A 62,613-nucleotide genomic window follows, 5' to 3' on the forward strand; every position below is an offset into this window, starting at 1 on the left:
TTATTTTAGCAAAGAATTGAACTTGAACAATGAATTCAATTTTTCCTCCGATGTGACAATGTTTGAATAATTTGAAAATAATAATCAATTGAGGTATAGAAAACATTATGATTTGAAAGCTGCTGAAAAAAATTTCATTTGTTGAGCGGCATGCCATTTCTATATAGAGATAAAATAGAGTATTTTTCGTATTTACACCACAAAGTATCAGTAACAAAGACCCAGTAACATAACAGATACGTGTATGATGACCACACATTATTTGGCCGGAGGGAATCCTCTGGTCGTGTCAGGTCACGTACCTCTCGCGTCATCGTGTCTATCAAATCGGAGTTCTGACAATCCAGCCTCGTTCCCAGCACAGGTGATCTAATTGTGACAAGCTATTTCATCGTAATCCAATCTCCTAAAATGGACATTATGAGGATGACGCAGAGTAATGTATTCAAGAACCTACGCACGCGATGACCTGTCATTGTGTATTTAACATCACTGACATGTACTCTACGTCTTTTTAGTCGTCAGTTGACAAGATTTCGATTATCCAAATGACCATCGTGAGAAGCCACGTTTAATTAGTGACGTAATCAATGCGTTAGACGGTCATTTGTAAACATGCCCGCCAGCTAGATGTATAGAATGAACAACAAGCAGGAAAACTGGACATACTCTGTATGGTAAACTGTGATTTTATCGTCAAGTAGTGGGGGTGGGGGAGGGGAGGGGGTCATAACACGTCCTAGTAAGACTTAATACATTTGAATCAAATAGATTTTTTTCGTTTTACCTTTTACACAAGCAACCAGCACGTGAGCTGTTTTACATCAGATTCTGATAATTTCCTAACTTAAGGTAGTTAATTATTCCTTTGTTGTTTGTAAGAATAAATTTTAAGATTGTTTATACACAAGGAATGTTCTAAAATCTGGACTAATTAATTCTAATATGTAATAACCCACTTAAAGGAATTTTACGCTGATTCGTTTCGCCGACTTGTAGCTAGAATCTTCCTTTTTTTATATGTTGTTGGAACATCTATCAAATGATATTAGCAAGTAATACATGAAAATCTAAAATGTTGTTTAGGTTTTCAGTTGAAAATTATCATGAAAGTGTCAGTCAAGATGACTCCCCACTTCCTGTTGCCTTAGTGTATCCCCATGCCTATTATTTAGGTGATTCCCCACTTCCTGTTGCCTTAGTGTATCCCCGTGTCTGTTATCTAGGTGACTCCCCAGTTCCTGTTGCCTTAGTGTATCCCCGTGTCTGTTATCTAGATTACTCCCCAGTTCCTGTTGCCTTAGTGTATCCCCGTGTCTGTTATCTAGGTGACTCCCCAGTCCTGTTGCCTTAGTGTATCCCCGTGCCTGTTATCTAGGTGACTCTCCTGTTCCTGTTGCCTAAGTGTATCCCCGTGTCTGTTATCTAGATGACTCCCCTGTTCCTGTTGCCTTAGTGTATCCCCGTGTCTGTTATCTAGGTGACTCCCCACTTCCTGTTGCCTTAGTGTATCCCCATGCCTGTTATCTAGGTGACTCCCCACTTCCTGTTGCATTAGTGTATCCCCATGCCTGTTATCTAGGTGACCCACCAGTTCTTGTTGCCTTAGTGTATCCCCATGCCTGTTATCTAGGTGACTCCCCTGTTCCTGTTGCCTAAGTGTATCCCCGTGTCTGTTATCTAGATGACTCCCCTGTTCCTGTTGCCTTAGTGTATCCCCGTGTCTGTTATCTAGGTGACTCCCCAGTCCTGTTGCCTTAGTGTATCCCCATGCCTGTTATCTAGATGACTCCCCACTTCCTGTTGCCTTAGTGTATCCCAATGACTGTTATCTAGATTACTCCCCTGTTCCTGTTGCCTTAGTGTATCCTCATGCCTGTTATCTAGGTGACTCCCCTGTTCCTGTTGCCTAAGTGTATCCCCGTGTCTGTTATCTAGATGACTCCCCTGTTCCTGTTGCCTTAGTGTATCCCCGTGTCTGTTATCTAGATGACTCCCCACTTCCTGTTGCCTTAGTGTATCCCCGTGCCTGTTATCTAGATGACTCCCCTGTTGCCTTAGTGTATCCCCGTGCCTGTTATTTAGGTGACTCCCCAGTTCCTGTTGCCTTAGTGTATCCCCGTGTCTGTTATCTAGGTGACTCCCCAGTTCCTGTTGCCTTAGTGTATCCCAATGACTGTTATCTAGGTGACTCCCCACTTCCTGTTGCCTTAGTGTATCCCCATGTCTGTTATCTAGGTGACTCTCCTGTTCCTGTTGCCTTAGTGTATCCCCGTGTCTGTTATCTGGATGACTCCCCTGTTCCTGTTGCCTTAGTGTATCCCCGTGTCTGTTATCTAGGTGACTCCCCAGTTCCTGTTGCCTTAGTGTATCCCCGTGTCTGTTATCTAGGTGACTCCCCTGTTCCTGTTGCCTTAGTGTATCCCCATGCCTGTTATCTAGGTGACTCCCCACTTCCTGTTGCCTTAGTGTATCCCCGTGTCTGTTATCTAGGTGACTCCCCACTTCCTGTTGCCTTAGTGTATCCCCGTGCCTGTTATCTAGGTGACTCCCCTGTTCCTGTTGCCTTAGTGTATACCTCTGCCTGTTATCTAGGTGACTCCCCAGTTTCTGTTGCCTTAGTGTATCCCCGTGTCTGTTATCTGGATGACTCCCCTGTTCCTGTTGCCTTAGTGTACACCCCTGCCTGTTATCTAGGTGACTCCCCAGTTCCTGTTGCCTTAGTGTATCCCCATGCCTGTTATCTAGGTGACTCTCCTGTTCCTGTTGCCTTAGTGTATCCCAATGACTGTTATCTAGGTGACTCCCCACTTCCTGTTGCCTTAGTGTATCCCCGTGTCTGTTATCTAGGTGACTCCCCACTTCCTGTTGCCTTAGTGTATCCCCATGCCTGTTATCTAGGTGACTCCCCAGTTCCTGTTGCCTTAGTGTATCCCCGTGTCTGTTATCTAGGTGACTCCCCACTTCCTGTTGCCTTAGTGTATCCCCGTGTCTGTTATCTAGGTGACTCCCCAGTTCCTGTTGCCTTAGTGTATCCCAATGACTGTTATCTAGGTGACTCCCCACTTCCTGTTGCCTTAGTGTATCCCCGTGTCTGTTATCTAGGTGACTCCCCACTTCCTGTTGCCTTAGTGTATCCCCATGCTTGTTATCTAGGTGACTCCCCAGTTCCTGTTGCCTTAGTGTATCCCCGTGTCTGTTATCTAGGTGACTCCCCACTTCCTGTTGCCTTAGTGTATCCCCGTGCCTGTTATCTAGGTGACTCCCCAGTTCTTGTTGCCTTAGTGTATCCCCATGCCTGTTATCTAGGTGACTCCCCAGTTCCTGTTGCCTTAGTGTATCCCCGTGCCTGTTATCTAGGTGACTCCTCATTTCATGTTGTTTTATGGTATCCATAGCTGTTCTTTCTAATACGTCGACTTTTCTGCTCCGTATGTTTTCTCTTTTGATATAAGGGCATGTCCTATAAACAGATAGGTCATGTCCTATAAATAGATAGGGTCATGTCCTATAATTAGATATGGTCATGTCCTATAAATAGATAAGCATTTAAAATGGCCCTGGCCATTAACGGAGTTAGCAAACAAGCAATTATAGATATATCTTAATTCTTTTGTATCCATAAGTTAAAAATAATCACACGAACAATGCAGATGTAACATGTATTTCTTGTTCGAATTTATATTATTGCTTGCCAATAACAGTACAGATAGTGACATATCTTAAAGGAAAGATCTATATAAATAATGTTATTGTTTTGTTGTGTAATGGAATCACGAAATTTAAATTTGATGAATACGTACACTATTTGTCATTATGAGTGATAAATAATACCAGTTATACATTAAAGTATGTCCCTGTTAATGATATGTCGTCGTTTATTTCACGAAGAACAATTAAATAAATTTAAATAGACATTTTTATCAATTACTTAGTAATTCAATACGTAGCAATCAATCATTTATGAGAGAATACACATATCGTTACATTGTCATCGAGGGGGAGGGGGGTCACATGATCGATCATATTAACAATTATCAATTAATTTGTTGTCAGAAATATCATGAATTTCTTTTCATCAACGCTGTAATAAAACAAGAACGCATTGGGATGTGATTGATTTATTGTTTGGAGAAAATAAATTTGCTGAAAAGTCACGTGCTGATGGATTCTGAACCGTAATGTTATGGCAAAAAATAATTAATTTCAACACTTGTCAAAGAGTCAGTGAAGAAACTGTCAGTTTTTCCAATCCAAAGTGTTGAAAACAAATCCAACTTGTTTCATTTTTCTATTCTGTTTAATATTGGTCAGATGAGTTCAGAACCGTTATCAAACTTCCATTCAGTACACCCCCTCTTCCCTCCCCCCTCCTCCCTCACGTACAATATTATTCCAAGGAAATCTGAAGAAAATTCGAAGTGTTTAGGTTCCACGTGTATATATACAGCTAGTCAAGTCTGCATAATATAGACTTAACATCGATTACAAACCTATTTATAATCGATATTATAACCGCTTCATAAACTATCCAATTTTTCAACTACACTTATACAACGTTATGACTAACAAAGTGCACGTTTATGTGCAAAGTGTACCAATAAAATGATTTGTCATCCACCCTGTTTGACCTAAACATGTCTAAATTTAAAAGTCAGGTAGCGAATTACCTGTCTGTGATATATTGTAGTATTTCAGCCATATTATCTCGTATTGATGATTTACATAAAGAGGTATTCAGAGCTGAAATCAAGCTTGTCTCATGGTAGTCATATTAGAATACGCTTACTGTACGGCGACCTGTATGCACAATATATAGGTATGATCTTACATGTGTAAAAATTTATGAAACAAGTCTGATATTTTTGTGACAAAAACGAATTTAAGATTCTTTTTATCACATAATCATTACTAATTTTTGTAAATAGTAACGTGATATTCTATAACCTCCATTGTGACGTCAAAATAAAATCTTCAAACGTGTGCTATGTGACGTCATTTCAGCATTTTCTTCGGACGTCACAATTGGTAATATTCCTTGATATATGCATGTATGATCATGATTGCTGAGAAATGTGAAGGATTATTCATATTTCCAAAGATCGTCGCCCTCCGGAAATGTAACATTTGAGGGTAGATAAACTTTCGTATAACCAGTGATAAATTGTTTAAAATTCCGGAAAAACCGACCATGTTATGATGGTACCAACATTTTCTATTCATGACACCATGTTCAGTTGACCATATCCACTTTTCTACGATTAATGGTTCAGGTTCGAACTAGTTTCCTTCCAAAATTCTCTGAAACAGGTCAAGGTCACTTAAGATTTTGTTATTCTATTTATATTGCATCGATTTTGATGTCTTTTATATTGTAACGTCGTTTGTTTTCGATGATAACATATGGAAGGGAGACAACTCTGGCGGAATATGACGTAACTTGCCATGGAAGTACGCGCTCAAAGGAAAACCTCCCTGTCAGATTTTGTTTATCAACCAATCAGTGGCATCGTTTCAAATCAGCTGTATAATTAACATGTTGTGAGCTCGCGCGATGGGAGACCCTATACTATTAATTATAATGTCTTAATACGTGAGAGCCAACTCTCTATCAAACAGACATTTAAGTTCTTCTCGACAGTTCAGCTTTGGATTTGGTGAGAACGCATTGTTACAATCACTTATTCAGTGTACTTTTGCTAGGTTTGGTGCACGTAGCTATTCCAGTGATATCCAATCTCTTTAAAACGTGATATGTTTAAAAGATATAAACGTTATTTACTTTTCTAAACCTTCCGAAAAAATTCATAAAGTTAAAAATGAACGGACATGAATTACACAGTGTAATTTTCTATCTGTCTGATCGTCCGATAGGTACACAATATACAGTCATGTAGGTGATGAATTCCTGTACATTTTGATGAAAAATAAAATCTTTATAGTATAAGGAATTAAATTCAAGTTTTTAACTAGCCCTTTAAAAAAGTTTATTTATTTGTATTTCATATCCGCTGTAAATGCCATATGAGATCAGATCAATGATTTAATGCATAATTAAAAAATATCAATTACTTTATCGTTCATACAACAGGTAAAAATGGCTACATCCTCTGATCTTATAATTGTAATATTTAGCCGCGAAGTCTCCCCGTACCTCAACTCATATCACTAGTTGAAGGTTAAATCGTTGAACGGTAAGTTATATTCTGTACACAAACAGAGGGACTCGAGGTACACTACAAATACGCCTGCTTATACATCGGTTACCTTTAAATGAAAGAATACACATCACGGAGCACTGCGTTCTCTAGCAGTACTATATAGCTGTAGTGTAGTATCACTCAGTCAAGATCAGCCTGGATATTATCGTTTAGTAGTGTCGTACTATGTAGTGATCCATCATATCGGGGATATTTACTATCAATTCATTTACGGAACATTCCCAGCTGATACATACGGTAAGGTAAATTCTGAAATATTATTATTCATATTTACTTTTTTTTATTCTAGAATATATACTATTTCCTATAACATGTTTACCATGTTGAATATGCTATATATATGTCATATTATGGTGGATATCTTTAATGACAAGACATCCAATTGTATACCCCTAATGACGAGATATATACCTTATAACGAGGTACGTACCCTTTATCACGAGGTATGTACCCTTTATCACGAGTTATGTACCCTTTATCACGAGGTATATACCCTTTATCACGAGTAATATACCCTTTATCACGAGGTATGTACCCTTTATCACGAGGTATAAACCCTTTATCACGAGGTATGTGCCCTTTATCACGATGTATGCACCATTTATCACGAGTTATGTACCCTTTATCACGAGTTATATTCCCTTTACGACGAGGTATGTACCATTTATCACGAGGTATGTACCCTTTATCACGAGGTATATACCCTTTATCACGAGGTATGTACCATTTATCACGATGTATGTACCATTTATAACGTGGTATGTACCATTATAACATGGTATGTACACTTTTAAGAGGAGAGTACCCTTTATAACGTAGTATTTAACGTTCGTCACGTGGTACGTTCCCTTTATCATGTGGCATATGTCCTTTATAGCGTTGTATATACCCTTTATCACGTGGTATACACCCTTTATCACGTGGTATACACCCTTTATTACGTGGTATAAACCCTTTATCATGTGGTATAAACCCTTTATCATGTAGTATACACCCTGTATCATGTGGTATACACCCCTTATCACGTGGTATACACCCTTTATCACGTGGTATAAACCTTTTATTACGTGGTATAAACCCTTTATTACGTGGTATAAACCCTTTATCATGTGGTATAAACCCTTTATCATGTAGTATACACCCTTTATCATGTGGTATACGCCCTTTATTACGTGGTATAAACCCTTTATCATGTGGTATACACCCTTTATCACACGGTATACACCCTTTATTGCGTGGTATACACCCTGTATCATGTGGTATACACCCTTTATTACGTGGTATATACCCTTTATCATGTGGTATACACCTTTTATTGCGTGGTATACACCCTGTATCATGTGGTATACACCCTTTATTACGTGGTATATACCCTTTATCATGTGGTATACACCCTTTATCATGTGGTATACACCCTTTATTACGTGGTATACACCCTGTGGTATTCACCCTTTATTACGTCGTATACACCCTTTATCACGTGGTATAAACTCTTTATCACGTGGTATACACCCTTTATCACGTGGTATACACCCTTTATCACGTGGTATACACCCTTTATCACGTGGTATACACCCTTTATTACGTGGTATAAACCCTTTATCATGTGGTATAAACCCTTTATCATGTAGTATACACCCTGTATCATGTGGTATACACCCCTTATCACGTGGTTACACCCTTTATCACGTGGTATAAACCTTTTATTACGTGGTATAAACCCTTTATTACGTGGTATAAACCCTTTATCATGTGGTATAAACCCTTTATCATGTAGTATATACCCTTTATCATGTGGTATACACCCTTTATTGCGTGGTATATACCCTTTATCATGTGGTATACACCCTTTATTGCGTGGTATACACCCTGTATCATGTGGTATACACCCTTTATTACGTGGTATATACCCTTTATCATGTGGTATACACCCTTTATTGCGTGGTATACACCCTGTATCATGTGGTATACACCCTTTATTACGTGGTATATACCCTTTATCATGTGGTATACACCCTTTATCATTTGGTATACACCCTTTATTACGTGGTATACACCCTGTGGTATTCACCCTTTATTACGTCGTATACACCCTTTATCACGTGGTATAAACTCTTTATCACGTGGTATTCACCCTTTATCACGTGGTATACACCCTTTATCACGTGGTATACACCCTTTATTACGTGGTATAAACCCTTTATCATGTGTTATACACCCTTTATCACGTGGTATAACCCTTTATTACGTGGTATACACCCTTTATTGCGTGGTATACAACCTTTATCACGTGGTATAAACCCTTTATTATGTGGTATACAACCTTTATCACGTGGTATAAACCTTTTATTACGTGGTATACACCTTGTGGTATACACCCTTTATTATGTGGTATACACGCTTTATCATGTGGTATACACCTTTTATTACGTGGTATACACCCTGTGGTATTCAACCTTTATCACGTGGTATACACCCTTTATCACGTGGTATAAACTCTTTTGTTACATTCAAATATATTTATATTCAAATATGATGATTAATACATTTGTTAAAACACGTTACATAACCGTCCAATATTGTTGCTATATTACACGTGTCTTAAATATCAAAATGTATCTTGTTTACCTTAACATGTATAAATAATCAACTATGCAGAAAGTGTTAATTTCCTAAGGTAAATTTCATCTGATGTATTTATCATTGCAACTGTGTATTGTGTATTTTCCTCTTCAAAATTCCTTGTAAATTGAAGTCCCTGATGACAAGCGACATGTAAGGACACTAAGGAACTCTTATATACATAATGCATATCTTTGCATCGACGAACACGCATTTGTTTACGGTAATCTTATATCCAGTAAAGATATCACCAGACACGACCTTGAAAAGGACATCAAGTCAGCAGACAAACACGGTCACTATTTAACACATCTCGTAGATAAAAAATGAGGAAGTTTGCAGACCATATAACAATCTGCCTGTCTACAATTATATCGCACTATGCATTGTACATGTATAAAGTTTCTAGATATACTGTTAAACATGACTTATGGAAAGCGTTTTTAAGTCTTTCTTAATCTAATCTGTACTTTGTGTTAAAGCGAACATTTAGAACTACAGTCAGACCTGTCTTTAAAGATCGCCTGTCTTTAACGGTCACCTATCTATAATGGTCACCTGTCTATAACGGTCATCTATCTATAATGGTCACCTGTCTAAAAATAACACCTGTCTATAATGGTCACCTGTCTAGAAAGGTCACCTATCTATTAAGATCACCTGTCTATACATACACATACACACGCCATTCGTTTGTTGGTTTGCTGGCTTTACATCGGACTAACAAATTCTAGAAGCCTTATAAGATCAGAATAAACGATTATGTGTTATTTGACATTGATCTCTCACCAATTATACCATCAATGTTCAATAATGGGAACCAAATAAAAAAATTAGTGACGGGTATGACACGACCTTCATGGCTTAGGGAGAGAACACACAACATTCCTCACTTTGTCGGACGTTCTATTCTGAATCATATGACGAGACAGCGCCAGTAGGATGAGCGAAGCTGCTTAGGAAGCATAAAACATTCAAGTTTAATCGCCTCCTATGTTAAAACAATAAAAATAGCAGATACAGGTATTACGTCCTACTTGCAGGAACATCACATTAGAGTGAAGCTTTTAAAACACCATACTGAAAGACAAAATACACCCTTAGTTGCCTTGTCATGAAAATACTGTTTACGTCGTAATTGGTAGTCGCGACAAACATATATGTTCACAGAGAGTAAGTGTTCAACTCATCTGTGATGATGTATCTGCATCGAGTACGTTTAGAGGTAACAGTGCATATACGAATTTTATTGTTGGTGACAAAAACGTACAAGTTTCTAATGGTTTCTGTTTTATAGTTAAATAATCACTTATACTGAATTCAAAGAAATAAAAAGACGGTTAAAATACTGAAAAATATGTAGGACACATTTAAAAAAAAATAAGTAAAAAGTAGAGCATGATAGATTCACTCACCATTACAATGCCATTAACAAGTCTCTTTCAACAAGACGCTTCATCAACTTCGAAATTCTCTGTTTACATGTCTAATGTATCCTGCGCAGACAACAAGAGTCAGGTTGACCGCGACTAGATTTTCAACTCTTATTACAGGAACGTAATATTAATAGGGATTTTTCTTACAAACTTACTTGTAGATACAATTTCGTGCGTCTTTATTTTTAATTGATCAGTTTTTATTGGGTAGCACTCCCCGATTGCCAGTATGACGGTGAAGCCAAACACAGCCCAGCTTAATGTGAAACAAAACATAAAAGAAGAAGAGATACTGATTTATACACATCCCATAATTTGCCGTATTCTAATCTATTTGGTCTTGTTTCCAAAAGAGCTTAAGGTATCAAACCTCAGTATTGTAAGATACATTGAGTATCGCATGTTTTCTCTGTCGTTTGTAAACTGTTTGATATCATATTTATTTTAATGATAATTATAGTTTGAATACAGTGTGGTATTGCTTTACACTATAATATACAAATCATTTCGTCATATTCAATGCATGCAGAGAGCTGTCTTATTGTTATTTTGCAATGAAGACTACGTGTTTTACGATTTTGAAATAATGTACATTCAAGCCATTTTTATATGTAAACAAACAGACATTAAGTAGTCCAACCAATTTCAAATTAAAAACTCCTAATAGAAATCCCTGTGGCTCAGAATACTTCGTTAATGAATCGTTATTACCACCACAAGTACATTTGAATACCGTCCGCCCTGGCCTTCTCACTGAGCTCTATATATTGTAGTGACCTATGTCTATTGTTTTTATTAGAAATAAAAAAAAATTCTTTACTGGCCTAGTTGGTAATAAACAATAGCACATATCCCTCGTTACTTTGAAGGACCAGTGTTCGGACAAGGATTCTATCGACCTGACGTTTCCAGTGCCTCGGGCCAAGGTTTCTGGTCTATTCCATACATACAAATGTATCGCTCTTATGCTGTAGAACTTTAAAAAAAAAACTGCTCTCACCGAGGGCTTTTGTCTTTCATCCACGACTTCTGTAACACAATCGGTATAATTATTTTTATGTTCCCTTTCTTGTGTTTCATTATCGTCATCTTTTTTGTCTATCTGGACTGAATGTCTTCCATATATAGGTCCTCTGAGATATGTGCTTGGTATTCGATCCTATAAACTTAATATTGAAATGATAGTATATGTAGCCCGTGCTGGATAAAATGATCGATATTTGTTCAAATAGTTTGTGTTATTACGGCACATGTCGTCCCAGTCGACATCTATCTGTTTGTGGTGAGGCGGGCTACAGATAATCGTTTTTACACACCCTCTCCAAAGTTATGTAATCGACTTTCTCATCACTATTTTATGAACAGTTGCCACCTAAGGAGATCTGGAGACGCTTTCTCCCGGGTTCAGTTGTACTACGTATTGTCAGTATAGCGATATACTGTAGTAATTTCTTCAGTTTTGTTTTCAATGTTTAAGAGCCGTGTTAATGACAATATGGTGATAAATGATGGCTACAAAACACTAGGAGTCACCGTGAATATCTATCCTCATTCTGTACTCTGTTAGTTTGTTTGAAAAATCAGATGTCACCGCTACAACCAGAATGAAGACGGAATTCCAAGAGGATACTGACAAAATAGACATTTACAGGCAGAGGAAATACATCAGGTGACCGTATAATTAATTTAGACACAGTAAATAAGTACTGTCGTCGAACCTCTTTATCTCGAACTCGTATAACTGGAATATCCCGTTAATTCGTACTGATATATTTTGTTGGTCCCTGCCTATCTTTACACGAAACATTCGAACTCATTTAAAATGAATACTCGGTTTTCTCGAAGTTTTCCCATAGTTCCGCCAAGTGCGAGATAAAGAGGTTTGACTGTATACTGAAGTGCAATATTATGCAAACACTGAATATTACGACATTTTTTTTTAAATTATAGGGCTAGTACGACTCCCTATCTTGGTTTACCTCATTCGACTGTTAGGTTTAAAATTCAGACCCTCGACATCTCTGATGAGTCCTAACATGACGAAACAGCTTTGTTTAATTCATTGTTTGGCTCTACTGATATCTAATCTAAATTGATATCAAATGGTGCTATCCACTTGTGTGTCTTTTGTACAGTCTTAAATCAGAATTATCAGTTTCTTTCATGTAACTATCATTCAACAATACAACAGAATAACGTTAAAAACAATTCTAATCATATACTCGTTTTTGTAACATTCCTTTTTTCTGTGTTTACGTACGTTAACACTTCAGTATATTATTTGTTTACATAACAGTGCACTAAACTAACACCATCTTATTTTAAAAGTATAATTCAAAGTAGAATGAACGTGCGTAACAGATAATATGATACGGTTTGCTGTAGACTTGAGTCCGTTCCAGGAAGAAGTAGAATGTATTTTTGGTTATCTTACAAATTACTGCCAGCAGATCCCAAATCAATCGGGTGTCTCGCTAGAAACAATACACAGACACATCGCACGAAACAAAATTATACTGGAAGGTTTTTATTATGGAACTGGTGTGTTATATATTACGGTGTACTTGAGACAAGAAGATGTATGAGCTGCACACTATACATCCTTGCTTGAAGTAATCAGAAATTTCAACTCTAGTCAAGCAAGCACTTGTTGATAACATTATATGTATACTTTACATAGATCACTAATTAAAATTTTAAGTTTTATCATTTTAGCTCCTGAAATTATGAGATTCAATTTGGCCAATGTTGATGGCTTTAGAGAATAGAAGATTTGTGCATGTTTTAAGGTACTGAAAAACGTATTTCAAACTCAACGACGCCATCTTTGTCATAGTATCAAACATCGACACTATGTCTACCAAGCTATTAATTGCGACGTGTCTATATATAGGCATATGTATATATCTAAACACGGTCAATGTATGCCTTGTTAAAGCATAATTACTACCTGTTTCTCTGAAAACCAGTTTTCGTGTCTTCTAGAACAAATTAAATGCTAAATATCAAGAATCACCGGATGTATTACACTCTAATGTCGACAGAAGAAGGCCATTTCACGTGTGTTGTCAATGTAGATATAAAGATATGTTTACCGTAGATCATTGACTTCTATTTATAGTTGTCTTCCCACTTTGATGTTTTATTTCCTTGTTGTTCAAAGAGATATACTTCATTATTTATTTACATTCTTACCAAGCGACAAATTATATTGACAGGGATAAAAAAAGTTGATGTTATGCCTCGATGTTACGTGATCAATATATACTCATTACACTTAATAACGACAGATAGAAATCAACTCAACCGTAAACATCCAAGTCTGTAAATTACCATTCATATTTCATATCTGTCAATAATATGATTGTAGATGTTTTGTAGCTAATGCATCATTGAAAAGTATGGCTCAATATTGATTTCATAGTCAACTGGTTTTAGACGGATTTTAGAAACCTTAAAATATACGATTTGTCACAATCAGTAATACTTGTATCTTGTACCATGTTTTACATGTATTCAGTATTCAAACTAGTTACGCATATTTTACATACATTTAAAACCATACCGAATAGCATACAGTACTTTTGCTAGATCTTGCTAAAAATAACCCTCAGATAATATATATTCAGAGACGAAATAAAACATTCAGATGAAAACTTTATGAACGAGTTAAAAGTCATTTGGTTTTCAGAGTGAAATATACATTCCTACACAGTCAAGGAATATTGATTTCCAAAATATTGTATATTCTGTTTGTGAATATAAATGTTTTGTGATGTGTGCACGAATGGCAACAGACTCCATCGGAATACTTTCATTTTACATGTACAATACATAACGTAGTCAATGAACGACTTTATGCTGAATGACATTGGATTCTAAGCCACTGAATGACATTGGATTCTAAGCCACTGAATGGCATTGGATTCTAAGCCACTGAATGACATTGGATTCTAAGCCACTGAATGACATTGGATTCTAAGCCACTGAATGACATTGGATTCTAAGCCACTGAATGACATTGGATTCTAAGCCACTGAATGGCATTGGATAGTTAGCCACGTGACTGTAAATACATTGTTATACATGTTTATCGTAATCGTAGGATTTCTGTGTTATCTACTATAGTTAAAAAGAATTCTTACGTTGCAAATGCAAGATGATGAAAATTATGGGAAAGTTTTTCGGTCGTCATAGTGTTCTCAATGACAAAAAATATTCTATTTCTCTGTGTGATATGAAGTTGGACGTGTTTGATGCTCGTTAGTTTGCCTGTTGGGTACGTTGTTGCATACCTCATTTGAGAACGTGAGATTACTTACTCGGATTGACAAAAGCTTGCATGGCAGGTATCATTGATGAAGCAGAAGACGCTTACTCTTCCAGAACGCATTGTACTTTTTCAGGAGTCTCCGTGTAAATCTTTCTTTTGTTTATATTTTGCCCTGGGTTTGTAAAATTTGAGTTTGGATTATGGTTATATAGACATGTTGGCATTTTCATTTTGTATTATTGCATTCTTAGTTGCAAGAGAACAATTTCTAAAGTGCTAAATATTTTGGTACAATTCTAAATATCCTCGTTATGTTTTCCTTGGTCGACAACACCTGTTTTACCTCGCATTTTTTGTAAATATAAACAAAGACTGATATATTGATATATAATCGTTTATTTACCACATAAACAACCATGTAATAAATCGACCATTGTTGATTTGGGCGATAAAGCTGCAAGTCTGTGTGTATAACGCACAGAGGAAACCTAACAACCATATCTTGGGATCTGCTTCAACAACGTTAAGGAATTTGCTGTTGTTTGCTATAAATTTGTAACCTATATGTACTTCTTTCGTAGTTATATTTGTATATATTCATAGCTTTTAATTTTTTTTTTTTTTTTTTTTGGAGGGGGTCATAAAATTTTTTGACGGTTCATTATTTTTTGTATAGGCAGCGCAAATTTACAATATATGAGTATTTGTATGGTTGCATGGACATCAAACAAAGTAAAACGTGAAGGAATGTCTTTTCGAAATGATTTGCACAATTGAATACCTAATAAATCACAGATATCATTACTTAAATATAGGACTTGACGATTATATAGCTCCTGGATAGTAATGTCGTGCTAACTCTCAGATTGCTGTTACGTTTTGTATTTGTTTGAGACCATCAATCGCACTCGTATCATGATTATTGCATTAATATATAATCATATTTATATATAAGTAGCTCATGTCGTTTTCGCATTCAAGGCGTTCGTCTGATAATACTGTAACCGATATTGTACTGTATAATCATAAATTTTCGTGGAGCGCAAATTTTGCGGTTTCACATCTTTGTAATATTTTTATAATTTTTGAGAAAAAAATTCATATTAGAAATAAATTCATTAAAAATCCTATATACTGTAAGATGACATATAAGATTACATCATGCTAACTTTATTTTAGCAGCAGAAATAAATGACATATTGACATGTTGATAATACTACATGTAATTACATTATGTCACGAATAATACATACTTCCGTTTATATATTATTTATTTGGCAGCTGATTGGTGTAGAGTTAACCACAAATTTGGTTAACCCTCGTGGTTAACCACGAAATGTCAAATGCCACACGAATAATTTAATTAGGTGTAATTAAATCCTCCCCTCCGTTCTCTACCAAACCTTGTGGTGTCGGTAATAAAGATATAAATGAGAATATTCTATGTATACAAAATAGCATTGATTCACATATTATTCTCGTTTTGTACAAACAAAATTTTATTTTTAGTTGTCATGGTTGTGTGTAAAAATGATATAGAAAAATGCTCACGTTTTAGCTGAATCCCCACTCAAATTCAAAGAAATTAGGACAAAATATGTACAAAAGAATGATTGAAAAAGAGTCCCTTGAGTGAATAAGACCAGGTATTCTGGAAGAGTATCCGTCTTCATTGAGGACACCAGCCATGTAGATATTAGTCAATACCAGTATTACCACTTTTTTCAAACGCGAACAAGTATTAAACAACGAAACTGACAAGCAAACGAACGAACATCAAACACACTCAACTTTGTATCACACATAGAAATTGGATATTTCTCAATGAGGTCACCATGACGACCGTTAATCTTTTCTAATTTTCTTCAACCTTCATCTCCCGCATCCTGTGTTGTGAGTTTGTCAGTTGTCGAAATCTTGCACGAAAATATTGGTATTGGGAACAAAATGTACTGTTCACGATAAAAAGAATTGAGAGAACTACACTGTAGTTTAACCAATCTGCCGTTTCACTGCATCATTAATAAGTGTATAATAGAGCTGTATTACCAGTCACCACCACCGTGTTTAGATTTACAAAGCCTTTAACAAAATTATTCATAAAAATGACTCTAACTGAGATACTGAAATGGACTAGATTTACATGGCTGGAGCGACCGATGAAATTCTTTTCATGGGAAAAGTATAGTATGGATATAGTACAATATTACTTGCAACATGATAACGAAAGGTGATTGAACAACCGGTTTACAGATTAGACAATTTGACTGGTGGAATGATAACAACACACCAGATTTTGTCATCAATGAGTTAAGACAATACTGGTAATAACGCTCCCTCCTCCCCTCCCCTCTTCCCATAGTCAACCTTCCAAAGAATATTAGCACCTTACTGGATTGTGTAACAAATATCAACACCATTCCACTCATGGTTATAGTTAATCGTCTGGCACAAATGTGATTGTCAGGATGCATGTACTTGACCGCTGATGGGACACTTCTCCGAAACTAGGTTACCTCATTCCTTGTAAGCTTGACGGCTTCATCCAATCATTCTCAAATATGTGATATTTTATAATTATCAAAATTAAAAACAAACATATGTGGGTGGTTGGAGTGACAAATCGTCTTATTCGGATAATATCAGAGGAGTTCGCATCAATGTTTGATAAAATGTAAATTGTAATAATTTAAGAAACTTGACTCTAAGTCTGATAGGTTTACTTGACTTGGTGTTTTTGGGACTGAGGGTCGTATTATATTGCTGTTAATGGAACTGTGACAACAAATCAAGGTATTATGAGCTTGCTTTGTTGGTGTGTGTTTCTAGAGTTGAGAGGCTTGCCGGTGTAAGATTCCTGACTACAAGTGATATGAGAGTTAGTGTAGGTGGTTTCGTTCTATCGCCTCGTCATGGTGTCTCCAATTGTTACGACTATAGCAGCTGCATACTTACCAGGATGTTGCCTTCAACATGCTGAAGCTTCAGTGTTGGTGGATAATAAGACCGGGAGACAGAAAGCACGTGTTACGTAACTATATATCACTATCTGTCAGTGCTGCACTTTCTACATACATTTTATCACAGACAACTTATGTGCTGCCAGGTTGTTTTTTTTTTTTTTTATTTAATGAAGCAAAAATTACTGAGCGTCAAATTTCGTAATTTAAATGTCTAAATTTGATTTCATAATTACATAATCATCATAGTCATTATCTAACTATTTATAAAATTTGTTTTAATGGAATTAAGTGTAAAGGAAATTCATCTCAGGTGCAAGGTCTTGGCAACGTAAAGGTATCGATGTGACACCACTATACGCATGGCTATTATAACTAACCAGATATAGGTCTTCGAAAATAGATAATATTTACTTCTTGTGTTTAACTAACCAGACATAGGCCTTAGAAAATAGATCATGTTTACTTCTTGTATTTAACTAACCAGATATAGGTCTTTGAAAAAGATGTTTACTTCTTGTATATGAATAAGTGAATTAATAGTAAGATATATGACCCTGAAAGAGGGTAAAGGTCTTTAATTTTAACAAACATGAGATCCCTTCATCCTAGCATGCTATATGCTAAATATCAACACTCTGGCCCTTTTGGTTATTAAGGAGGAATCAAAAATGTCAATTGTTTACGACGCACGACACATGACGACGGACGAAAGGTGATCGCAATAGGTCACTTGAGATTTTGTTTCAGATGACCATATAAAACCTTTTAGCTAAAATAGCTCAAGCATACAATGGTGCCAATACGAACACAGTATATTGAGGGCGTGAAGATTTGTTTAGAACAAAAACTATTTACTACCGTAAAAACTTATCATAAACGTGGACAAAGTGAGTTCTTTATAACTTCACCGCAATGTGATCAGTGTATCAACCACTATCACTGAAGAGTATTCCAATAGCGCTGTGTGATCTTATACATATCATTAAATAACACTGTATGTTTTCTGTATTTCCTTCCACGCCCCATCTCGAGGACAAATTTCATTTCTTCTCTATCATTTTATTCACGTTGGAAATGCTCTATTTCATGCTTACGTAATTTCTACAAACCAGCTGTTATACAAGCTGTATTAACACTGTTTAATAAAACGTAGTTTTCAGATAGCGTACAAAGCTTATGATATTTCATTGCGTTTACAATTGAAACTTTCATTGGAGGGAAAAAATAGAAAAAAACGTGCCTAAGATGAATCATGGTTAGTGAAAGATTTATTTGATAAATCTATTAGTTTATGAACATATATAATGTCCGACTTTTTATTGATAAGACTTGTGTCATTTCTTAAAATGTGACATATATATTGCCATTGCGGCATGTGAAATCCACGATAAATCTACGAAAACGCATTACATTTACAAACCAAAAATACTTTAATTTTGTATGTCATGTCTTAATGCATTTCATGCATTTAATGCACACCGACACATGAAATGATTTAATGATTTTTTCTGTAAAAAAGGTATGAGAAATTATTAAGGTTTGACAGATTTCTGTCTTTATCATTACAGTTAACAAAGAACATTTGTATTCATAAATCATACAAAATACATATGTTCAGAACACATCCTTCTTAATATAATAATGAAATGTCCGTAAAATGTGCATTAATGTGCAAAATTATGCACAAATCATTAAGGCATTCACTACAAAATAGCTGCAGGTGTAATGTATATATAATGTATGTAACTAAAACCCATAACATTTGTATGTAAAACATAAAAAATTTGAGTCAGTTATTCATATATCAAAACAAATAACTGGAGAAAAAGATGGCCGAATTGCTCGTATAGATGTATTTGGTTTTTTTTCTCCTTTGTTTTTCAGTTTTATTTGATATCTGTCATGTTTTACTTTATATAGGATTCCAGTAGATATATCAATATCATTGAACATGACGTATATATATATATGGAATACAATTTCAGACTGCAGTCGAACCTTGTTATCTCGAACTCGCTTGGAAAGTTCGAGATAACAGAGTTTTCGATTTAATATTTCAATATTTTTGTGTAAACGTTGGCAGGGACCGATGAAATACTTTGAAGTTAACAAGGCACTCGAGTTAAATGAGTTCGAGATAACGAGGTGCAGTTATGAACATTTTATCAATAAAATCATATTTATCATGTCAACTGGAAATTCATATGAAAAAGAACACAACATCATCTGTAACACCGACGTGACGTCATTTCACAGATACAAACGTCATAGATGACAATTTACCGTCTGACAAAATCAGAGCTGTAACATAGTCTCAGAGCATTACGACATGTCTCTATCAACTGAACCGCCGGTTGCTTCAGCAAGCATTGATATACCAGTAATATTAAACAGAATCCACAAAGCTAACTACTCTTTATCAAAAATCCCCAACTTGAATGAGAGAAAGTAGCAGTGTTATCACTACGTAATAAATGTTACGAGTTTTTCTAAAGTTTATTTATTATCACTTTCTCGTAACAGCTGTTCTAAGGTCAAGGGAACGCAATGAATCACGCACGTGAGGTAATTCAAAACAAATAGTTATAAAATAATGCAGGTGAAAAGATTCTCGAAAACTATAGTTTGAAAATGGTAGTTTACCACTTTTTCTAACTTCTGATATGATTTTTGTGATAAATGGCAACAACAGTTTTCCATGACCATTTTCGCAGAAACGGTTTATTTTGTCTTTCATTTGCGAATATTTCATAACTATATTATCCTACATATCATGTCTGTATCTAACCTCACACAGCTAATCCATGCACTTTCACTTTCAGCAAAAAACAAAAAAAAAATACGCAACACCTCTTGGTTTTTTTTTAATTATTATAATTTCTTACGTCATTCAACTCCTTTTACCCATAATTCACTTCTCTAAGAGGTTTATTTACCTACACATCTTGATATTGTTTTCTTTAAAAAATATATAATGTGTTTGTAATACATATATACAGTACAGATATATTGTAACAAAGCCGTATTCTAATAACAAACATTTCCTGCAACAAACTAAGATAAAACTTGTCAAGGATGAATTTCTTTAATCATACAATAATATATAAATGATTCCTTTATAAAGAATCGTCTTTTTCCGACAGTGGATACAGAACAGTGTAAACTGAGTTTCCGCCGCTGACAGGTTATTCTAAACTATGCAACAAGGTACAGCTTCCTGGAAGTGTTTTTGCTTGATATTTGCATACTAGATACGTTAGGTATAATATTACAGAATAAGGCAGTGTAAGGTCAAACAGTCAAATAGTGATACATCAACTGGATGGCATGCTACCATTAAAAAATGACACATAAAAAATAGATGGATCCCAAACGATCAATACGGGTGTTTTCTTAAACACCTTAAATTTCATCCCCGATGGAAACTCACCTAAACACTTCACCACTTCATCTTACCTTTCTCGGCATATTGACGGCCGTCAGCGTGCTCACATTTTCTTGTCCATTTACAGAGTTAATTTTAGTCGTATTCATTGACACCTGGCGAAGTTGACTTGTTCATTATAGCGTATCTATTCATTGTTGGACTCTATTCATTATCATCATTATTATTTTCTTCATATCATGCCCTGATGTTCCCGAGCTTGATATTTGATATCTGTAATTCCTCCCAGAAACTATTTTTTTCATATTGGTAGCATATCAGAAATACGACACAAATACTACATGTTTGTCGATATAGACAGAAAATCGTAATTGACGCCAGTGAACCTTCCCGTCTAGATTCAGATTTTCCTCAGTCGCCTCCTAGGCTTTAAAATTTAGGCCCTTATTATCACTGACGAGTCCTAGAAGAACGAAACAGATCTATTCAGTTTAATTCATTGTTTAGCCCTACTATATCTAACTATAAAACTTTAAAAGGTGATATTTTGTACAAACTTGGAAAAGGTCGATTGTCTATCGACTTGTCCGAAGGTGAATCTTCACTATTATTGAACCCAAGATTGTAAAAAGCAAATGTCTAGATACAGGTCGCTGAGAGGTCAACAGCAGTCACCGGTGGTCTTACCTGTAATAAATAAGATTAAATCAACTGTGTGTCAAAATAGAATATGCATTTTGAACATCTCTCGCTACAACAAAGCCAACATGTATTTGAAGACAGGTAGATTTTACGGTTGACTCGATCTTCTGGAGATAAAATCGTATTGGTAAACAACAACATTTGTGCTTACTAAAAGGATTATCAGCATTTGAAGTTATTGTTTCAAGCATGAGTAAGTTTCTTAAGTGGTATGTAAACGGTTTGTTTTAGTCAGGCATTGTATCACAGTAGAGAATATGATTAACGAAGTGTTAAATACTACAGACAAATTTGTCTTCTACCTAGAAGGTAAGGATTCAATTTACTGACTGACCAGCCCATCCACTGGGAGATTTCTTCGAGTATTTTAGTTTCATCTCAAATTTAGACACCTAGCAAAACAAAACGCAAAAATGATACTTGTAATGCTGACACAGATATTATACAGTAAGGACCTTTTGTAGTCGGACTGAAATATGCGGGTATATTTATACCAACAGTATTACGTGACGTGGCCTAGCGTCTTGGTAAGTAACTTTCTAGATTTACAAACCAAACAGGATATCATATAATACAAAATCGGAGATGTGAAATTTATAATGAATTCAGATTTTTACTCGCGTCTTCCCCTAAGGTTGTAAGGTCTCACAGTAGGCCCCATTCACCAGCTGAATGGGCTCGTGCATCATGCATTATATATGCGATGCCTGAAATACGATATTTTAAGGCGTTGCCGCAGAAATTATATGAAGCGAATTGTGTTGCGTCTGATTAAGATATACATAATAGTTTGGATATTGAACACAAATTAGGTGAAATTATGATGTAGGATCTTATGAAACCTATATTGTTATAGGTCTGCCCTCACTGGTTCATGTTTACATTGCAAAAAGACGACTAACATCTGATAAAGTTTTCCTCAAACAAACATATACCAATGCAAATGTTAAAAATCATTCATGGTGTCTCATTTCTGCCGAAAAATATCGCCAATGAAACTGAAATCTTTACAATCGGTTTAAGACCATTCATTAAAACTTTCAAAAACGTCGGGAGGTAAATGTAAGAGCAAGATTTATTCTCTAATATCTACAAACTGTGGTGTAATGAAGGAAATAAAAGGGATTGAATTATGTTGAGTAGTATATCGACTATGTGCAGTAACGATATTGAATTACTGTTTTCATGACTAACCCCACAGCAGTGATGAAAGGCCTTCTTTTTGTAATGGTATTAATTCATACGTAACGTTTAGTATTGAGCACGTAATAACTACTTTGTAATGTCAATTTTATCGCCGTACCTATTAAGATGAAGATAGGAATACGACACATCGGAACATTATCTCCTATATATATCGTCCATTCCGTAGCTATTCGTTAGCTATTTATTGTTTTGTGTAATTAAAATGAATAATTTAGCCGTCACAGATACACGAGATCGATACCTATAAATTATATATTTCAGTGAACCACAGACTGTACGACACCCACGATATTTTTTACTTTTCAACTAGAATTATATTTTGGATCTAAAACCGATGGTTTCTGTAATTTTAATTACGTGTTTTTCGAGACTTCCGTTTTGTTACTTCCGGTACTTAAAATTGCTAGTTTAGCGTATCAATAACGATCTGATGTAGTTTTGTTTTGTTTTGCTTTTTTTTAATCAATTGAATAAACCTCTGTTTTCGGCATAATGTTACAGCTATGTTCTTATATCTAATCCTTCTTGTTAAAGTGCGGAACTAATGCTGTTGTACACTGCCGCCATGACTAATGGTTTTGAAAAAAAATGAACTTCTTGCAATTACAGAGGAAAACTTATAATTTTGTAGCCTGCAGCAGCAGTAAAGGGAGAGTGGGAGATTTGAAAAACATAACAATAAGCGCTGTACAGGTTTTAGGCCACTTCTGTGCAAATTGTTTTATTGTTTAACGAAAAACGCATGTTTATCTTTAAATATAATAGATGGCTAATAAGACGCGCCCGTTGGATGGAGTGCTGATGACAAAATGCATGGTTTGGCGAAATAGAAATACATTTACAGATGACTAAAAGCTCTCTTCGTATGATGATAATGTATCATCGCTTGAAATGAAATTTACCGGCTTTGATATTTATATGTAAATTAAGTGAAGGTTGAATAAGTAAACAAAACAATTCACAAGTGAGTTCAACCCAGTAAGAGCTCTAAAATTGAGGAAACCATGAGAAATAATGGTTATCTTCCGGTGTTAAAATAGTTAGTATTCACTAATACCTTTCTTGTTTCCGGTCAATCTGTTTTCATTTGACTGAGTTGATAACCATCACAATGCGTCGGCATGCTGTTTATTGAATTCTTCTATCGGAATGAGGTCAGAAATTCCATAAGTAACCTCGGACAAGCTTGTCTGTCAATCCTTGAATGTCAGATAAACACAGGCAGTGTGGCCAATTTTACCAGTAATTAGTATATGTCCACTCAATTAAGATAAGACACAAACTGCCCAATTTGATAATCAGAATATATCACGATATATTGGTGTGGAGTCCCAATGTCAGTTGACTTAGATAGATTCCAAGTAGGTTAATGGACAGTTGAATACTACAATACTGTAAATCGTGGTATTTACCTATTTTAATAATTAGCTCGAAATGTTGAAGACAACCACAATAAAGCAGACATTGACATCCGGGCGTTGACATCCGGGTCTCTAAATCCGGGTGTTGACATCGCTCTAATATGTCATATCTACATTTCCCAAAGTTTATTTTTTTCTTCATATTTTTGTGTCTTATTAATAACATAAGTATATAATGTAAACATCGTCGAGACTCTGCTCTATCGTTTGACACAGACGACAGAATATAATGGGTTTGATGACTGTTAACCTTTCTGATACTATTAGGTAACTCCATAAAAATAAGTACACGTAATATTGAATGGGATCGGTTTCAATTGTCATTGTGTTACCTGCTCTGATATATGACGATGTACATGATAAAACGTGAAGAAATAATCCCATCAACATTTTTGGTTTCATGGGATACTATTTTGGTGCGGAACAAACGAGTGCTATTTCTAGATCAGGAATGATTATGAATTTGCCCTTTTTGACCCTCATATCGTGCACGTGCGTCATAACAGCCGTTTTCCCTGCCATTGTAATTAACTCCCCTGTTCACTATATAGCTTTACTCTATCAATGAAGATTACGGACAAGATAAAATCGTACACATGCAACAGGAATCATGATCCCCCAATGCACGTGCATGAGATTCTCTGGCATTGTAAACATATTTGTATTCCTTACTACAGTTGAATCTTAACTCAGATCATTCGATTTTTGTGAAGAGATATTTTCGTGATTCTGCTAACAAAAATTGAGATTTTAAGTAATAGTTGAATAAAGTTTACCATTTTCACGCAATATCTCGAAAAACTTTCTGGTTTTACAACGATTAACCACATCAGGATACCTGAATACTTTGGATGTATGTATGCCGAGTTTCTCTCCCAGTTATATATGTATAATTGTCTATCTAATCAGGTAATTACATCCTAAATAAAGGAATGTAAAACCTGTTTTTCAGTTTGTCTGTTACTAGATTGAAAGGACTTCTGTTGAATACAAATTACAGAAAAATATATTTTTAAACGAAATTGTAACCTAATTCTTTAATCAGATAGCTCCTTCACAGGAAAGTTATTTCGCGGTTGTCCGATGTTGGTTACTTCTCGGCTAAGTTATTTCGCGGTTGTCCGATGTTGGTTACTTCTCGGCTAAGTTATTTCGCGGTTGTTCAATGTTGGTTACTTCTCGGCTAAGTTATTTCGCGGTTGTTCAATGTTGGTTACTTCTCGGCTAAGTTATTTCGCGGTTGTCCGATGTTGGTTACTTCTCGGCTAAGTTATTTCGCGGTTGTCCGATGTTGGTTACTTCTCGGTTAAGTTATTTCGCGGTTGTTCAATGTTGGTTACTTCTCGACTAAGTTATTTCGCGGTTGTTCAATGTTGGTTACTTCTCGACTAAGTTATTTCGCGGTTGTCCGGTGTTGGCTACTTCACAGGAAAGTTATTTCGCGGTTGTCCGATGTTGGTTACTTCTCGGCTAATTTATTTCGCGGTTGTCTATCAATTCGTATCAAACAGTAAACATAAATTTTCGGAGATTGCCATTCACAGTAAAAATGATCACTGAGTATTAAATTACGCGTCATCTTTAATAACCGCAAGTGTATCTAAACTTAACTTCCGCGAATATGATCCAATATAGAATGGATGTTGGTAGAATTTGAACTCGCATGTTGTAGTATGTCAATGTCTTCAGTTTCTTTGTTTTAGTGTTGATATGCTTCTCATCGTTGAATCGTGTGCTTTTCATGACCGTCGTAACAAATGAGGAACAAAATAAAATGCTTCACTTCGAGGCGATGATTCATATATAATCATTTCAATATTTTGAGCGATGAGACTGCTGTAGTAATTCACTTATAAAAGTATTGTATTGAAGGAGTTGGAGAGAACGCCGGATATGAAATAAACTTTCAAATAAACACACTACATTTAATGTCAAAGGTATATCAGGTTTTATATGCCGAGCATTATAAAATAAATGTTACAGTTGTGTTTCTCAGGTTGTACGGAACACTTATACTTTAACAGTAATTTCTTAGATCAGGGTTAATTGAGGTTTGTTTTCAGCAAGCCGTAAAGTTCTGTGTAAAATATCCAACATTTCATTTTAGAAAGACGTTACACTAAGGGAGTCCATACGAGCACTCTCCGCAGTTAATAACTTAAACATTCAAATCTATTTTTCATCACCTTTGATACAAGTTATATCAATTTGTTCAGCCATACTTGCTGGTACGTCATTCAAGTCTCTTAGTGACTAACCAGAATATCAGGAAAATATACATTTTCTAAAAATTCTTATCAGTCAACCGAACTCCTCGTTTGCCTTGGTGTTATACGAGTGTGCCACTCAGACACCCTAAATCCATTGGTAGGAAAATAATCGTCATAAATATTCGTTTTTCTTAAGTATTTCCGGTTGATAAACACCATGACAAAGAAAAACTATCCCTGTAACGAGAAGAAAGCTATACATAGCTCTTTGTTGATATTATGTATCAAGTAGATGAATAAATCCTTACATAATTAATCTGTCTAAATGCTATCGGGCCCAAAACGAGACCAGTTCATTTTGTAAAATGAATCATCCGCTTAACATAGATCCAGTTCCAACAAAACAGTAAAGAATGCCCTCATCAGGTCGTGTGCTTGTTTCCATCACGGCAATATCAGTCCAAAGTGATTAGGCCTAACGGACTATCTACTTTAGCAGAAACGTTCACATTTCTCTACAAAACAAGGCCCTGGATCGTGTGTTTTCCTATATTTTTTCTGGCTGTATATTTAAGCAGGACGTTAAAAAATGTTTCTGAAGGAGATTTCAATCACCTTGTTCATGATTACCATAGCAACACTTTCAAGATTATGGGGTTAGTATAAGCATGACTTTCAAAGAGCCGGACGATATGATATTGTTCGTTAACATACCTCTTGGTAATCTGATACCATTATCAGCTATTTTTCTACACCGATAAAACAATATTTTGAATTGCTGCTCTAGATAGTTGTATAAAAGTAAACACCATGTACATATCTGTCAGTTAATGGAGACGGAGCGCGCTGACACAGATTCCATACAAACCAAACTAAACAGTAATATTAGTGTGTAGGATGTCAATAGGAATCTTGGGGCCTAAACAAGGTATCTCGTGGTCACTATACACAGTCGGTAGAAAAGGGATATTTTATCTTGAAACACGAATATATAATTTTTCGTTTGTGCGTTAGGGTATTTCCCTATTCGAAGTTACCGATTGTTGTCGCTATTTGACAGTGATTATTAGTCCCCGACGTTTGCTGTAATCTGTCATGTTTTCTTTTATTCCAATAGGGACAGGTTCACAATAAACAAATGTACCGGACGTTCGTCTGAAATTATCAGATAAATGGAAATTTATTTGCAACTCATCTAACATTTTTCAACCATTGTGGATTTTCCTCGACCGCTTCCCTGGTTAAACATTAGGCCCTTAGAATCACGAGTCCTAGAAGGACGAAACGTCTGTATGATGTAGCACCACAGACGAGTCCTAGAAGGACGAAACGTCTGTATGATGTAGCACCACTGACGAGTCCTAAAAGTACGAAACATCTGTATGATGTAGCACCACTGACGAGTCCTAAAAGTACGAAACATCTGTATGATGTAGCACCACTGACGAGTCCTAAAAGTACGAAACATCTGTATGATGTAGCATCACTGACGAGTCCTAAAAGTACGAAACGTCTGTATGATGTAGCATCACAGACAAGTCTTAGAAGGACGAAACAGCTGTATGATGTAACATCACTGACAAGTCCTAGAAGGACGAAACAGCTGTATGATGTAGCACCACAGACGAGTCCTAGAAGGACGAAACAGCTGTATGATGTAGCATCACTGACGAGTCATAGAAGGACGAAACAGATGTATGATGTAGCATCACTGACGAGTCCTAGAAGGACGAAACATCTTTATGATACAGAATAATTCGTTGTTTGGCTCTACTGTATGTAACACTTATCATTTATTAAATGTTGCTATTCACTTGTGTGTCTTTTGCACAATCATTTCTGTATGAATGTAGACATAAGTCTGATCTGTTGATCCCTAAAATAGTCTGTGCGCATTTAGCGATTGCCACAACGTTAAGATGAAAAAAGGTCTCTTAGTTTGAATGTTTTATCACCAGCTAGGTTGTATAGTTGATTTCGGAGTTTGAACATGTTTGTTGTTGGTGTGAAAACATTCTAATGTGCATAACATTGCACACCTCACTTACTGATTCTAGCAGCACATGTTTAAAATTAGAAATGTATGTAAGAAATGCTATGATCATGATGATAAGTGACGCCAGTGTCGTGGGAGTATTGTACACCTCTTTGATGATACCTAACTACGAGTTTCATCGTTCGATAGATTTATTTTTCTGAGTTACAGGGGTCGCGGTTTCTCCGCTACCGTATTCTTTATCATTGTTGATATAGACACATTTAAGAAATCCTGGTGTCAGCTTGATATATGTATACCAGACAATCCGGGGTACCACCCTCAGACAAATATTGATATTTACTAGCTAAAGTTATCTTGTCTTTATTTGTACAAACGATTGATGCTTTTGTCAATGTCTGCATTCAAATTGATGTGTCTGTGTTTGTCGATTGTTTGCTTGTTTAATTTGTTGAAAGTGGAAAAGCAAGATCAATATTAAATTTGTAGAACTGTAAAATTCAAATTTTCGCGTGGATTTTTTTTAGTTTAATTCATGGGTACTCTAAATCCCCGAAATTACGTCCCCGAAGTAACAAACTGATAAAACTTGACAAGAACTATTGGACCGGCAGATTTCGTGAGCAAAAAAGATTCAACCATGAAACAAGCGCCAACCACAATGTATATCTTTTTTGAAAAACGCGAAATTTCAGCTCTACGAAACTTTATGTTTTTGCAGTATACCGTATATATCATCAAGCCATTAACAGAATCATTCATACATACAACAACCCACAACGATTTTCATCACTCTGCTGCCCCTCAGTGATGCAAGGTTGTGTAAATGTGGACATCTTTCAGAAAAAAACATGATAAACTTTAAGATGATAAGCTATTTCTAAAGAGTAATAGAAATAAATCTTTAAGATAATGATGATAAATTTCCATTATGATTAAGATAAACTTTAAGATAATAAAGATAAATTTCCATTATGATTAAGATAAACTTTAAGATAATAAAGATAAATTTCCATTATGATTAAGATAAACTTTAAGATAATAAAGATAAATATTAAGGATAGTAAAGATAAATCTTAATGATAATAAAGATAGATATTAATTGTAATATAGATAATTTTTTATTATAATTGAGATAAACTTTAGGGTGATAAAGATAAAGCTGAAGGATAATAAAGACAATTTTTTAGAATAATTAAGATAAATCTTTAGGATAATAGAGGTGGCTTCAACATCTAAATGATTGATGCGACTGGTTGACGTTTGTTTGTATTGTTTGCAATTTCAGTTAAAAAAGTGGGTGGACGGGAAGTGATTACAATACCTTCAGTAAACAATGCAAGGGAATGACTAACCAGGAAAACATATTAGTTTTACACTTCTGTGGTAATGAATAGAAACTCATCAATTGAAACTCTTTTTTTATATTTTCAGTGTTCCTCATGCATACCTTAATAATCATAGTTAAAGCTTCAGAAAACCCATAGCTCATATTGTTTTTACTCGCGTGATTTCTAAGGCATGGAGATTACATATTGTGCACAATTTATAACTTGAGTTGGAGTTATTTAAGTATTTATGCAGACACGCTTGTTCCTTATCAGTTTACGCCATGTTTCCTTAACTAGAAGTTTTAACAAGTAGATGACTGATAAGACCAACTCTATAGGAGTGTAAACGAGGTAAGCTTTGTAACTAGGTTGCGCTGTTTGGAAGTGTAGGCAGGAAACAACTGTAGAGTTAGGGAATATAGCTAGGAAGTAAAGCCAGGAAGTATATGTAGTTCGTGACCAGTTTCAGGGCTAGGGAGTGTAACTTGGGAGTAGAGTTAAGGAGTATAGTCTGGGAGTATATGTAGTTTGTGACCAGTTTCAGGGCTGGGGAGTGTAACTTGGGAGTATAGTTAGGGAGTATAGTCTGGGAGTATATGTAGTTTGTGACCAGATTCAGGGCTAGGGAGTGTAACTTGGGAGTATAGTTAGGGAGTATAGTCAGGGAGTATAGAGTGCAACAGTAGGCCTAGTGAGTATAGCTATGGAGTACAGCTATGGAGTACAGCTAGGGAGTACAGCTAGTGAATGTAGGTAGTATTTATAGCTAGGGTGTACAGCCATTGACTATAACTAAGGAGTATAGCTAAATATTAAATGAGTTTCGTTAAACAATGTCGTCCATCATCCCTTGCTAAAACAACAACTGTCTTGACAAGAAGAAATGCGTAGGTGTTCCACATGTGTCTCCTTGGGATATGCATGACAGGAAATATCAAGTTGAAACGTTAGAACAGCATGTCTTGAACTAAAACGTTTCTATCAACTTTCAAATAAGAATAGACTTAGGTGTCTGGGTGTGTCTGTGTTAAACCTGCACTATGTGAAAACCTAGATAATAAAATTACCATCATTTGTGAATAGGACACCAAATGACAATCAATATACAATACTTTCATTAAGCAAGACCCAGATTCAAAGAGTGACGGAAAATGGAAAAAAAAATTAACAACAAGAACAGAGAGATACCGAAACAAAGGGATAAACAACATTGACTGTTAAAATTTACCTGATACTTGTATATATTCATTGTGTTCTGCATTTTAGACATACTTTATCTATTAGATTGCAAAATACCGACTCTCTCTCTCTCTCTCTCTCTCCCTCTCTCACTCCCCCTCTCCCCCTCTGTCTCCCTCTCTCTCCCCGTCTCTCTCTCCCTCTCTCTCTCTCTCTCTCTCTCTCTCTCTCTCTCTCTCTCTCCCTCTCTCTCTCCCCCTCTGTCTCTCTCTCTCTCCTCTCTCTCTCTCTCTCTCTCTCTCTCTCTCTCTCTCTCTCTCTCTCTCTCTCTCTCTCTCTCTCTCTCTCTCTCTCATATCCTTTATTAAGCTTAAGATTTGGCTGATTTCTATAGTAACTTTGGAAAGATAAAAACATTTAATAACCTGAACTTGATGTTCGTTAATACGTGCTAACAGCCTTAAGGTAGCATAGATGGCTAAAATAATTTGCAACGTGAACAGAATTTTAAGTTCTTGCTTCCTAAAAGGTCTCCCATCAATTGAACTATACCGCTGTTTTCATTCGCAGACGTGTTTCAATTTATTATGGGTAAATCCACCGCTGAGCCGTTCAGACCAAACGCTCATTGTCTAAAGACGTGTCTAAAGATTCTTGTGTTTGGATTATTGACAAAACAACCGGTTTTGACATCGCTGAGTTTTTGCCAGATACAATCACTTACTTGATACTTTGTAAAAGAAGATTGATGGTTAAATCAACCAGAAAAATAGTCCTAACCTATTAGTGGTCAAAGATAAAGGTTTTTAGTATACACCTTTAAATCCACATACTGACAGATAACACTGGGTTAACTCTAAACCTTTGATTCTATTAGTGTTTGACCGGTAATGCTTCGGGTGGTAGGTGAATCTATCACTACGACCTTGCATGTTGTTGACATATCCACGAGGTCAGAAAGGCTCCCCATTACTGTAGTTGAACAATTACTGACGGAGATAAATACGTCAATTAATTAATCATTTACGACAAGCGAATTCTTCCGATCTCTTCATTATCAACAGGCAGACAGATAAATAATTGCTTCATTAAAATTGTATACCTGGTATATGTTTAGTTCTAGAAGTGTTGAATCCTATTCGACCAGTTCACTGCCAAATATAATTCATGGGTCTCTGTGCTTACGTCTCTCTTTGTTCATACATTATTTTGACCTAGTATATTGGATTTTAATTTGGAACAAGATTCTGTTGAAATGTCAATATTTTCTTTGTTGTATTTTTGTAATATCATCATTCATTCTATGTATTATAGTTAGAATGTTGTTTTTTAATGACTTACTTATTTATCTTTTGATATTTATTTATTTTCTCTTATTTTCCTGAAAAAAAATTCAACAAATCCCATATCAGATTAAGCCTTATCATTAATATTCCACTTTTGCGTAAGGTTTTTATTATCAAAAAGTAGATTCGACGTACATTTTCATACTTTTTTGATAATACTACTAGTGTATAAAGAGTTTGATATGAACTCAATTTGAGCAAATAGAGATAAGATCCTTCACGCGTTCTTATTAGACATACAAAACGAATATTGCAAATTTTCACTACGCACAATGTGCATATTCTATTTTTTCCTTCTGAACATAACAGCACTCTAAACTAAAGCCGATATATTTGATTTATAAGAAACGCCGTGTCTAACAACGTATACTTACCTTAAATACCACAAAATTGGTGACACCGTATACCTTAAAGATCGAAGTCAGAAAGCACTACTCATAACTCATTGGAAGATATAGATCGACATGTGATTGCTTTCACAGGTCATTATACATTAACACGAGCGTGTACTGTTATGTTTCTTTGAAACCCGGAGTTGAGTCTGTGATAGCATTGACCTCAACCGTACCACACTTCGTATAAGTATAAAGTTGCTTTACATTGAGGCTGTTTTACTTAACTATGCAGTTTAACGACTTGTCAATATAAAGCTATATTGAGAAATACAAAGATGTTTGTTTTCTCTAATATTTTGTTATCTTTTTGTACAATATTCTGAAGACCATAAAAAGCTATTAAACATTTTTGCTATTCTTCCCATGAAAGACCCGAAGTTTTTTCAAACTAATTGAACTTATACCTACACGAGTAATTCCTAAAAGATCAGTTTTTTCTTTTACAAATACGGCTAAGTCAGAATTTTCTGGATATGACGTCATAATGCCTTAACAAGAGAATTTGATACTTCCCATGACGTTAAAGCTATGATATAAGAAGGAACGCGATCCATGTTGTTTTCCAGTAGTACCTAGGTATATTGTCATAATTCACACAATGTTTGTTTGGGAGCTCTGTTTCTATAATTTGATCTATGTGATGACGAAACAAAGAGAGATAAAAATGTGAAAGAACATCAATTATCTAAAATGAATTGTGTAGTCTTTAAAGACTTTCCTTCTTCTTGGTAACTCAGGTTTGCGTTATTTGTTATTTATAGGTGTAAATATATGCATAAATATATGTTTAAATTTTTTATAGGAATAAAATATTCGTTATTTCCTCAATTGACTGAATTATTACGATAGTACAAATCTGCTTTAAAGTTTAATATTCACGTTGGGCTGATACTGAATTTTTAAGTCGCTAAGTGGAATTTCACATCCTAGCCTCAAGTTATAAAAATATATTTCGAAAAGCGAAAGTTTTTTCAGTACATCAAGTCTACCGTCATGCTGCATTTCTCGACGGTTCAAAATTTATTGGGTTCTTTTTTAAGGAAAGTGGGTGGTCGGGTGGCGCAGTGTTCTACCGTCCCGGAACGGACATGCTGCATTTCTCCCACAATAAGGCCCCTCGCGCTTACATCCGGGCCAACAAGAGTGATTAGTATAAGTTTAAATAACTTGTTTCGCAATTGTTGTAAAACAAATAAAGTTTATATTATAAGGAAAGTTTGTGTTTTTATTATATCTTTTAAAAGTAGAAAGTATATCCCTGTTTATTCCATCTAACACTACAGCGGCTCACTGCTAGTAACCTGTAATGTTTGAAATCATTCAAATAATGGCACGGCTCAGAATATACATGTGTACTTGGCGTCATTCTGAAATACTCGGACGTACGAAAATTCCTAAATTTATTGAATTATGGAACTATTGTACCTCCCCGTCTAGATTTTGACATTTTCCCTATCAACACGGATTTTCTCGGTTGCCTCCTTAGTTTCAAAACTTAGACCGCTAGCATCACTAACGAGTCCTGAAAGGACGAAACATTTGTATGATGCAGATTCTTCGCATTACTATATATAAATCTTAATTATGTAAAATGGTGCTACTCACCATGTGTCTTTTGTACAATCTTTAAATATCGCAGGTATCGTTAATTATCCTAATTTTAGAGAGAGAAAAAACCTTTATGATACATGAATGTTTGATGTTAATATCTATGTGATATCTCAGACGTATTAGCCAACTCCGAGGTCTATCCGAATTATTATGATTAAAATCAACTTTTATTGGTTCCATTTTGTTCTGAAAGAGAGTAAAAAAACTCACACAAGTAAATAACACCTTTAGATACAAAATCAGATACAGTAGAACTAGTACTTATTTAAACCGTATCGTAAAGACGCTGTCTCGTCCTTCTAGGACTCGTCAACTCTGTTGTGGGGCTAAATAATGAAACCTAGGAGGCAATTGGGGGGAATTTTAAATACGTATACAAGCGAATGCGAAAGGACATTTGTTCGGCCAGGCAGACGTAAGATACCATAAGCACTCTCTTACCTGCTGTTGATGGAATGATATCATTATGTAAACAAGTATTAAGTTGTCATCGACGAAAGCTCGCTATCATTTATAATCAGATATAGGTGGAAATATAATACTTCTGTACACATATGATGGTTAAAAACGTGACATTCTTTGACAGAATACGTGTGCTTTCATTTGTTACATTCCAAATCGGATACAGAACATTAAGAATTAAAATGATACATAATCTGACAATGATACACAATGTTATATATAGCGAAACAACTTAAATTTCCACCTGTGTGATATCATAAGTTCTGTGGAGTACTGTATTTCACCAAAGTGATAATAAGGTTACTTTGATATGTCAGGCAAACAAGGATCTTCAATAAATTTGTAATTTGGTCCTTCTAGTTCGTTTAAAAACGAAATGATATGGAAACGTTTGTTATCTAGCTGTTCACAATTTCTCCGATCCTTTAAGATTAAAATATTACTTTACAAATGATTGGGTATGGAGACGTTCTTTACCTAGCTCCTAAACAATTCTCGATCTTAATTGATATATTATTTTACAGTTTAAACTTGATATCATCAGAAATGTTTTATTAACGTACTTGGCGCACCTATTTTATCGCTCAGTAAAACATCGGTTAGACATGAATTGTTCAGCCCGTTGTCTATGAGATTGGGAGTCATACTACTGAATTCAGGTTATGGTATTTCGGTGTGATGGCACTTAAAAACGACCTTCGTCCTCATGAGACTCTGGTGTTGATTGGACATTAAACAATAAAATGATGGTAATAATTATTAGTGGATCCAGTGTCGTTGGTGGCCATCGTCAGACGCCTATAGCTGTGCGAGGACGTGAACCACAAACAACCAAACAAGTAACCACGCAACCAATCAAACCAATCAACCAATCAAATCAATCAAACCAATCAACCAATCAAATCAATCAACCAATCAAATCAATCAAATCAATCAACCAATCAAATCAATCAACTAATCAAATCAATCAACCAATCAAATCAATCAACCAATCAAATCAATCAAACCAATCAACCAATCAAATCAATCAACCAATCAAATCAATCAAATCAATCAACCAATCAAATCAATCAACTAATCAAATCAATCAACCAATCAAATCAATCAACCAATCAAACCAAACAAACCAAACACGCAAAGAAGGATACAACCAAGCACAAAAATAGATCAATAAGCATCATACACTAAAGATCGGTACTCTTTTGTCAGAGAAAAAGAAGCCACACATCCACACCCTACCAACACCCACCACTGACAAAAAAAACGCTATTTACTGATTTAGGCACTAAGATATCAGCAACATTGTTCATTATTTTTTTTATGATTCCTTATGAAGACGACTTTTATGGCTCTGTCGTAGTTACAACAACAGGCAAGGAAAATGTCGTTATCTGTTCGAACTATATAAAACTAGATCTGTTTTTGTTGCATTCCTGATACGAGTTCAACTTCCGTAACAACTGCAAGTATCATATATAACTATATTTACCCCCGCCTCTGTTAAACCCATAGATCTTAAATATATATCTTATTTCCATATATGCACGACAACAATTTCCATCGACTATACATACAAATTCAATAAACATTTTATAGTAAATTTCTTATTAAAAAAGTTAATAAACAAAGTTATTGGATAATAAAAAGACGTGTTTCATTATCTGAAGAAGTGCCGAACTTTAAATTCTTGTAGAATGGGTGGTCTTTCTACGGAAGCTTTAAATCTTTAAAGATGTTGTCCTATCTTAAGAAAACTTCCCCCTAGGAAAGACTTTAGTGTTGAATACGTATTTAAGAGATAAGTAATTTTACATATAGGGTAAAAGCTAATATTTTATCTACATGTTCTAAATCTGCAGGTGTTCTGTCATTATGCTATAGGAATTGCTTGGGAAAAAACTTTAAAATCTTGCTTCACGCTTAATGGTAACAATTCTCTATCTATTTGAATACGATTCAACGTAATAGGGAATTTATTGCCTTTAAAAGCATTTGTCAGAGATAATGTTTGCGAAAATTTTATTTTTTCCTGCAGGTACTTTCCATAGAACTTAAAAGCGAGCAGTTTGAAACATGTTGATTGAGCTAACTTAGTTTTAAATCACACGATTCTCGATTGTCTTCGCCATTATAAAAGGCATTATACTAAGCTAATGCATTAACTGAAAGTCGCGTTAAGATGTTGTTTTAACAACGAAGCTTTATAATAAAACCAGCCAACACCTTTTGATGGATATTTTCTTCAGTGATTTGTTCTATCTGATAACACGAAAGGAAAACATCCGCCCCATCTTAAAATGTTTACACTTAAATTTAAATTATGGTTAATAAGGATTGAACAAATTTTACATGGCAGGTGCCGTCGATGAAGCAGAAGACGCTAACTCCTAAAGAACACATGGTCTTATTCTCCTTGTAGTTTTCAGGAGTCTCTTTATTTTTTTTGTTTGTTCACATTTGGTCCTAGTTTTATTGAACTTGACTTTGGAGTATGATTATGTTGACATGTTGGTATTTTCGTTGTGATAAGGAGTTATGTATATTTACAACACTTATGGGCGGCTATTGTTTTGATTGGTAAATAAAATAAACCCGTTGGATATTTCTTGCCACACCGACTGCAGATGAAGAATAAAACAATGTATTATTAAGTAGAAAACAACCTCTATCGAGAATCCTTTTGCCGTCATATATCATGTCTTTATTTTTCTATATGAGAAAATCAGGGCGCAAGTACGAAATTGAAGAATTCAAGCGAATGTTGTCAAAACTGTTTAAAAGACCTTTCGGAGTTTCATTCCATCGCAGATTAAATGAACGAAATGTCTTTCTTTTAGTATTTTGCAGACTGAAGGCAGCATTTGAATTTAACTGTTATATAATAAGTACATGTTTGTTATTGCTTCGCTTTTAAGTCACAAATACAATCCGCTTCCGCCAAAGTCGGAGTATTAACGGACCATACATTGTCTGATATAAGTACATAACATTTAGTTACAATATACGTTAATGAGATTAAATAGCCAACGACTTGTCTGATCTGAATATTTCAAATAACAAAAATAATATAAACGGACATGACCTTTCGAAATATGTCGGTTTACTTCATAGAATGAAATAACTACAGCTGCCATGAATAGTTTCCTTGTTGTCATAAAATGCTTAGATATTTGTCATTCAAGCCTTTTGCGTTTTAAGTCCTGTCGTTTCGAAATGTTTTCAAAATTGGTTCAGGACAAAAATTTTATATTAAAAATACAATGTCAATTTTACATTGGGTAAAATTCACGAATTCTTTCGTTTAGTTTCTAAATATTTCTCCAAATTTGCTCGTTTCGTACTTGTGTTTAAGAGAACATTACCAGGCATATACAGGTATTGTAATTTCTTAAGATTTGTTTGGTGACTGTTTTAACAATATTAGTTGCCAAAAATAATGCCGTCATTTCCATACAACCACCTGTCGTTCGCAAAGACCTATGTCACCCGTTTTCACGACCGTTACCTGTTTTGACGTATTGCCTGCATTGAAGTACTTAAATTTTTGTTAGATGAAAAAAAAACTTGAGGATAAATATGGTCAGTAATGGAGTATACATTGTGATCTTTATGAATTAGGTGAATTTTTTTATTTTTGGTTCTGTCCTTATTAAAAGGCTTTATGGACTAAATACCTTAATCTGGTTACTTTGTCATATAAAGTTGATCATCCTTTTCGTACCAATTTTCCGTGAACACTTGGTATGAATACGTCACATCTTTTAAACTCTTAATACGTCGCTAGAGAATAGACTCAGTCGATTGGACAGTGCCCGGCGACAGGCAGAGTTACGGAGACGATAAACCATCATCATCATCATCATCATCATCATCATCATCATCATCATCATGAATTCTTAATTTACCGAACACATCATTTTGTTTCTCAAAATGTAAACACGTGCACAATTTTTTTTTATTAATTGCAGGACCGGCGGTGGTGTGAATTTTAATACATTGAATTTCACTACAGATGCCTCGACAGGAACAGACTGGTGTAATTCTACAGCTTTAAGTGGTAAGTGAATACACTTTTAGATGTATAACAACAACAGTAAGTTAGATATAATACACTGAGTGTTTGACGTCTAGCGTTCTATTGGTAGGCTAGTGGTGACCGATGGTCAAGTAGGAATTAAAAGGCGCACCTTTCTTTCTTGTTTACATTTGAGACAAATAATCGCCTTTTTTATAAACTGTTCGACAGTATGATTACGTAAACCTTAATACGTTCCAATTCGCGTGAGAACTGATTTAAAAGTTATGTTAGAATGAACAGGATTGGTGTATAACAGGTGTTTTGTTATGGTAGCTTGTTATACCGACCACAGAGCTATATTGTGCTCGTTGACGAATTTTTACGAAGCTCCTGTCTTAACACAAGGAAAAGGCAAGGCTCAGGTACTAATCTGTTACGACGGAGTCAGCTCTGAGTAGAACTTTGAACAATGGGTTTAATCGTTGAAATAAAATTAAATAAGATATCGCTGTTTTATCGCTTCGTGTTTATATTTAATCATTGTTACATAAACATATTTCGTGTCCTTTTTTATACTACCCACCTCTTTAATGCGCAGGAGCTCAATTAAGAAACATTATTTCATCTTATTATACATGCCGATTATACATACTTGTCCTGAAAAATTCTACAAGAGACACACAAGTGAGTTGTGCCTTTCAACACAAATTAAGAATTAGATTACAATTGAATAATTAATCATTTAAGCTGCATCATACAGTTGTTTCGTCCTTCTTGGACTCGTCCGTGATTTTACATCATACAGTTGTTTCGTCCTTCTTGGACTCGTCCGTGATTTTACATCATACAGCTGTTTCGTCCTTCTTGGACTCGTCCGTGATTTTACATCATACAGTTGTTTCGTCCTTCTTGGACTCGTCCGTGATTTTACATCATACAGTTGTTTCGTCCTTCTTGGACTCGTCCGTGATTTTACATCATACAGCTGTTTCGTCCTTCTTGGACTCGTCCGTGATTTTACATCATACAGTTGTTTCGTCCTTCTTGAACTCGTCCGTGATTTTACATCATACAGTTGTTTCGTCCTTCTTGGACTCGTCCGTGATTTTACATCATACAGCTGTTTCGTCCTTCTTGGACTCGTCCGTGATTTTACATCATACAGTTGTTTCGTCCTTCTTGAACTCGTCCGTGATTTTACATCATACAGTTGTTTCGTCCTTCTTGGACTCGTCCGTGATTTTACATCATACAGCTGTTTCGTCCTTCTTGGACTCGTCCGTGATTTTACATCATACAGCTGTTTCGTCCTTCTTGGACTCGTCCGTGATTTTACATCATACAGTTGTTTCGTCCTTCTTGGACTCGTCCGTGATTTTACATCATACAGCTGTTTCGTCCTTCTTGGACTCGTCCGTGATTTTACAGGTGTATATTCTGAACCGTGTCACAATCTGATTAGATTAAAACGTGGCATGCAGGTTTCGGCTAACCGCGGGGACTAAAAGTCCTCAATTCAAGACCATCATCTGAACTGACACAGTGAAACAAAGTCCACCAGCAGTGTTTACCAGGAAACTGGCTTCTTTAAAATATGATTTTTTTCCTCATTAACACCTTGTAACTAGACAGCCTGTAGTTTTTGTTTTTGTTTCTAACAGTAAAAACCAAATTAGACGCAATATCTTTTAAAGGAGTTTACTGGATCAGGGGATGTTCAGTTATCATCAGTGGCGGGGGTTAAAGATTTATGGCTTTGATCAGTGGCGGGGGTAAAATATCTGTGGCTTTGATCAGAGGCGTGGGTTAAAGATCTATGGCTTTGATCAGAGGCGAGGGTCAAAGATCTATGGCTTTGATAAGAGGCGGGGGTTAAAGATCTATGGCTTTGATAAGAGGCGGGGGTTAAAGATCTATGGCTGTGCGTGGGTATAAAGAGAATTTGGACGTTTTGACCAGAACCAAGATAACATGATTGGGACTGTTTTTCATACCCAGATTCAGTGAAATTCGGACCTTCCATCGAGAACGGGGTCTGAATAGAGTGCTGAACTTTATGACCTGAGTAGGGTTCATAATTTAATTTGGACTTTAAGACAATCAGAGAAATGTAGTGTCTATATATGGTATGTTACCCTACTGTATTTCTGGGGAACTTTTGCTCCGGGTTTTTGTCACCCGTACATAAAACTGTTCTTTTTCTGGTAGTTTTAAATTGCCCCTCGCGGCCACCGGCTTCCATATTTTGTTTAAATGTCAAAGGTTACCATACCTTTTACTTCCCTTTAGCAGAGATAGGACCAAACGGGCGATTGTTTTTCCTGAAAGAACACATATATGTCCGTATTGCCTCAATGTCACACGGATTTCCAATCATTTATATTATTGATGATGATTGAATTCAAAGACAAATCTAACAACTTTCCGGTAAGGTGTATGGTGTTTCTAATTTAAATCCATATGCAGTCAGCTACCTACAATTTGTTTTTCTCATTTCAATATAAAAGTATAACGTGCTGCGTGCTTTCAATACATCAGACGGTTCACGGTGATGTACGATACTTATATCATCAACTGAAGGGTGCACTGCACAAATAAAATTTTAAAAAAGCATTCGTAATCTTCATTGCTGACAAACATTCATGTGTCGTCTAATACAGTCTGATTGAATTACCATAATTTGCCTCCTGTAATTTTCCATAAATTGTCTTCGTATCAAATGTCAAAGGTAGAACGCCTTCATGACATCAACATAATTTCATGTTGATTTACAAACATTAGGTTAGCGCAAAGACTCATATCCTGTGTCCGTAATTATAGTTAAAAATATTCCGGACTTCCCATGTCGCTTTGACGTTTAGTGTCAACCCTTCAAATCAGGATCATTGAAACGGTTGTCAAAATGCCACTCACCGATCCTAATCTATCTGAACTATGTATTGGTGTTGACTTAAAACTATTGAAATATCTCACTTTTCATTACCACTAGAGTTAACCTTTGTGTGTTTACTCATTTACAAATCATGTGTAGTACTTGAAAAAGAAGAACATTGTTCGAAAAATATGAACTGTGTATTCTTTCATATTCTAGACATAAAAAAAAATCGAAATTTTTTTAAATCACTTTACGTATAACTTAAAAGTACACACAAAACATTAGTCGATTCTGTGATGCTAACGCTTGTAAACGTAAAGTAGCAAATTTATTTTTTTTCAAAACATTATACATTTCTGCAAGTCATTACAAAACCTTATCGACATAACTTCCCCACGACAATTATCTCTTTCTCAGATAACTTTCTTTTTTAAAATGTTTATGGATTTTTATTATAATAATAAAATTGTCGTTTAGAATGGCTTAATGACACACGAGCTGCTGTATCTCGTAAATCATGCTGGCTATTATTAAAAGTCTAACTTCACTCGTAACACTAAATACCAGAAGCGATCCGGAAATTAATGGACCGTCGAATCCAGTTTATTTTATATGCGGATATGCAGAGAAAAATGGTTTTCATTTAAGGGAGCACACTACGTTTTGTGACTACTTTCTTTCCATAAGAGTTCCAACATAGAAAAGTGTTATTCACCAAACGTTAACTGAAAATCATACCTTCAATTGCAGCTACAAACAGGTACTTTACGTACGTGGTTTACGAGATTCTAGCACACTACATGTCAAAATGATAATACAAGACATAACAGGTGCGTTATCTCCATATTTGGTCTCGTTTAAAGTACATGTCTCGTAAATACACTGTCATGTTGACTTTTCTCTGAGCCATGATCATGTTGAAAAAAATTTACACAAAAGACATACAAGAGATTAACATTTATCTGCAGTGTCCGTGTGGCCATTTAGAGTACCCCATGTTATCCTAGTGTTGATTATATCATAGTGATAGCTCAGAAAACACTAATTGTCATTCCTTCATTGTAAAAATAAGTAATCGTTGATATAAGTACACTGTGTAGATATGAAATGTATTTCCCCGTCATCCACAGATTTCTCTTTTGTTTTATTGTTCAAGTTTTCCCTGTCGCCCCCTAGGGTATGTCAGAGAGCACGTTCTATGACTGTGCTCACAATAAGGCGGCGTCATCATTTTATGTGGCGTAAGCATGTCACAAGTTGATAACGTCATCAATTTCAGCACACGTTTCGTGGGATATTGATTATGGCGCAATGGATAGGTTTCACAACAACTTACAACTTGTTTGTCATAATTATGAAAAAAATCCTCATCTTGGGAGCATCGTGCTGACCAGCCAAACTCTTACAAACAAATCAGTGTAAGATTGTATTAATCATGCATGTTTCCGATTCAGGAGAGTTGCTGTGAGATATGGTATACTGAACAGATCATCAAGAAATTCTACGATATAATCAGAAATAGGAATCTACATCACAATGAGGATATCAATCGCAACGGCCACTATAAAACTAAAGCATCTCTTCACTCTCTTAAATCATGAGACGTTAAGTTACAGCTTAACGGACAAAATGGTGGAAATTGTTTATTACGGCTGTTTAATACAATCCTGTTTTTTGTTTTTTTTTTTTTTTTTAGAAAACATTGATATATCATACCGGCTCAAGTATAATCTTGTTTTTTCTATTTTACTTTAATGCTCTTTTCGAGATAACATTCGGGGGCCTTTGATTTCTATAACGAGAAGCGCCAGGTGGAGTTCGACCGGAGACAATATGTAAATGAATCTTTATCAGCTAACATGTCTTTATCGGAAGGTTTTCATCAAGTTCATTTTAATGAGAAATAACAGACTTGTGTTGTTTTAGTGAGCTGAGAGGTTTTGTTTCGTAACAGTAAAAAAACAATAAATAGAAAACCGGCTACATGGAGTTTGACGTGTGGGCATGCATTCGTTTATCTATGGCTGTCTTTTTTCTGACTGGAGTATATCTAGAATAAAAAAGTAGGAAAGCCGCTTTATAATTGCTGACTTCTGCCTGTTTTCTGTAGGTGTGTGAACTTCTGTAGTACGTTTTCCCTGGCAAATGACTAATACGCGTTCTCCGTTTATTTTCTCGGATTGCGTCACGAATATGTAGCATATTTATCAGGAGGAATGCTAACCATTTCTAACGCTCATAGTTATAGTACGTAATTTCTAATTAAAGCAGTGCGTAATTTAATTTTCCAATGGCAAACACACATATATCTTCCTTTCACTAATTACTAAAAGTTCGGAAACATCAATTAGATTCTACCAAATACTTAATTTCAAAATTTTCTGTAAATCCAATAATATTTCTCACAATTAAAAATTGAAAAAATGAATGAAACGGGAACTGAAAGGTTACTCGAGTGCATCTTAGTCGTTCTAAAGTCGATGATGTTTGTTTTCTGACAAGCTTTGAGAGAGAGGAAAGAAAGTGTGTAGGAACGATGCTTAAATTCTAAATCACGGGAATTTACTTTATGTGTGTGCATCACATCTAAGGTAAGTGAACGCGTTCCTGATACAGATGAGGTAACATATGGGGGGGGGGGATGGGAGGATACCAGGAGGTTATCGCCGCCTCGTCGTCCTCATCTGAAATCTCCTCCTTGTATGAACCAGCCAAAGATCCATGAAAGATTGCAGGTTAGGGTTTGTACCGGATTTCACCACGAAAGCTACATGAAAGCTCCGGGAATAGTTGAATTAATCAATTATATTTATGGTTGTTTTAGCAATCATATGCTGTAATTGCTTTTATTTTCGAGGAATTATCTATTTTTTCTCCTTTCGAGTGTAGAATGATATCGCTGAAATACATTGTAAATTAATTTGTGTTCGTGGGGCTAAAATTTCGTGGTTTTCCAAAAATATACACTTTCGTTAGCACTTGATTTCTTGGATATATCAGGCTCGCAAAATCCACTAGTACTATAAGCCATGTCGATTTTTTTCTGTGTATCATTTCTTGGACGTATAAATTCGTTGATTTAGAGTACCCACGAATTCAACGAAAATAAATCATCCACGAAAATGCGTGATTTTTACAGTATCAAAAAACAATACCTTCAAGACAAAAGTGATAATATGATTCAGGGTAAATATATTCTGTTTACTTATAGATGAAAACAACTATTTACTGCTCAAAGTAAACATGACACATCTTTTCCTGATAAATAAACTGCAATTTGATATTTATTTTGGGTTATAAAGTGTTATATAACCGGTTAGAGATGTAGGTATATGCCTGTTATGTAATATTTTATTGTTGACAGGTGGCACAATACACTAATTTAGTATTTGAAAGTATATATCCGTAACATGTCTTAATGTTCATACTAGTATGGTTCTGACATTGGATTTTTCGCAAGTTACACTTTAAATATTTTATAACAATTGCGAAACAAGTATTTCAACTCTTGTTGGCCCTGATGTAAGCGCGTAAGGGGTCTTACTGTGGGAGGAAACCGGAGCACCCGGGAAAACCCATGTGGTCAGGCAGGTGACCCCTAACCTTTTCACGTCCGTTCCGGGAAACGAACCCGGACGTCTAGTTGAAAAGCAAATACGTTATGTCATCCGCGTGTATTTTTTGTTATCAATATTATATTCATTGTGAAATATATATCAACGTCACACGATGACAGTATGACGGCATTCAAATAGATATACCATTTGCTGAATGTCTGGTGAGAATTTTCATTGACAATTAATAAAACACCATTATTTTCTAAGAATAAAAAAGAAAGCGATCGGTTGTATCATATTTTTCTGAAATCCAAATCCACGAATTCATTTAACCACAAAATAATAAACATATAAAATTCAACGGATTTCATTATCAAGATTTATCAACGAAATCATGTGTCGACGAAAATGTGCAAACCACGAAACGTGATCCCCACGAAAATAAATAATTTTACTGGAAGAGACTTGTCCCAATGGCCGGCCAGTCATTATAAACACTTCTTACGACTTGTTCTTCATTCATATTGATTTAACAGTCGAATATTTATGAAGGGGAAAATATCTAATGTCAAATTCCCAGTTAGAGGCACGAAATGAAACGTTTCTTAACCGTAAAACAATATAACCTGTCCTTTCATGTCGCACCGGATATCATCATATCGTTACACTGACAGGTAGGAAATCAATTCGAGGTAAACTAGTTACATACCTGTTTCGTGGTGGTTACTGGACAATGTTATATGTAAAAAATATATACTGAAGGCATCAAGTATCATTGGATTAGAGACTATCGGCTCATTATAGTTATTGCGACTTGAAGTTGGCACGATATCGATGTCAAGTCAGTACGTCCAATCAACAATGAAAGTCAGTATTTCAAATTCGATAACACTCTCGCCTGCCAATAAACAGAAATGTGACACAATGTATGTTTTATTTCGTCACACGATTTCGACATTCTGTAAATACCACGCGACATCCTGCACATGTCTATCTTTCATTTATTTCATTTCTTAAATATTAGTCAACAATTTTTGACGTCATAGCAGAATTATTTGTAAATCTATATCGTAAACCGGAAGTTGTTATGAATGGGGTAATATGATTTAAATTTTTGATAGGCAATTTTTCTGTATTTATTTATTTTAAGCTAGTTGTTGATCCTTTCAGAAGTAACATGGTATTGATTGTTTCATCGGAGTATTTTTTACCCATATTAATGCGACTTAGATGCCAAAATTCCTTTTCCTCGAGCAGGCAGAGTGAATTCCGTCACTTCATTCTCAAGGTCTAAAGTGGAAATATGATTTATCACATATACTATACAACCTTAAGACATTAATATTTCAATTAACAACATGACGTAACGAAATAATACTTGGTACTAATTAATACTAGGGATAATTATTAGTTTTTGTCATTTTAACGAGTCCTTGTCTACGACAGGGTTGTCCAATTAATTTTATCTAAGACCATCAACATACGTGTGTTATCATTGATTACTAGTTTATCAGACATTATAATACAAGCTTATAAAAACACACCAAGTAACATGAATAATGCTATTCTTTTTCTTCTCCTTCGTCAAAGAGTCAATATTTAATTATCAAATGATACGGTACTCCACCGAGCAACATGCAGCGATCCAGATCCATTGGAATGATATGTGTGTAGTGGTGGGTGGTGGTGAGTGTTTTTTTTTCAACTTCAGGAGAAATACGAATCGCGACGAATATGAATCGTCCATCCACGCCCCTCGGATCTTCATCTGAGGTCGCTTAGGTCAACGGCTTAAGTTCACTCCCTTGTCATCTATGTAAAGCTTAGAGTTAAACTGAAGACGTCAAGAACCAATACTTAAAGACTTCGGTATGTCTAGATCAGACAACAAAATCGATTACCTCTACTACTTTGGAAAGAATCAATATAAAGGCTAATGTGGATGGAATGAAACGAAATAGAAAGAGAGAATATCAAGATACAGCCGAGTCTCGTTTTCTCGAACTCGTATAACTCGAAGACCTCGTTTTATTCCGTATTTCGTCGGTCCCTACCTAACTTTAAACAAAACATTTGAACTCACATAAATCGAATAGTCGGTTATCTCGAGGTTGTCCTATGATCCCGCCGAGTTCGAGATAACGAAGTTCGACTATATTAATTTAATAAATAGTGCCAAAGGTTTTGTTTAGTTACATACAAATGTATATACATGTATATACAGAAATGAGGACAAAATTAAACAATAGAGAGAGAATATACAGAAAGTAAACCCCAAATTCTGAAGTGTTTAGAATTATACTTCTTAAGTTTATAACTAAATTGGGTGTTTTTCTTTCGATAAACACGTATATAAATAAAATTAATTTTGCTGTTATGTAAAAGATATATTGATATCTACGTGGTACGGCGTTTTCCGAGAGATCTAAGTATATGTGTATACATATGGTATAAACAGCAGATATTTGATGTATGTTTCATACGATATATACGGAAGTCTTGTTGTGAATATTTGATGACCGCCATCAATGTCTTTTTTCATTTATATTTGCTATTAATTGGTTTGTCCAGAGCTAAAAATAAACAATCACTGTTCTCACCACCGCAGAATTGTCAACTGATATGTATATCTTTATGTAAATCTCATCTTGACCTGTCTCAGTAATTACATATCTATGTTAATTAGTATGATACATTCTAATGTTTGATTTCAAAATAGCTCTTCGACTAAACTTTGACATGAAGATGTAAAATCATTTCATATAAAGTACAATTTTCCCATATACTAATGATAATTAATTTCATAAAACTGACAGCTTAATTAACCTGCCAGAGATAGGTACAGATTAAAACGGAAAGATCAGAAGGTATGGTCGAGTATAAAAATGTATCAAAATATGACATGTAGACTTAGCTTCGAGTTAAAAGCGGTTCCCAAGTCAATTGTTCAATAGATACACAAGTGACACAGATATGACTTTGTGATACTTCAGAGGAAACATTTTGGCCGGGAGCACTAACTTCTCTATCGGTGAGTACCTTGGAAATGAACATCCAGTATAGTTCCTTCTGTACCAAATCTGCACAAAACTATTGACATAGTATTTAGTATGCAGTTCATTTTTTGTAGCATTGCTAGTGCTGTTTGACACTAATTGTGAAATTAAGGAGATGCGATAATCATTGCTTAGAACATTTTGAGGGGAAAGAAACACTCGAGTATTTTTTTCTGTTTTACGAAGTAAAAGATTATTTGCGAAAAAAAATTGGACACAACAGCACACTATCTGGTTAGTGTGCAGATACTTCCATTTTCATATAGACCCACCTGTCTCCGATTCAGGGACGGGACTCATTTTCCTCTCCACTCTGGCAGACGTAGAATAAAAATGAGGAAGAGTTAATTAGGTGTTAGAGAATAGAATGAATTGAAATGAGAGAAAATATCCCAAGTTTTCTGCTATTCTGACAATACTAACAGCCTACCTCTATGTGTAATTCATTATTTCACACTACTGTGTCTAGTTCTAAATTTAGACCCTTAGCATCACTGACGCGTCTTAGGACAAAACAGCCGTGGGATACAGTTTGATTTAACATTTGCCTCTATCTAATTTTTCATTGAAACGTGTTATTCGTTTTTGTATATTTTTTACAAAACGATACAGTGACAGGTTTAAACTCGGAAGTGTTGCATTGTTAAGGGAATTGAATACAGGGTTATAGTATATATACTAATTCACCTTCTCTATCTTTTGTATACATTTTCCAATTCTGATCTGAATATTTTAAATCAAGCTGTTCTGTGATAACAATGAAGTACACGAGTTTGTGTTTTCTATTTTTCTTGAGAGGTTTGGCACTATTATTGCCCCAATGGACGAAACGCTTGTATTTTCCTGAGTCTCAAGTATAAAGGACTTAAGTTGTTGTACAAGTACATTTAAAAAACACTTATTGGAGTAAGTCTATCATAGTACTGTGTCTGAGAAGAAAGGGTGTTAAGTGTTGTTTAAATGCAATCATTTCTTTAGATACCCACGAGTGATTCTTCAACACCTACAGACCTGGTAGTAACAGGATCCGATTCAAATGTATGCTTTGAATGAATGGGTGTGAAACACGTCCCTAAGAGTCATTGACATACCACAATCGTAGTTGCGGTCTATTGGCTGGTTTGTCGGGATTAGGAAGTGTCCTCCCTTGGGTTAATTCTCACATGGCAACTTTCTAGAATCTAGTAATATCGACGGTATGGTCCAATATTGATACTGGTTCCTAACAAACAAATGTTCGTTGGATGCGTATTACTGGGATAGATGTATGATCAATGAAGGTAATAACGACAGTACGGACAAGTGAATTGTCAAATTTTTACCTTAATCTGCCCCACTGTTCTCGAGTTTAGTTAATTATTTTGTATTTGTTTTATGTTCAATTTATGTGATGTAATTTATGTAATATTTGTGTCGTGATAAAAGGGCAGACTGCCTCGAAAATTTGACAATTCACTTGTCTGTACTGTCTTTATTACTTAATATAATATAATATGCTATAATATGCTATAATATAATATAATATAATATAATATAATATAATATAATATAGTTTCCTTTAAATCAGAAGACATTTGGACCATTGAAGTTTCTCATAGAGTCAAACTTCCTGAAACGTCGTCAAAATTATAACTGTAGTTAGTATTATTAACCAGCGGAAATATTATCGTGGCCAGAGATTACCGGAAGTGTTCGTGCATATACCAAAATTAGAGTAATATCCTTCACCAGGATACATTTACTATTGTTTAAGTGCCTCCATATGTAGTTTTCCACGTTACTGTAAAGCAATATCTATTTTAAGTGGTGCAATTTTCATGGTTTCCCGAAACATACTAATTTCATGCACACTTGGATAACTAAGTCAGCAAATCTACATATACTTACATTCACAGTTCGTGGACATGAATTCGAGAATTAAGAATGTCATAGAAATCAACTAAAATAACTCCCCACGAAATTCAGTGAATTTACAATTCGTTTTCCGCTTTATGTAGTGCGAACACATAATCAATGTCTTAAAAATTGATTTTCTTTTCTGCGCAAACAATGAATTACGAAAACAAACATTTCTGGTTGTGCGACCGGAAAGGTTATACGTTACTAAATCGGTCTATCAACAGTTATGATGATTAGAACCCATTGATTAACATTCCTTATTAAAATTTTCCGAATTAGCAGGAAGTTGCGCAAGAAGAATAAGTAAATTAAAGACTATCATATTCGAGGGATTCCAGTTTTTACGCCTATTTGTGAATGAAATAAAGTCGTGAATCATTAATTAAAAGGAGATTTAACGTCTTTGCAACAGCCATGGTCATACGAGGTATCAAAAAGAAATAAGGAATTAGTAAATATATTCATTTCGCTTCAGTCTTTTGATATAAGACGAAAGTTTGAGTCATAACACAAACTTAACAGTATACAGGCGTACTCAAGACATCTGTATACATCGGACAGGGAACTGGCGACTCGGTGGTGGACACACATCGATGGCGGCGATCGACGTTCAATCTATCAGTTGTCCGAGTATGAGAAATAGATGGGGGCGGGGGGAGTTGGTGGCTGGTTATCCTCTTTATTATTTCATTTTCATTCTATATTTAAGGTCACGAAGGGTGAAATACGCTGTAAAACGTATTGTACCTGCCAGTAATGGTTAATAAATCCCTTTGCTTTTGACCTCTTCTGAAAACCCCTTTTGTTAAGCCTTTTGTTGACTATGATCAGCCCTGTTTTTAAGTCGTGGTCCTTACAGAACGCAGTAAATAATTTTCTAATTTTATTTCATATTTACTGGTCTGTTTGTTTTGAACTGTACAAATTTAAAAGTTCAACCCATGAGTTTCAGTTTTAACCATCAACAATAGGCTTGTGAAGAAGCCGACTCCCCGGAGTTATAATGAAACTACCTGGTGTTTGCTCCGCGTTACATTTAGTCCAAGGCTACTGTAAGTTCAAGGACAGGTATGAATTTACGACAAATGACTGTAATCACCCTTAATCCATTTTCCTTGTGAAATTTAGAGAAATTGTATAAGTGACTTAGGATGTGAGATGTGAGTCTCTTTCTTCGAATATCACCAGTGAGCGTTATGCTGGAAATAGAATACAAAAACCGGTTAGGTGTTGGTTAAAAATAAACCGAGATAGTGTAAGATAAATATTAACCTGGTTAGAGTTACTTCAATTTAAACCTGGTTAGTGTTGGTTGAAAATAAACCGTGTCAGTAAAGGTTAATTATGAACCGATTTAGTAGCATTTTAATATAATCCGGGTTAATGAAGGTAAACTATAAACTAGGTTAGTTGCATCGGAAAAGGAACACAGTTTAAACTTCCTTTTTTCTCTTTTCCTCATTAAACAAGACATTTTAAAGCTTTTGTAAAAAGCAACGATGACCTTTTGTGATATTTTGATTTTGTGTTGGTAGGGGAGTTTGGGATGTGTACATTGTACGTCCACACAAACAAGAGGACATGAATATTTCAAACTATGAAGTGTCCTATCGCATAGTATAGCTCAGAATTATACGTGTTGTTGTTCAGACGTGAGAAGTGCTAGGAACCACGGGGCGATACGTTTCATAACAGATCTACATCATGTTGATAACGTATCGAACCAATAGATCAGAATGGGTTTATCACCCCTGACCAGTTTGATCGACTGTAACAACAGATAATTCGACCACGGATGACCATTATTGTCCAGTAGGACTTGTCCCTCAAGCTCAAATCTTAGCACGTGTTCTTTTTGGACGGGATAAGAAAAGCATGGCTTTGATTTCTGGCCTGCGGCCATGGTCACGTTCGTTCAAATCTTGTCTTTACGTCAGTGTAATGGAATGACGAGTCGAAGCATGGCTGTTTATCTTGTCGTTAACAGAACTACGAATCATGATTTTTAAAATTCTATTTTCTTTTAACAGACTTTTTCACTTTTCCTCTCTTATTTTCAAGTGTATCTTGTTGCTGCTGCTGCTGCTGTTGCTGTTGCTGCTATTGTTGTTGTTGTTGTTGTTGTTGTTGTTGTTGTTGTTGTTGTTGTTGTTGTTGTTGTTGTTGTTGTTGTTGTTAGTGTCATTCATGACATCCGTCCTGATGTTGCGAGGACGTTAAACCAAGTATAACAAAGACAAAACCCTTCACAAGTATTTACGAGGGAAAAGAAATAAAATGACACCATTAAAATGCCTAACACACATCGTAAGGAAAAGACATTCTAAACGTAAAATGAGGACGTTTCGGAAGTAATTATTCAGAAAAATAGAATCTACATGACCAGTATCTTGTAAAGGATTAGATGTTTCTTAAGACACTTTGCACTGGTAAACAAAACCAAAAAAAAAGAGTCTTGGATTTTCGAAGTTTATGTGTACATATAAAGACGTCAGATATAAGACGTTTAGATAAATATGGCTGACCTTTCAAATGTGATAAAATAAGGTCGTTACGCCGTCGAGACGGAGGTTATCCCAGTACAAACCATATTTTTTGTGGTAATATACAAAACATACAAAATAGAATTATTACATCCGTTATCTTTGTGTTTTCAGATCAGGTAACCAGAATCTTTCCGTGGCAGATAACAAGGACGACGGACGGACACACATGAAAATACAGATGCAAATGCTTCATCAGACAGTCCTGTTTCAGGATGATCAGGAATTCCACAACTACAAAATGAGAGACTATCATCGTCCATCGTTAGACAGTATATCTGAAAACAACGATGATAATAACAACGAAAGTAGAAAAAACTGTAGCAGTTCATCGCTCGTAGAGGCACCTCTGATCACAGTAACCGGATGTGACGTAGTGGACGATAACGGAAATGAAAGTGCGTCAAATAGTTCTTCACCAGCAAATAGTGATTCTGATCTCGGACGTTTGAAATTAACAGCAACAAGATTACGACTAGGTACAAGAAGAGCTAGTTATATAGAATGGAGAGAGAAATATTTAGATCGGCCTCGTAGACGATCCAAGCCGGATCTTAAATTAGATTCCGACGAAAATGGAAACGACAACGATAAGTTAACGGATGAACGGAAAGAACGGATAAATGAAGCCCTGGAATGGCTGAGAACAGAGCTGGTAGGTGTTTATGTATGTTTAATGCGCATTGTTCGGTCGTAATTGTACTACTTCCTGTATTTCGTTTAAATCACTCTGTTATGAGCAAATGTATATTTTTATTATCCCTTTTAATAAAAGAAAACAACAAAACCGAAGGAATAAAACAAAGAAACAAAAGCGAAATAGAAACTTTCAACTTTTAGTACATTTTTCAAATATCGGCGAGAATTTTTCGACTTACGTTTGTATAGGAAGGGAAACAACTCTTATCAGATATTGCAAAATTTTCAACATTTTCTTTCTTTCTTTCTTTCTTTCTTTCTTCTTCTTCTTCTTCTTCTTCTTCTTTCTTCTTCTTCTTCTTCTTCTCCTTCTTCTTTCTTTCTTTCTTTCTTCTTCTTCTTCTTCTTCTTCTTCTTTCTTTCTTTCTTCTTCTTCTTCTTCTTCTTCTTCTTCTTCTTCTTCTTCTTCTTCTTCTTCTTCTTCTTCTTCTTCTTCTTCTTCTTCTTCTTCTTCTTCTAGCGTGACATCATACTACAATTTTAGAAAGTCTGTGATATATTATGGCACCAAATTTCCAGCTGCGTAATATGTCATATTGTACCATTTTATAAAAGCAAATACTATACATATAACAATATATAATTTAATGTTGATTTTAGGAGGAGATGCGTTCACAGGACCAAGCGTTGGCAAGGACGCTGCTTTCGTTACGTCACGATATTCATCAACTCAAACTCCAGAGGAGTTGTGATGCACACAAAGATATGCTGGAGGAGGTGAAACTCGATATGGAGGACATTCAAGAAATACGAGATATATCAGACAGCCCCTCAGACGTTCTGGAAAACCCTTTCAAACATTTGGGAGTGACTCCAATGAATTTATCCGCACGAAGATTTTCAATATTTTGATATTCTGTTTCTCATTGTTATTGGTTGTGAGTGGTTTCTGAATCAGTAATTAACATAGAACTTGTGTATTGAAATCATGATGAAATCTGCCGACGGAAAACATGTAATATTTATACATTCTAGAAGTCGAGGCGCACCTCAATGCGCCGAGAGTCTAGCTTCTAACAGCACAATGGAGAATTCATCAGAATCATTCTCTGGTCATTTTTTCTTAACAGCAGATCGCCATTTTAACAGTCTCTGTGTTCAATTCTTAACTTCATCATCGTCTTCGACAGGGTGGGAGAATGTGTACACAAGGCAAGAAAGCTTTATCTTACATCGATGAAGCAATAACATACCGAATGTATTTAATATAAGACCAAATGGAGAATTATTCATGACGATATAAAAATAGCACAAGGATGGTACTTGATTGTGAATATTGTATTGCATGATAGTTGATTTCCCTGTAAGCGAACACTACAGGTCTGTGGTTCGATTTCTAGCAGTTACAGTGCGAATGTTCTATAAATAAATTGTATGATTCAAATGTGTACATTCTTAACTTCTGATTCCAAACACTGTTCACTGTCTGTATATATGTGACCAGCGCAAACCTTTTCTGAAATTGTGTTAAAATGAATAAATGTGCATATTTTGAACATTGTTACATAATCAACGAAGTAGACAAATTTTGACTCGTGCCCTGTCCGGTCCTCGAACTCACGTTCTACAGCAACAAATCGCTTAGACAAAATAATCCAGACAGCCTAATCTATACACCATCACGACATATCTGTACAATGAGCAATGAGTGAGGTTTTATTTTTAAATATCCGACAAAATAAATCGTAGATAAGAATGTTTCAATTTCAGGGCAGAAGATCATGTCACTATTTCACTTCGGCTGTATGACAGACGTGCACAAAGTGATTCAATATCAAATAACGATACATTTATACCGTCATTTTATAGGTAGGATATTTCTGGTACATGCTCGTCACTATCATTAAAGAAAAAAGAAAGATGGAAAATTAACAAAACTGAAAAAATCAATGTTCCAAAATGTCGCAAACTAAAGACTGAATTTGTGGAAAAGTAACCTGAAAAGCTTACCGAACAACAATGATAAAAGTACACCACTGGCGGTTCTTTTGAAGAGTTTCTGTGTGTGTGTGTGTGTTTTTTTCACTTTCCTGAATAGATTAAAATCTCGAAAAGAAGACACAATTGAAATGAAACCAACAGAAAACAATGTTTCGTTTCGCACCTTCGTTAAGCGTTAGGTAAAAACTTTAAAGCGAGAGAAAAAATACCTTAGAGTATATTCTTTTCGAAAAAAAAACCCTTAACCTTTAAACCATGTGTTTCGTGTGTTAAAAGTACTGATTATAACACAAAGGTAACAACAAACAAAGAGGACAGCTTATAAAGACACAAGAACCCTTATGTTCTTGTCGATAAGATATTTCAAAAGAGCCAGATCCGAGATAGATCTTGGCGCCCGTCATTGCGTGGCATATATTTGTTCTTTAAGTGTTTATTTTTTTTTATTATTATTATTTTCTTTCTTTCTTTTTCTTCCTTTCCTCTGTTTGTGCTTTTAGATGTATGACATTTGAAAATTCCTCAAAAGAAATACAAAATGCAACGACAATAATGTTTAACTGTCAAATCCCATATGGTTTCCCGATCGGCCATTTTGTTTTTCGGATCAGTCCCAAAATTAAAAGGTCGCAACTAGGGAGTATAAATGAAATTTGGAGACAACGATAACAGACTTTCATAGTCAAAATACAATATTGCCGCATGTCCTTCATTTTTCTGAACAGTTCCAAAATCTAAAGGCCACAACTGGGGGGTAATCGGAACCTTTAAATGAAATTTGAGCCAATCCAGCACTTATCAAGAGATGGTGACAATAAAATTTCATTGTCAAAATCAAAGATGGCTGCCATTCAGCCATTTTGTTTTTTCATCAGACTAAAACAAAAAAGGTACGACAAGGGACCAATTGGAAGTACTATGTCTGTCTGTAAGTCAATCTTTTTAAATTAGATCCAAAGTCAGAAGGGCACAGCTAAGGACTAAGGGGAACCTCCATGTGGAATTTGAGAAATAGGGATAACAAAAATTGCTTACGGATGGATGGACGAATCATTAAAGTAATTTCACGTTCTCAATTAAGAATATTTTTTACAACAACGGAAATGCCAGACAGACTAAAAAACATTAACACTTCCAACTTTATATTGCACAAATAAACATAATATCTCCTAATCATCATATTAGGCTTCTTTATCAACCTGCATCTCTTGAAACCTTCCTACGTTAAAACCATGACATTGGAAACAAGCTCGGGAACGTTTAACCAATTGTAAATATTAAAGTGAAGCCTGGTGCTACCAACTATAGAACAGGAAACTCACAATAGGCACATCGAAATTATCCCTTTTGTCATGCAGTTCGGTGGAAAACTGTCCATGGTGGTTTCGTTGAAGGAAAAGATGGAGATACGCGGCTGATGCATTAAAGGCTTTGTCGTCTCGTTAACCAATAACATTACATAAATGAAATGTTTCAACAAAGCATAAAAGGATTAGGCAACAGACCTAGCATATCCGTACAACACAGGTATATCAAGGCGAACATAACAAACACATGGTGTATCCCCATCTTCATCACAAATCAAAGGCTACTTTAATCAAATATATGTATTCTAAACCAAATCAAATTTTTGTTTTCAACAGTTATGGCTTCCATCTTCAGATAAAAAATGGTAATGGTTAATGGTTTTAATTCATTCGAATAGTGGTAGACACTGCTGGTGGACAGTCGCCTCCTATGCTTCACAATCTAGGCCTTTATCATCACTGACGATTCCTAAAAGGACGAAACAGCTGCATGATGTAACATCACTGACGAGTCCTAGAAGAACGAAACAGCTGTGTGATGTAGCATCACTGACGAGTCCTAGAAGAACGAAACAGCTGTAAGATGTAGCATCACTGACGAGTCCTAGAAGAACGAAACAGCTGTGTGATGTAGCATCACTGACGAGTCCTATAAGAACGAAACAGCTGTGTGATGTAGCATCACTGACGAGTCCTAGAAGAACGAAACAGCTGTATGATGTAGCATCACTGACGAGTCCTAGAAGAACGAAACAGCTGTGTGATGTAGCATCACTGACGAGTCCTAGAAGAACGAAACAGCTGTGTGACAGATTAATGCATTGTTTGACTCTACTGTATCTAATTCTAAATTACTAAAATGTACTATTCACTTGTGTGTGTTTTATACAATCAATAAGCCGATGTCGAAATTTTACTCAAACTTGTAAATGGACTTCAGTACGTTTCAAGAAGTAGTAATGCTCCCCTGTTCCATCACCAACGACACAGGGACATGTTCAGAAATCTCTCAAATGATTACAGAAAAAGTTATGATTTAATGGGCTGACGTTATTTTGTGCCTTTAATGATTTTGACATATTTATCCAAATGGCTTTTTGTACATATAATTGACGTAATGTATCTATCCATTTACAGTCTTCAGGTTCAGTTGATCCTTGTGGGACTCTGTGACAAGCAGGTCATTTCCTATCACATGAACTATTCAATCATATCACGGGGAAATATCCAGTTATCCTCTCACTTAGATTCATGTAAAGACGGAAACAAGGTTTGTACGTTATGACCCAAAACGTCAGCACCAATCAACATACCACAGAATAAGGTTAAAGTTTGTTTGAAAATTGAGAATACATGGCCAGTGTCTTAAAAAATAAGCTGTATTTTTGCGAGGGTGAAGAAAGAAAAAAAAAAGGCACTGGCCATGTATCCTGAATATTGATTGAAAATCAGGCCATCAAATCTTCGGTATTTTTGTTGCTCAAGCTTTGTTTACCAGTCGTTGACATTACGCTGAAATTTGCCTAATGACGTACGCTAGAATAATTGCTCCGCGTAGAAATGTAGTTCCAAAATTCAACGGTTATGGCAGCGATTTTATGAATTTTCGTAAATAAACTGATTCATTACAACATATTAATCACTTTTTTTCATCAGTAATTTATATCATTAAATGTAAATGTAAAGTAAATTCAGAAAGGAATTCTGTCGAATTACCGCACGTGCTAAAACACAGCTGTTTTCCGTCACTGCCGAATACCGCAAAAATATATGGGGCATGTGTGTTCTGACAACGGCAGTGCCAGTTGCAGGACAGGGTTTACATGACTGGTGTCGTTCATTCGTTTACCCTTGCGGAACGCCTGGTTTTATTACACTGGTACCTATTCAGGAGTCTCCGTGTAGATCTTTCTTTTATTCCTAATAATCTTTTTGTGTAAGACAATTGCATTGGTTTCTTTAAGACTGGGACATAATAATTCAAATCACAGCGTTAACAATGTCATTTTCCAAAGAGTGATCGGTACAGCTCCATTAGAGTAAAGTTCATTGTTATTGCCAGAAAGTAACATTAGCTTATCACATTGGAAGTACAGTTAGCAAACTTAGAACATCAGATCAGTGAATGTGTTTCCTCGGAAAGTCCTCCTCTATCCTGTATAAGTTGCAAATAATCATACAGTAGTACTTTTGTGAATCAACACAATACAATCACTTTTACTCACTACATCCCTTGAACCACCCCTGGTACTCTATTGGGTATAATCACTTTCACTCACTGCACCCCTGGAACATTTCATGGCAAAATTGAAAGCACAAGAGAAGAAATTTGCTGCTTTCAGGAGGGGAAAAATAACCAAACAGAGGCAGATACGCTTCTTTTGAAAATTACAACTGCAAAGTCATTACATTATGCCGTTATGAGACCTCTGAACGATCGTAATCCCTGGAGTATCGGGGATGAAATAGACAGGAAGGTTGGTTCAGGTCCTATCAACAATAATGTAGAATAATTTAAGGACGGTCTCGCGGTATGTTGACAACATGTGTTTTGGGAGGCTGCGATATGTTTATATAAGTCATCTTGTGATAGGGAAGACGACTTTAGCACGAGGGCTGTTTGTTTTCGTCAGTGTGATACACGATCAATTTTCTGTCCGGTTATGTATATAAATTACTATTGTTTAATGCTCATTATTCGGCCGTATTTGTACTACTTCCTGTATTCGGTTTAAATCACTCTGTTATGAGCAAAAGTATATTTTTAAACAAAAAGAAATAGAAATTTTCAACATTTAGTGTATCTTTGAAATATTCGTGAGAATTTTTCGACTTAGGTTTGCATTTCAAGGGAAACACTCTTATCAGATATTGCAAAATTTTCAACATTAACGAAAATAGAAGTTTGATCTAAGTTTCATTAATATAATATGAAATAGGAAAGCAATTTCTTCTTCTTATTCTTCGTCTTCGTCTTCTTCTTTCTATCATTTTTTCTATGATTTCGTTTCGGAGTCTTCGGCATAAATGTGTTTATACATAAATAATAAAAAATGAGTATTATAGCTCTTGGACATAATATGGTTTCATCGATATATTTGGACGAAATATTTATTGGTATAAAATCATTGATGGGATAGTTTTATCCGTGTCATTGTATGATAAAGATAATACAGGTCAGTCACATAACTGCAATGATTTTCAATCATACTGTCTCTGTCTCGCATGTTTTCACAATTCCATTTTATTTTTGCAATATAATTTTCGATATATCAAATATCTACATATAGTTTTATCTGATCAATCTATCTGATCCTATAATTCACAGTGGACAGGATTTTTGCCTGTGTTGTTTACGTTACAGATAAAGGTGTTTATGACATAACTGAATATCATAATTCAATTATACTGTATGACTGTCCGGTCAAAACGACTATATCAGTGTGTTGATTTTCATGGGTTTTTTTAATTATGTATTCGTTCTGTGTGAAATGATTCTCTGAACACCAGTATATCTTCAATCTTGGTGTCGGAACCATACTTCATATCCATGCAGACCGAAACAGACATAATACGAACATTGTATAGCATTTTATAATCAGTATATGTATGCTTTATGTATTTTTTTTTAAATATCACTTAATTAAAAACATATATTTATTTAGTTAAAGGGTTTTAAGTCCACTATTACGTCATTTTGGCCTTTCAGCGGACGATATTACAAACACAAATTCTCAGTATGTTTCAGTGTGTCGGAGCCACCATCTATACAGATAAATGACAAGTTTGTTTCTTAATATACATGTATCATATATCAATTGTCATAAATATATTACTTTAATGATTCTTGAGACTGAAACATATATATGTGAACAATTAACTGTATCTTAACCTATAAAAACGCAGTAGAACACTTGTGATACACTCTCGTATTGTGACGTTGCTCTCGTATTGTGACGTAACATTGCTGTAATTTATCGTATCATATTTATCCTAAATGTACAATTATTATTGAATTAGCCATATAGAAAATGTCAACACAACCACCTGGATACCTACTTTCTTATTCTTTTTAAAATAAAAAATAGTTACTATTACTCACAAGACGAAGTATTCTGTAAATTGCAGGTGTAATTATCTAAATATGGTATGCCTATTAGAGTTACTCCCCTTCAGACAGGCCAACAGAAAAAAAAAATCCAATGTTCGATTGCAAATATTTGTTTTGTTATCACACAATCTTGATTTTACCAGGTGTTTCGGGATGAATTTGTTGTGGTTTTCATGTTTTTAGATAAAAGTTATGTGTTTTGTGGTAAATCGATGCGCCCATCACGCAAACACACGCATTCGACCAACCCGTGCATTTATCTCGTGCACGTGAAGAGAGCGACCGTAAATAACTCGTGATAGGCCATTAAGCAATGTAATGAAACAAAACAAGACTAATAACTTGCTACCATCCGAACGTTACATCATCTGATAATGTTGTTTCTCTGGCCGACAAACGTATGTGTAAGAAGTATGCAGTCGTAGATTTTACATTTTTTTTCAATGTTGCCAACATGTTGAGTAATGTGTTGTCAAACTACGGAGCCCGTTAACTGACATGCTCCATACTTATTTTATTTCGTTTTTTCGAAATAATATTTCGTTTAAACGAATCATTATTTCGAAAAAACGAAATAATATTTCGAAAAAACGAATTAATATTTCGAAAAAACAAAATAATATTTCGTTTAAACGAATTATTATTTCGAAAAAACGAAATAAAATAAGTACGGAGCATGTCAGTTAACGGGCTCCGTATCACACCTCTTGAGGATATTTAGTATAATATCTACCAGGCAATGATTCCTTCCACCGACTGTTATCTAAGTTATGATATGGTTATATTCTGTACGTCTATTTGTTATAAGTAGAAAAAAATGTAATATAACATAAATGTCTCCCCGTTTTATATTTAAGGCACAGTACACTAATTTAATGTAAATTACAATTATTGAAATAATCTCTATTTCAGAAGTTCAGCTGACAACCATACTCACAAACGACGAGGGTTTCTCTTCAGAAAATTTTGCATTTGCAAAAGTAGTGATACAAACCCCGATTTGTTCACTACGTCTTCAGTAATTTTACTTCTAAGGTTAGTCCCACGTTCTTAAATGACACGAAGGTAGATAATCTAACGGTTTGTTGGATAATTTACATAGATTTTTTACGGTTGTCGTCAAGTAAGCAGAAAGCACATTAACTACGCTTTCAGAAAAAAATTTCAGTGTTGCATTACCACAAGGAGGCTTAAACGAACATTTTCCAAATGCTCAACATCTCCTTTCGTACTGTATGGTTGCACGTTTTCATGAACCATTCTCATGCTCAAGCATAGATTTTGTGCTCAAGCAAACTTTTTTTTACAATTTTCCTAAGCCATATAAAATAATACAAATGTCAAATATAAACATTGATTACAACTTTGACTTAGAGTCCTTTTAACATTTTTTAAAAATCTTTGGCAAAATCAGTCTTATTTATTAATTTTTAACTTGAACAAGACATGAGGCTTGAGCACATAATTCATCCTTAAGCATGAGAACGGTTTCGTGAATACGGGGCCACAGGAGACCGTCCTTCAATAAACATAAGCTGTTGATAAGACGTAAAACCGAACAGACAATTTGAATTATCATTGAAAATACAGCATGGGAGGTTATTTACCTCATTTTCAAGGATTTTTGAAAGGCTAGTGAAAGAGTGAATTTTCATTACCAATGTTGATATTCCTTTACACCAAGCAGTAGTACAGGAACTACTCAAATTATCAAGGTCTAGAGCGAATTATTATAACAAGGGCACAGGGCCAGTCTTACTCTCCTGGTTTTGTATAACAGATATTTCTTATCACAATTAAATAAAAGCAAGAGGTCCATAGGGTCGGTATTGCCAAATCTTTTATTTT

At 35.3% G+C, this 62,613-nt stretch overlaps 1 protein-coding gene across 3 annotated transcripts; it reads left to right on the top strand.

Annotated features, from left to right (window-relative positions):
• The first annotated feature begins 6,336 nt into the window (after nt 1-6,336).
• LOC132554617 (protein FAM167B-like) lies at nt 6,337-54,794 on the top strand. Of its 3 annotated transcripts, XM_060218937.1 has the most exons (4): nt 6,337-6,458; nt 38,728-38,816; nt 52,822-53,362; nt 54,007-54,794. In XM_060218937.1, exons 3-4 carry the CDS (start codon nt 52,877-52,879, stop codon nt 54,256-54,258), a joined length of 738 nt encoding a protein of 245 aa, XP_060074920.1. In that variant the 5' UTR covers nt 6,337-6,458; nt 38,728-38,816; nt 52,822-52,876; the 3' UTR covers nt 54,259-54,794. The 3 variants fall into 3 exon arrangements, with proteins under 3 accessions (XP_060074920.1, XP_060074921.1, XP_060074922.1); XM_060218938.1 differs by lacking the exon at nt 38,728-38,816; XM_060218939.1 differs by lacking the exons at nt 6,337-6,458; nt 38,728-38,816 and adding an exon at nt 48,222-48,240.
• Nucleotides 54,795-62,613: the final 7,819 nt, after the last annotated feature.

The sequence above is a fragment of the Ylistrum balloti genome, unplaced genomic scaffold (assembly GCF_031769215.1).
Source record: "Ylistrum balloti isolate Yb309-2 unplaced genomic scaffold, AGI_CSIRO_Ybal_v1 Utg370418, whole genome shotgun sequence".
NCBI lineage: Eukaryota > Metazoa > Mollusca > Bivalvia > Pectinida > Pectinidae > Ylistrum > Ylistrum balloti.

Bases quoted from the DNA above. Each gene is read 5' to 3' on its own strand.
- LOC132554617 (XM_060218937.1), top strand. From the start codon at position 52,877: ATGAAAATACAGATGCAAATGCTTCATCAGACAGTCCTGTTTCAGGAT. The intron at 53,363-54,006 runs GTAGGTGTTTAT...TGTTGATTTTAG, and splicing joins AATGGCTGAGAACAGAGCTG to GAGGAGATGCGTTCACAGGA.